Source organism: Procambarus clarkii, chromosome 19, assembly GCF_040958095.1.
Source record: "Procambarus clarkii isolate CNS0578487 chromosome 19, FALCON_Pclarkii_2.0, whole genome shotgun sequence".
Classification (NCBI taxonomy): Eukaryota; Metazoa; Arthropoda; class Malacostraca; order Decapoda; family Cambaridae; genus Procambarus; species Procambarus clarkii.
Window position 1 is genome coordinate 32,873,692 of NC_091168.1, and position 72,089 is coordinate 32,945,780.

At 42.9% G+C, this 72,089-nt stretch overlaps 1 protein-coding gene across 2 annotated transcripts; it reads left to right on the forward strand.

Moving 5' to 3' along the window:
* The first annotated feature begins 3,105 nt into the window (after positions 1–3,105).
* Positions 3,106–59,034, forward strand: LOC123757453 (membrane progestin receptor gamma). Of its 2 annotated transcripts, none has more exons than XM_045741081.2 (2): positions 3,106–3,239; positions 56,824–59,034. In XM_045741081.2, exon 2 carries the CDS (start codon positions 57,222–57,224, stop codon positions 58,338–58,340), a length of 1,119 nt encoding a protein of 372 aa, XP_045597037.1. In that variant the 5' UTR covers positions 3,106–3,239; positions 56,824–57,221; the 3' UTR covers positions 58,341–59,034. The 2 variants fall into 2 exon arrangements, with proteins under 2 accessions (XP_045597037.1, XP_069183360.1); XM_069327259.1 differs by lacking the exon at positions 3,106–3,239 and adding an exon at positions 34,271–34,383.
* The last annotated feature ends 13,055 nt before the right edge of the window (positions 59,035–72,089 follow it).

The following is a 72,089-nucleotide window of genomic DNA, read 5'->3' on the forward strand; positions in this document are numbered from 1 at the left end:
TACCACTTGTGGGCTATTCATGCCCGTGCCACCTCTTGGGTAGCTTAATCGTCATCGGTCAATCATGATCTTAGGGGCTATTCATGCCTGTGGCACCTCTTGGGTGGCTTAATCTTTATCAATCAATCAATACTGTCATATCCTCATACTGCCCAGCTCCTGTGTCATGTAAGTCCACTACGGGCTCACCATAGCCCGTGCTACTTGAAACTTTTTGTTCCGAGTAGCTGAATCTTAAATAACAACTGTCCTATTTACTTGAGAACCATGTAGGTTGGAAACGTTGAGTAAATTTATAATAAGTGTAATACATTCTACAGATAATTATTTCTTTTAGTTTACCTCGAACAAAAATGACATTTGGAGAAATCCTCTTCCAATTAAACCAAGATCTTGGAAGGACAAAGCGCGTCTCCTAGCTGCGCAAGCTCCCCATGCTGGGGACTTCCTGTTGGCAGTCCCTTATTCCGCCTTGGGCACCCGCCTGGACCATCGGACCCTAAGTATTGGTGTTGCTCTGCGCCTTGCCGCCCCTATCTCCACCGAACACCGGTGTGTTTACGGCCATGCACGGGCAGACCAATACGGCAGCCATGGTCTCATCTGCAGGCGATGAGTCACAATAACGTGGCTGAAGTATGTTGACCAGACCACAGTAGAAGTTGAAGGGACGACGACGTTTCGGTCCGTCCTGAACCATTCTCAAGTCGATTGCCTGGACCATTCTCAAGACAATCGACTTGAGAATGGTCCAGGACGGACCGAAACGTCGTCGTCCCTTCAACTTCTAGTGTGTGGTCTGGTCAACATGGTCTCATCTGTCGTTAGACACAGGGAAAGATTGCCAGACATGAAGCAGTCAATGACATCATCAAGAGAAGTTTGGCCACAGCTGGGTGTCCAGCACAAAGGGAACCTCAGTTGCGCAGACCTGACAACAGTCACAAACGTCCAGATGGAGTCACCCTGCAACCATGGAGGGAAGGTAAACAGGTCGTATGGGACTACACCTGTGCATCTACATTGGCTGATACCTATCAACCTTACAGCATAGCTGAGGGAGGCGGGGCGGCCAGCTTCAGGGAGACCCAGAAAACCAACAAGTACAGGGACCTAAAATGTTGTTACAGGTTCTTGCCGATAGGCTCTGAGACTCTGGGCGCCTGGGGTAAATGTGCACTTAAGTTCCTAAAGGTTAGGTGGGTGAGGAACTCATTAGGAAAACTAAAGACTCAAGAGCGGCCAGTTTTCTGTTCCAGCGCCTCAGTGTCGTGATCCAGAGAGGAAATGCGTGACTCGAACGTGTGTGATGTCACTGATGGTCGAGTGGATTAAGGTACCGTGACACCAGTTGCAATGTGCTCCTGGAGGTCCGGGTTCGAGTCACTTCTGGGGGTGTGGGGTTTTCATTTGCATATATACTTGGGGACCATTCCAGCTTGTTCGCATATATATATATATATATATATATATATATATATATATATATATATATATATATATATATATATGCGAACAAGCCTGAATGGTTATATATATATATATATATATATATATATATATATATATATATATATATATATATATATATATATATATATATGCGAACAAGCCTGAATGGTTATATATATATATATATATATATATATATATATATATATATATATATATATATATATGCAATTGACGATCACAAAACACTGATCATTTTATGCGGAAAATCCACAGAGAAATATGAAATGAGGTGAGAGGTGAGTCAGTCTGGTGTTGACAAAGGCTTTAACAAGCCGAAACGTTCACCTCATTTCATATTTCTCTGTGGATTTTCCGCATATATATATATATATATATATATATATATATATATATATATATATATATATATATATATATATATATATATATATATAACTGAAAACTCACACCCCAGAAGTGACTCGAACCCATACTCCCAGAAGCAACGCAACTGGTATGTACAAGACGTCTTGTACATACCAGTTGCGTTGCTTCTGGGAGTATGGGTTCGAGTCACTTCTGGGGTGTGAGTTTTCAGTTGCATATTGTCCTGGGGACCATTCAGGCTTGTTCGCATATATATATATATATATATATATATATATATATATATATATATATATATATATATATATATATATATACATATATATATATATATATACATATATATATATATATATATATATATATATACATATATATATATATATATATATATATATATATATATACATATATATATATATATATATATATATATATATATATATACATATATATATATATATATATATATATATATACATATATATATATATATATATATATATATATATATACATATATATATATTTATATATATATATATATATATATATATATACATATATATATATATATATATACATATATATATATATATATATATATATATACATATATATATATATATATATATATATATATATATACATATATATATATATATATATATATATATATATATATATATATATATATATATATATCATTGATGTTATGTACAAATTGATAATAAACTAGAATTTCGATTTAATCAGTGTTTGATCGACAGATAAAAATCAAATATCATTAAGGTATGAAAATGAATATTGCATAATGAATTGAAAATTTGCACAGCATTGGTTGAGGTTGCTGGAGCTGCCTTATACATGAAACAACAGAGCGGATACATACTAATTTAGATTAATATTTTGGCAATAAATCATACATTTTTATGATTATTCGTTGGTATGTACATAAGATTCATGAAGGATGAATGAGATAGTGAGAGCTTCAGGAGCTAATGAGTGTGTGTGTACGTTAGTCTCTTCAATGGAAATAATAACAGCTGATTCTGCTAGCAGACACTACCAAGTAATAACCCATATTTACAAACGTTTTAATATAATACCGACCTACTTAAAACTAAAATATGTTTCACGTAGTCTAGAAATTCGCTAAAAAAAAAAAAACACATACATGTTATGTATTATATCATATCTTTGTTGAGGCAAGAGTGATTTGTTTACTAGATCGTGCGTTTGGCAGCGGCGTGATGCGTAGGGACGGGAGATGGTGTACGAGACGTCAGGGCGCAGAAGCAACAGTCTCCCGCTAGTCACTGGTGAGGACGGATGTAGGTTCCTCTCTACCAACTCCATTTGATTACACACTATTTACACCCCTGTATAAAGAAGGAGGTACGTAGATCAGCTGCATCTTGTCTTCAACACTTGGACCAATATCCCGACATCTCATGACAACCCCGCTAGAGGGAGAAGTGCCATCGCGCGAACAAGGGTGTAGTTAACAAGTGGTTCCACATCGTTTGTGTGGGTACACGCCCAATTCCTGGGTGCCAGGAGTGCCATAATACACTCGTATGGCACCCTGGGTCCACCTGAGGCACTTGGAGTGTGGCGGGGCCTGAGGCACTCACAAGTGATCTCCACAAAATCAATAGTTACGGAGACAAGAGAGGTATATGGGCGCTTATGGCCATGCAGAGCTATGTATAGAGCCTCTCACTGTATAGTGCCTCTCAGTGTATAGAGCCTCTCACTGTATAGAGCCTCTCAGTGTATAGAGCCTCTCACTGTATAGAGCCTCTCAGTGTATAGTGTCCCTCAGTATATAGAGCCTCTCACTGTATAGAGCCTCTCAGTGTATAGTGTCCCTCAGTATATAGAGCCTCTCACTGTATAGAGCCACTCACTGTATAGAGCCTCTCACTGTATAGAGCCTCTCAGTGTATTGTGTCCCTCGGTATATAGAGCCTCTCACTGTATAGAGCAACTCACTGTATAGAGCCTCCAACTGTATAGTGCCTCTCAGTGTATAGAGCATCTTAGTGTATAGAGCTTCTCACGGTATAGAGCCTCTCACTGTATAGAGCCTCCAACTGTATAGTGCCTCTCAGTGTATAGAGCATCTTAGTGTATAGAGCCTCTCACGGTATAGAGCCTCTCACTGTATAGTGCCTCTCAGTGTATAGAGCCTCTCACTGTATAGAGCCTTTCAGTGTATGGAGCCTCTCACTGTATAGAGCCTCTCACTGTATAGAGCCTTTCAGTGTATGGAGCCTCTCACTGTATAGTGCCTCTCAGTGTATAGAGCCTCTCAGTGTATAGAGCCTTTCAGTGTATAGAGCCTCTCACTGTATAGAGCCTTTCAGTGTATAGAGCCTCTCAGTGTATAGAGCCTTTCAGTATATAGAACCTCTCAGTGTAGAGCCTTTCAGTATATAGAGCCTCTCAGTGTATAGAGCCTTTCAGTGTGTATAGAGCCTCTCAGTGTATAGAGCCTTTCAGTATATAGAGCCTCAGTGTATAGAGCCTTTCGGTATATAGAACCTCTCAGTGTATAGAAACTCAGTGTATAGAGCCTCTCAGTGTATAGAGCCTCTCATATAGAGCCTCCCAGTGTATAGAGCGTCTCAGTGTATAGTGCCTCTCAGTGTATAGAGCCTCTCATATAGAGCCTCTCAGCGTATAGAGCCTCTCAGGGTATAGAGCCTCTCAGCATATAGAGCTTCTCAGTATATAGAGCCTCTCAGTATATAGAGCCTCCCAGTATATAGGGCCCTCTATATATAGAGCCTCCCAGTATATAGAGCCTATATATAGAGCCTCTCTCTATATAGTGCCTCCCAGTATATAGAGCTTCTCAGTATATAGAGCCTCTCAGAGTATAGAGCCTCCCAGTATATGGAGCCTCCCAGTATATGGAGCTTCTCAATATATAGAGCCTCCCAGTATATAGAGCTTCTCAATATATAGAGCCTCCCAGTATATAGAGCTTCTCAATATATAGAGCCTCCCTGTATATAGAGCTCTATATAGAGCTCAATATAGAGCCTCAGTATATAGAGCTTCTCAAATATAGAGCCTCCCAGTATATAGAGCTTCTCAATATATAGAGCCTTCCAGTATATAGAGCCTATCAATATATAGAGCCTCCCAGTATATAGAGCTTCTCAATATATAGAGCCTTCCAGTATATAGAGCCTATCAATATATAGAGCCTCCCAGTATATAGAACCTCCCAGTATATAGAGCCTCCCAGTATAGCCTCTCAATATATAGACCCTCCCAGTATATTGAGCTCAATATATAGAGCCTCCCAGTATAGCCTCTCAATATATAGAGCCTCCCAGTATATAGAGCTCAATATATAGTGCCTCATAGTATAGAGCTTCTCAATATATAGAACCTCGCAATATATAGAGCCTCTCAGTATATAGAGCATCTCAGTACATAGAACCTCTCAATATATAGAGCCTCTCAATATATAGGGTCTCTCATTATATAGAACCTCCCAGTATATAGAGCCTCCCAGTATAGAGCCTCCCAGTATATAGAACTTCTCAATATATAGAGCCTCCCAGTATATAGAGCTTCTCAATATATAGAGCCTCCTAGTATATAGAGCTTCTCAATATATAGAGCCTCTCAGTACATAGAACCTCTCAATGTATAGAGGCTCTCAATATATTGATCCTCTCAATATATAGTCTATCAATATATAGAGAATCTCAATATATAGTCTCAACATATAGAGCCCCAATATATAGAGCCTCTGAATATAGAGGAGTACCACACCTCTGGTGCAGGTGTAGGCACCTGTGGTCTCGGAGAAGAAAATACATTTATTACACAATTCTTATCTGTACAAAATGAATAATTTTCATTTATTTTGTACAGAAAATTAATTTCTCTTAAAAAAATTCATATAAGAGAAAACACTTTAAACGTAATATATTCCTTTGGTAGTGATCTTGACTTGTTTATGTTGATTGGAAAGTTGAGAGGCGGGACCCAAGAGCCGCAGCTCAACTCTGGCTAGCTACGTCAGCCTGGGGGCGGCAGCGTCTAACAGTCTGGTTGATCAGATCACCAACCCCACTAGGCCTGGTGGAGACCGGGCCAAGGAGATGTTGATCCACGGAATTCGATCTAGGTAACTTTCACGTATATAGGAATTTTTTTATTTTTTTTTTAAATATGCTAGATTCGAAAACAAATACATCTCTCGTTCTCTCTCGTACACACACACACAGATATGTGTGCATATTAAAGATAAGAGATATTAAGAGATAAAAGAGATATTAGAAAGAACTTTTTTAGTGTCAGAGTGGTTAACAGATGGAATGCATTAGGAAGTGATGTGGTGGAGGCTGACTCCATACACAGTTTCTAGTGAGTGCGCAAACACAACTAGGTGAGTACACACACACACACACACACACACACACACACACACACACACACACACACACACACACACACACACACACACACACACACACACACAAATGGTCATGAGAGATATTATTGTACAAGCAGATAAAGATAAATCACGACTGTTGATACTGGGGGACTTCAACTTTAGAGCAATAGACTGGGAGGCCTATGAAGCAAGAACGGAGGACTTTTGGACATGCAGATTTGTGAACCTCATTCTGGAGACATTCTTGTATCAACACATAAAGCAAGCCACAAGAATGAGGGAAGGAGATATACCGTCAGTACTGGATCTAGTATTCACCAGGAAAGAAGAAGAGATTTTTGACATCCAGTACCTTCCTCCCTTGGGAAAGAGTGATCACGTCCTGTTAGACATTAAATATGCTTTAAGATATCATCTAGAAGAAAATGGGGACATTGAAACAGTTGATAAACTCGATTTAAGGAGAGGCAACTATGGGGAACTTCGAAATTTTTTTAATGAGTGTAATTGGACAGAATTGTTGCTAGGCAGGGAAGTAAATGAAATGTATGCCAAATTTTTAAAACTATACGAGGAAGGCACACAAACATTCATACCAAAACAGAGATGCAGGGCCAGAAAACAGGATTGGTTCGACAGAAATTGTGAGAGGGCAAGAGACCAAAAGACACAAAAATGGAATCAGTATAGGAAGAGGCCAAACCCCCAAACATACCAGCGATACAAAGATGCGAGAAACAATTATACAGCAGTGAGGAGAGAGGCAGAAAGAAATTTTGAAAAAGGGATAGCAGATAAATGTAAAACAGAACCGGGCCTATTCTACAAATTCATAAACAACAAATTGCAGGTAAAGGATAATATCCAGAGGTTGAAAATGGGAAACAGATTCACGGAAAATGAAAAGGAAATGTTTGAAACATTAAATGAAAAGTTCCAAAGTGTGTTTGTACAAAATGAAATATTCAGAGAACCAGACACAATAAAAATTCCAGAGAACAACATAGAGCGGATAGAGGTGTCTAGAGACGAAGTGGAAAATATGCTAAAGGAGCTCGGGAAGAACAAAGCAGCTGGCCCAGATGGCGTTTCACCATGGGTTCTAAGAGAATGTGCATCTGAGTTCAGCATTCCACTTCACCTGATCTTTCAGGCATCCCTGTGTACAGGAATCGTAGCAGACGTGTGGAAACAGGCTAACATAGTTCCAATCTACAAAAGTGGCAGCAGGGAAGACCCCCTCAATTATAGACCTGTATCATTGACAAGTGTAATAGTGAAAGTATTGGAAAAGCTAATCAAAACTAAATGGGTAGAACACCTGGAGAGAAATGATATAATATCAGACAGACAGTATGGTTTTCGATCTGGAAGATCCTGTGTATCGAATTTACTCAGTTTCTATGATCGAGCCACAGAGATATTACAGGAAAGAGATGGTTGGGTTGACTGCATCTATCTGGACCTAAAAAAGGCTTTCGACAGAGTTCCACATAAGAGGTTGTTCTGGAAACTGGAAAATATTGGAGGGGTGACAGGTAAGCTTCTAACATGGATGATAAATTTTCTGACTGATAGAAAAATGAGGGCAGTAATCAGAGGCAATGTATCGGAATGGAGAAATGTCACAAGTGGAGTACCACAGGGTTCAGTTCTTGCACCAGTGATGTTTATTGTCTACATAAATGATCTACCAGTTGGTATACAGAATTATATGAACATGTTTGCTGATGATGCTAAGATAATAGGAAGGATAAGAAACTTAGATGATTGTCATGCCCTTCAAGATGACCTGGACAAAATAAGTACATGGAGCGCCACTTGGCAAATGGAATTTAATGTTAATAAATGTCATGTTATGGAATGTGGAATAGGAGAACATAGACCCCACACAACCTATATATTATGTGAGAAATCTTTAAAGAATTCTGATAAAGAAAGAGATCTAGGAGTGGTTCTTGATAGAAAACTATCACCTGAGGACCACATAAAAAATATTGTGCAAGGAGCCTATGCTATGCTTTCTAACTTCAGAATTGCATTTAAATACATGGATGACGATATACTAAAGAAATTGTTCATGACTTTTGTTAGGCCAAAGCTAGAATATGCAGCTGTTGTGTGGTGCCCATATCTTAAGAAGCACATCAACAAACTGGAAAAGGTGCAAAGACATGCTACTAAGTGGCTCCCAGAACTGAAGGGCAAGAGCTACGAGGAGAGGTTAGAAGCATTAAATATGCCAAAACTAGAAGACAGAAGAAAAAGAGGTGATATGATCACTACGTACAAAATAGTAACAGGAATTGATAAAATCGACAGGGAAGACTTCCTGAGACCTGGAACTTCAAGAACAAGAGGTCATAGATTTAAACTAGCTAAACACAGATGCCGAAGAAATATAAGAAAATTCACCTTCGCAAACAGAGTGGTAGATGGTTGGAACAAGTTAGGGGAGAAGGTGGTGGAGGCCAAGACCGTCAGTAGCTTCAAAGCGTTATATGACAAAGAGTGCTGGGAAGACGGGACACCACGAGCGTAGCTCTGTAACTACACTTAGGTAATTACACACACACACACACCTCATCCGTTTTCAGTCATCTGGAGAGAAGGGACTTCGTGACAACCCATCATCATGGGTTCAGGGAGGGTAAATCTTGCCTTACAGGCTTAATAGACTTCTACGATCAGGTGACAAAGATTAAGCAAGAAAGAGAAGGACTGCACTGCAAGAGAAGGAAGGACTGAAGGAAAGACTGCATTTTTTTGGAATGTCGGAAAGCCTTTGACACAGTAGCCCATAAGAGGCTGGTACATAAGCTGGAGAAACAGGCAGGAGTAACTGGTAGGGCGCTCCAGTGGATAAGGGAGTACCTAAGCAATAGGAAGCAGAGAGTTACAGTGAGAGGTGAGACCTCAGATTGGCGTGAAGCCACCAGTGGAGTCCCACAGGGCACTGTACTCGGACCTATCCTGTTTCTGATATACGTAAATGATCTCCCGAAGGGTATAGACTCATTCCTCTCAATGTTTGCTGACCAAAATTATGAGAAGGATTAAGACAGAGGAGGACAGCTTGAGGCCTCAAGAAGACCTGGACAAGCTGCAGGAATGGTCGAACAAATGGTTGTTAGAGTTTAACCCAAGCAAATGTAATGTAATGAAGATAGGGGTAGGAAGCAGGAGACCAGATACAAGGTATCATTTGGGAGATGAAATACTTCAGGAGTCAGAGAGAGAGAAAGACCTGGGGGTTGATATCACGCCAGACCTGTCCCCTGAAGCTCATATCAAGAGGATAACATCAGCAGCATATGCCAGGTTGGCTAACATAAGAACGGCCTTTAGAAACTTGTGTAAGGAATCTTTCAGAACATTTTATACCACATATGTCAGACCAATCCTGGAGTGTGCGGCTCCAGCATGGAGTCCATATCTAGTCAAGCATAAGACTAAACTGGAAAAAGTTCAAAGGTTTGACTAATACCCGAGCTCAGAGGTATGAGCTACGAGGAGAGAATATGGGAATTAAACCTCACTTCGTTGGAAGACGGAAGAGTTAGTGGAGACATGATCACCACATTCAAGATTCTCAAGGGAATCGATGGGGTAGATAATGACAGGCTATTTAACTCAAGAGGTACACGCACTAGGGGACACAGGTGGAAACTGAGTGCCCAAATGAGCCACAGAGATATTAGAAAGAACTTTTTTAGTGTCAGAGTGGTTGACAAATGGAATGCATTAGGAAGTGATGTGGTGGAGGCTGACTCCATACACAGTTTCAAGTGTAGATATGATGGAGCCAAATAGGCTCAGGAACCTGTACACCTGTTGATTGACGGTTGAAAGGCGGGACCAAAGAGCCAGAGCTCAACCCCCGCAAGCACAATTAGATGAGTACAATTAGGTGAGTACACACCAGTGGAGTCCCACAGGGATTAGTCCTTGGACCTGTACTGTTACTGATATATGTAAATGGTCTCCCAGAGGGAATGGACTCGTTCCTCTCAATGTTTGCTGATGATGCAAAAAAATATGAGAAGGATTAAGACGGAGGAAGATAGTAGGAGGCTACAAGACGACCTTGACAAACTAAATGAATGGTCAACAAATGGCTACTCAAGTTCAACCCAAGTAAATGTAAGGTAATGAAACTAGGCGGTAGAAACAGGAGGCCAGACACAGGATACCGAATGGGAGATGGAGTCCCTCACGAAACTGACAGAGAGAAAGATCTAGGAGTTGATATCACGCCAAACCTGTCTCCTGAAGCCCACATCAAAAGAATAACGTCTGCGGCGTATGCAAGGCTGGCTGACGTGAGAACTGACTCCAGGAACCTGAGTAAGGAATCATTCAGAACCTTGTATACCACATATGTAAGACCAATCCTGGAGTATGCGGCCCCAGCATGGAGCCCGTACCTTGTCAAGCACAAGACGAAGCTGGAAAAAGTTCAGAGGTATGCCACAAGGCTAGTCCCAGAACTAAGAGACATGAATTACGAGGAAAGGCTGCGTGAAATGCACCTCACGTCTCTGGAAGACAGGAGAGCTCGGGGAGACATGATCACTACATACAAAATTCTCAGAGGAATTGACAGGGTAGATAATTCCTCCTGTAGGTAGATAGGTAGGTAGTTCGGGTGGTACGCAGTAAGGGGACGCAGGTGGAGACTGAGTACCCAAATGAGCCACAGAGACATTAGAAAGAATTTTTTCAGTGTCAGAGTAGTTAACAGGTGGAATGCATTAGGCAGTGATGTGGTGGAAGCTGACTCCATACACAGTTTCAAGTGTAGATATGATAGAGCCCAATAGGCTCAGAAACCTTTACACCAGTTGATTGACAGTTGAGAGGCGGGACTAAAGAGCCAGAGCTCAACCCCCGCAAGCACAACTTGGTGAGTACACACACACACACACACACACACACACACACACACACACACACCTAGCCTAGCGTTGAACAAGGGAGTAACCTTGGAGGGGCCACACCGGCCTTACTCGTAGCGTCACGAGCCTTGATGACTTGAGCAAATATTTTGCATGGAAAATATTACAATATGTATTATTTTGAATGATGAAGGCGCTTACGTTTGTATTTGCAATGGGAGGATATTGTATTCTTTTGAGGAATCCAATCTTTGAGCCGTTTGGCTTGACTGGCGGGCACCAACTCACCCCTTCGTCTAATAGGTCGCATTCTGTTACGGAACCGACCAATCCATTCAAATAGCGACGTATTAGTCAGAACTAAGCAGCGTAATGTTGACGTTTTCTATGGCGAAGCCTCAGTAGGTTAGGTGGGTTGCTTGGGTTTCTGGTTAGGTATAAAAGTTCAAGATTTGGTAAGTATACGTGAGTTATCTTAGCCATTTATTATGCGACCCCCATATACCCATCCTGTGGGTGGTGGTGGACCACCATACCCATCCTGTGGGTGGTGGTGGACCACCATACCCACCCTGTGGGTGGTGGTGGACCACCATACCCATCCTGTGGGTGGTGGTGGACCACCATACCCATCCTGTGGGTGGTGGTGGACCACCATACCCATCCTGTGGGTGGTGGTGGACCACCATACCCATCCTGTGGGTGGTGGTGGACCACCATACCCATCCTGTGGGTGGTGGTGGACCACCATACCCATCCTGTGGGTGGTGGTGGACCACCATACCCATCCTGTGGGTGGTGGTGGACCACCATACCCTTCCTGTGGGTGGTAGTGGTGGACCACCATACCCATCCTGTGGGTGGTGGTGGACCACCATACCCATCCTGTGGGTGGTGGTGGACCACCATACCCATCCTGTGGGTGGTAGTGGTGGACCACCATACCCACCCTGTGGGTGGTGGTGGACCACCATACCCATCCTGTGGGTGGTGGTGGACCACCATACCCATCCTGTGGGTGGTAGTGGTGGACCACCATACCCACCCTGTGGGTGGTGGTGGACCACCATACCCATCCTGTGGGTGGTGGTGGACCACCATACCCATCCTGTGGGTGGTGGTGGACCACCATACCCACCCTGTGGGTGGTGGTGGTGGACCCCATACCCATCCTGTGGGTGGTAGTGGACCCCATATCCATCCTGTGGGTGGTGGTGGACCACCATACCCATCCTGTGGGTGGTGGTGGACCACCATACCCATCCTGTGGGTGGTGGTGGACCACCATACCCATCCTGTGGGTGGTGGTGGACCACCATACCCACCCTGTGGGTGGTGGTGGTGGACCCCATACCCATCCTGTGGGTGGTAGTGGACCCCATATCCATCCTGTGGGTGGTGGTGGACCACCATACCCACCCTGTGGGTGGTGGTGGACCACCATACCCATCCTGTGGGTGGTGGTGCACCACCATACCCATCCTGTGGGTGGTGGTGGACCACCATACCCACCCTGTGGGTGGTGGTGGACCCCCATACCCATCCTGAGGGTGGTAGTGGACCCCATACCCATGCTGTGGGTGGTGGTGGACCACCACCCACGTACAGGACCTGGGTGAATTCAAGAGGTCAAGGACCTCTTGGGTGAATGAGGCTCTATTGAAGGTGAATGAGTGGGTACCCAACCAGCAGAGTATGTGGCGGTTGAGCTCCAGCTGCCGGACCCGTTTGCATTATGCAAAATGTTATGAACACAATCTCAAGGAGTGGCGTTGATTAGACGCAGATCAATGTTAATTAGGCGTAGAATGAACGTTGATGAGCTTGATTTGACGTTTGTTTAATTCCAGTAATGTTTAATTGTTTTAAATTGTTGGGGGGACAGGAAGCCTGTTGGTGATTAGAGAATATATACACTGAGAGATGTATATACTCTCCCAGGGCGGGAATCGAACCCGGGACCATTGAGTGGTGAGCCGGCAGCGTTGCCCACTGAAGGCATGTGGAAGTCGTTGATCTAGAATCAGGAGCATAAATTAGTAAACAAGCGCGTGTTTACATTGCGTGTTCAGTGTGTTTTATGGGTGGGTGGGGGTTGTGGGGTGGGGGGATGGGTGGGGGGGGGGTTGTGGGGTGGGGGGATGGGTGGGTGGGGGGTTGTGCTGACCTGGGCCCTCCTCTACAACCTGTTATAGAGATTGTGTTTTGTAGGGGGTGGCGCTTGTATGGGTAGGCTGGTACTTGGGTGTGTGGGGGGCCATTGTGTGGGTCCCGTGGGTGGGGGTGGGGTTCTCTAGAGTGGGGTGTGGGTCCCTTGTGTGGGTGGATAGCTATCAAGTGTTCCAGTATTCAGATAGTACTTACAGAGTTCAGCATACCTCAACCCAGAGGCGAAAGTCAGTCAGTATGGGACATTCTACAATATAATGTTCAAGGGAGTGTATATTTTTTATTTTCAAAAAGTTGACACATTGTGTATTCGTCACTTTCACAACGTTGACAAATGATGTATTGGATATTTGGGTTTACAAATGCATGCACGTGAGTGTAAAGCTGCCGCCCAGTTGGGTGGGTGTGGAGCACTTGACTGTAAAGCTGCCGCCCAGTTGGGTGGGTGTGGAGCACGTGACTGTAAAGCTGCCGCCCAGTTGGGTGGGTGTGGAGCACTTGACTGTAAAGCTGCCGCCCAGTTGGGTGGGTGTGGAGCACGTGACTGTAAAGCTGCCGCCCAGTTGGGTGGGTGTGGAGCACTTGACTGTAAAGCTGCCGCCCAGTTGGGTGGGTGTGGAGCACGTGACTGTAAAGCTGCCGCCCAGTTGGGTGGGTGTGGAGCACTTGACTGTAAAGCTGCCGCCCAGTTGGGTGGGTGTGGAGCACGTGACTGTAAAGCTGCCGCCCAGTTGGGTGGGTGTGGAGCACTTGACTGTAAAGCTGCCGCCCAGTTGGGTGGGTGTGGAGCACATGACTGTAAAGCTGCCGCCCAGTTGGGTGGGTGTGGAGCAAGACTAGTAACTGTGTGACTCACCATAGATGTAAAGTGCCTTGTATAGTGACTGTTGTGAGCCTCTTCTTAAATCACTTGTGATTTAAAAATATTATTGATATGTACAGTATATGTATTTATGTAAATGATTGTATATATATATATATATATATATATATATATATATATATATATATATATATATATATATATCTATATGTGTATATAACATTAACAATTGTGTAACTAGTTTCACAAGATTGTCACTTGCTTAGCTAAACGAACTATGTGGTTCAGTTCCTAAACCCATTATGTTCCTGTAACTTTTCACCACCGCCCACGGGATGAGTATGAGGTGCATAATAAAAAAATGTAAATTGAATTGCTATTCGGGTTTTAAGAAAGCTGTCAGATTCGTCTATATCCCAGGCGTATTCTGACCACTATAACATCACATTGCCGAGTTCTTACTTTATTAGTTCCACATATAAATATCACCTCACGATATTCATCATAATGTTTAATGCAATAGTTTTCAGGTCTTTGTTCATTTGTTAGTTCAGTAAGATTTTCATCAGACAATCGTTAAGTATTCTCTTTGTCACTGCTAATGAAACGCCTATATTAATTTCTACTACTGGTCTACTACAGGCTGTCTTTGCAAGCATATCAACTGTATCATACCTTGAGATGCCAACATGTAATGGTATCCAAAGGAATTGAAGCTCAAATCTATTTTCTTTAGCAGCTAAAACATTCATTCGACTATCACTGACTATTTTATGGGTGTTACTACTTTGTGCGTTCAATGCCAGGAGTGCACTCTGTGAGCCACAGTATATAAGTCCACTGCCTTTGTCTTTTAATAATTCAGTGGCAAGTTCAAACCCGAGCCTGCAAGTTGGATTTGAGTTGTACTTGCCCAATCGTTGACGCGCTTCATTGCTGTATGTACGAGAAAAGATTGTTTAAATATATTACATGCGCATCCGGTACATCGTCCACCTTCTTCTACAGAACCGTCGGTATAGCACTGATACACATCGTTACCCATACTCTGAGTACTCTCAGTGATGCTGCACAACTGTTTTAATAATGTAGAGTGTACACTATCTTTCTTGGGTGCATTTACAAGATGTACTGTAGACCCAAGTTATCCCCATTAATTAATTGGTTGATCAATAATAGAGTTGAGTTTAATGGTATATATTTAATATTTTGATGGAGTTGGGTACCTTATACATAACAAAATACTTATCATTCTTCCTCTACTTACTATATTGCCTCTTAAGGGATCGTAGTCTTTATCACTGAATCTAGTTGGTATGTGAATATGACTTTATCGCTGATATGTGAATCTCGTCTCTTGCCTATGTGGAGAGTGAGAGTTTACGTAAAGTAGATGTGGCAAACTTCAAGTAAAGTATTCTGATGTATTTGGGAGTTTTGTGTTGTAATAGTGTACGTTATTAACTGGAGTTTAACATTCCCGTCCTTGACTAGTGTTAGGCTATCGGCATCTAGGCCGCAGCCTATTGTTTGTTAGAATTCTGGGAAATAATTCCGTGGCGGCCGGGCCTAGCCTAACCCCTCTAGGTGGTATTCTCCCACTACACTATTTGTACACTAACAGGACCCCAATTTAGTTAGGATAGTTAGAGAATAAGTAGAATTGTTAGTAAGAGAATAAGAAGCATAGTAAGAGAATAAGTAGATTAGATAAGGAGTGTACATTGCTCAGCTGTAGTTGCAAAAACACGGAGCAGAAGTGACATTCTGGGCTGGGTGGCAGCTGTAAACATATATCATCAGCGCAACTGCTGACTGTGTCTTCGTTATTGGTGATCTTAATAAGTTTATGCTTCGTGAACTGAGGGGGTGAGGCATTATACACTTAAATCCTATTTCCTAGCTTTATTAAACTGAACGTTCACTACATAGTATCTGAAACAACACAAAGCAAATGTATTGGAAGTCACTACATATCATCATAATGACCTCTACAACAAGCACAAATTCAACCCGTCCTCATAGACTAAGCTCGTTAATCCAGCCGCCAAACCCCCGTTTATGAATAAAAAGCGGTTTACACACACCTCACAACGGATGACGTTCGAACATTTCTCGAACAGTGCTTCGGCGACGTCCTCTGTTCGAACCACAATTCTATAAATGCTTCACCCACGTACTTCAAATACAAATAATCGCCAACAGAACCTAAACACCTACCCTAACCTACGCCTAACTATACACAGAATTGTAATGTTTAATAATATTAATTTATATATGAGAACAAAGCCATTTATAATACACAGTATGTTAAAATTGATGAATGCGTCTGGGGAGGACGGCCGCTGCTTTAACCAGCCTAGTGTGAGGACGGGTTGCACAAATTATAATGCTCTAACGAATAAGATATTTAGAAATATCACACATGAGAACGTTTAACAACAAAGTGCTGAGACTCCTTGGGAAGTTTCCAGCTCTTAAGCGTTTGCTTGACAAATAACCCATATTCCATTTGAGTAATTTACCTTGAATGCCTAGCTCAGCAAGCTGCTCTAGTATGAATACCGTGTTTGTCGTGTCAAAGGCTGCTGCTAGATCCACGAACACTGCTTGAGGGAAAGCCTCAATATTAGCGAAGTATTCAACAAAACTGTTGTGTACTGAGCCCAGGCATAAATCCAAACAGTTGGGATGACAGGTGCCCCTGTATACGATACATGAGTCGGTTAAGGACAATACGTTCAAGCACTTTACAAACACACCATGTTAGAGATATGGGTCTATAATTATCTGAGTGTTGTTTGGGGATAGGAACAATGACACTTTGTCCAGCAACGGGGTAAGAATAGCGTCAGCTACCTCATGCCTTTGTGTATATTTGTACCTCAATAAACTTATTTCAATTTGAATTTGACCAATCATCGGGTAATACTCCTTCACTTAAACTCATTCTGTACAACACTAAAAGTGAATTACCTGGTACTTGTGAGACTAGTCTCAGTAAAACTGTAAGTAATACCGTCCTCTCCAGGAGCAGTTGATTTGCCCATCTTTAGTGCATGATTTAATTCCCATGCAGTTACATAATTAATAAACTCTAACACGTCCATAGCTGTACATGAAAGATTTGATGGTTCGTTGCCTGTTAAGGTGTGTGTCATGAAGCTTGTTCTGTACGTTAATTGGCAGTCAGTGTGTTAATTGCCTTGATTATAATGCCAATTGATCATGGAAAGTGTTCGGCTTTTCTATTGGACTGTTGTGTAATGGTGTGGTTGGACTGTTTCTAGAATTTTTCGTATCATTACCCCAGACTTCAACAAGCGATGTTTGTTCGTTTATGGTGTGTAGGAACTCAGAATTTCGCATAATATTGATTTTTTAAGCAAGTTTTCTTGCATTTTGTTATGTACTAAAAATCATCGAATTTAGCAATATTTTGACATTTATCATCCCCTTTTCCTTTATGTGATTTAAACCAAATATCAACGATTCCTCCTAATGTTTATTCCGTATAACATTGCTCATGTCTCTCATCTTTCCTATTTGCGCCACGAAACGTATTTAAATCTTCGTTTTGTTTTGGTTCGCTTGTTCTTTGTTCTTTTGGGTTCGTTCATGTTCTTTGACAAACACGGGGTCAAAGACCCACTCGGGTTTCCGCGAGTGTTCACTTGTGCTAGGCTGGCGGGCTGTTCCCTACCTGACCCAGGCTCCCATGTACATGTTTATCTCTCAGAATGTTTGGTAACAGGTTTATTGTTTGTGATGTGTGTCTATGTATGTACTAACACGTTGTACTGAACGGGGTGAGAATAGCTTGAGCTACCTCATCCCTTTGTGTGTATTTTACCTCAATAAACTTATTTCAATTTCATTTCAATTTCAGGCTCCCTACAAGGTAGTAATTAACCTTCTACATTTGTTATTGTGTAACTTTAATGCCATTTTGAAATACAGTTAATGAAGTTGTTATGCAAACCATGTGTAATATTAATTTTCCGTCTCTGATGTCTGTTTAGGCTCTGTGCTTTACAGGAAGCCTAGTGATCGCTAACCAAGTGATTTACCAATGAACCTTTCATATTATCTTGCTCAAGGGTTCGCCCCCACTACATAATCTACCTCCCGGTAGATGAGTTTTAGTGTGTCCATATTATATACAAAATGTTATCATAAATATATTGTAGAAATGTTCAGCCATTATGTTATACTGAGTTTCTCACTTAACTCATACGTTAAGTATTTAAGTATTAAGTAAGTGGCCCGCTGCTAGTGTTTGTATATGTAGGTGGGTGGCGTGTGTGTACACTAATGTGCTCACTACAGCATGCGGTAAATTACTTCTAATGTGTATTATTAAACCAGTAGCATAATTGGAACCATTAACCTGGCCCCCCCCCCTAGACGGGTGGGGTGGTTTAGGGTCAGTAACTGTGTGACTGTCACACAGTCAGCTGTAAACTGCCTTGTTCACAGACTTCTGGGCCACTTTTTGAACCACTTGTTTATGTAAATTATGTGACTAGCTTGACAAGGGTGTTATTTCCTTACCTAAATGACCTTTGGGGTTCAGTTCGTAAGGACGTTATGTACCTTTGTAACCCTTCCATTACCATCCACTGGATGGGTATGGGGGGCATAATAAATGACTAAAGCAGCATTACTGTTAAGTTATATAATCTCTGATCCTTGGTGTGGGTTTGTTTACCATGTTAGATGTGAAGGGTCTGTGTAGAGCAGTTATCTCAGTGGTGATCCTCGTAACATGTACAGTTAAGTCGTTTAGTGGTGTGTTGTTCCAATGTTCCAAATGGGTGACACAAATGTCCTGGTGTTAGTAGCAGTGTCGTTGCTGTGTGGACCAACACTACCACCTGTGTGGCTGCCAGTGTTGGTGGTCGTCCCACTGCCACAGTGAGACGCCTCCACGACACAAATGGCCGCACCAACCTGGTCTCTTGAGGAGCGCCTGGTTAACCCATCAGTCTTCATCATGGAAGAGTGGTGCCACTGTTGCTGTACATCATCTGCAATATTGATGACATAACCTTCGTCAGGCAGTGGATTGCCATTGTCAACTTACCTGACTTTGGATTTGCTCGTTGCATATTGTTCAGGATTGGTTGTGGGGTCGATTTTCATTTCCAGTTGTTCTTTCAGTTTGGACATCACTGGTGTCCTTGGGCTGACTGTGGGCACCGTCTCCCACGGCTGTGTGACATCTGTGGGCAGGCTGTTGCATGCCTTATCAAGAGGCTGTATCGTTTGTGCAATTTTGTCTATCTATGTTTGCAAGGCAGCCAACCTTCCCTGTAGTGTTGACTCAGTTTGTTGTGTGTTGTTGGTGATGTTGCTCGTACTGTCATCATCGTCCGCTCCTTACACACTGCTCGAGCCTTGAGCTCTGCTTCCATTTTTTGTATTTATTTAAATTAAATAAACAATCTTTTTTACGTACAGGAGGCTACAGAAATGGACGACTTCTGATTCCTGTTAGAAGTTGGGAGCTTTTCCCTTGGTAAGGCCTCATCTACCAGTTGCCCCGGGAACACCACCCACAACCACTTAACAATCGGGTACCTAATTACCACCGAGTGGATGAGGAGGATTCGGATTGATGTCCATAGGGAATGGAAAGGATGGGGGAGGTAGAGGGATGGGGAGATGAAATTCAGGAAGAGGATGCGGGTGTAGAGAGAGAGGAGGTTTGAAAGTTCGGTGGCCTGTCCACCATGGGTTGACATTTTTGTATGTGTTGTTTGTTTGCGTATGTGTTATGTTGGGTTGTCAGTACATTGGCTGTGGGGGCTAGTGTAATGAGGAGGCGTAATCAGTGCTTTTCCTTCACTGTCGCTCCGGAAGTTGTCATTTGTGAGTAGGGAGGTGGAGCCCAGCCATCAGTAGACCTGGATCCTCCACCAGTGTAGGACGAGGGACGCTGTTCAATAAAGTAGCCCGCCACGGTCAAATATGTGTTAGAACCTGCTGTAGAATATGTTGAGGCGCCATCATGGTGGGGCGGGGTTCGAAACCCTGAATGGGGGGGTGGGGACAACACTGGCCACATGGGGCAACGACCCAACCATTATGGGTTAGTAAACTCACTACCACAGTCAGTGTTTTTGTTTTTTTTGCTTATTATTTTTTTTGGTACACCAGTGGGTACATGTGACTCCTGTTAGCAGGCTGAGAGCTTTCCCTTCCCATAGTTTTTTTTTTGTAATTTTGTCCCGAAGGACGTGTTTATTGGGCAGCGCCACTCATCCTGTGAGTGGACACACCGCCATAGTGACAGTATTGGGCAGCGCCACTCATCCTGTGAGTGGACACACCGCCATAGTGACAGTATTGGGCAGCGCCACTCATCCTGTGAGTGGACACACCGCCATAGTGACAGTATTGGGCAGCGCCACTCATCCTGTGAGTGGACACACCGCCATAGTGACAGTACTGGGCAGCGCCACTCATCCTGTGAGTGGACACACCGCCATAGTGACAGTATTGGGCAGCGCAACTCATCCTGTGAGTGGACACACCGCCATAGTGACAGTATTGGGCAGCGCAACTCATCCTGTGAGTGGACACACCGCCATAGTGACAGTATTGGGCAGCGCAACTCATCCTGTGAGTGGACATACCGCCATAGCAGCATGTACGACACTCCCCAATAGGAAGAAAACCCGCTGGGTTGTTCATCCTGTCACTTGTACCCAGACACAGCTGGGACTTGCTTACTGTCTCAAGTGAACAGCTTATCAAACAAGAAGATTAACATTTGTAAACTCATGAAATTTACATTATCTTGCGGGTGCAACACGGGGAAATCTTTGAAGAACAGTATCTATATTTGATGAATAGTATTTTCCTAACTCAAACAATGTGGGGTTTATTATTCTACACGTATTTCTAATGGCTCTTATTACGGGCTATTCATGCCCGTACCACCTCTTGGGGGCTTAATTTTCATCAATCAATGTCTCTCAGGTGTTCACATTCTCTTATGTGGTCAAGGTGGTGTCCATCACTCTCACCACAGATTCTGCAACTCCGCTGCTCAACTGTTGTTTCCATCCGGAATCTCCATGGATGTTTGTATCCAAGACGGATTCTCGCTATTACTGATTCTCTCCCGTGGCCACCTCCTCCTCGTCCATAATGATTGGGATTGCCAGCTGCAACCATGTTGTACCATCGTACAGATTTCCTTCCCATAGCTCATGGTAAGCCTTACCCTACTAGTTTTACACACAGGTGGGTACAGGAGCAGACGACTGCTGACTCCTGTTAGCTGGCTGAGAGCTTTCCCTTCCCATAGCTCATGGTAAGCCTTACCCTACTAGTTTTACACACAGGAGGGTACAGGAGCAGACGACTGCTGACTCCTGTTAGCTGGCTGAGAGCTTTCCCTTCCCATAGCTCATGGTAAGCCTTACCCTACTAGTTTTACACAGGAACACGACCCGGCAGTCGGGTTACAACCAGTTACCCATTTACTGCTGGGTGAACAGAGGCGAGCAGTTAAGGAATTGCGCCTACTCGTGCCTCCCTGGCTAGGATTCGAACCCAGACCACCCGGTGTGGTAGTTTATGATTCCCCATAGTAACTATGTACCTCATAACCCTCCCCTGAGCGGTGGTGCTCAGCTCCCCCCCCCCATAACAAGGAACGTTCCACAAATGATAGTACATATATCAACTATTGATCGAAGGTACAAACATGCGTTGATGTACACCCCCAAAATGTAAGCTTTAATCAATTATTTTTGTAGAGGACACGAGGAAGAAGGGAACAACCAAACCAAATTGTACTAAGCGTAATGTAGTACACATATGTACTAGGACGGGTTATGTAGGCTTAGAAGAGGTTGGGTTGTATAGTTAATGTTGCAATGTTTAGCTTGTACAACTGTAGTACAACAGTAGTACACACTGTGTAGTACTGTACACAGTGTGTACAGTAGTACACACTGTGTACAGTAGTACACACTGTGTACAGTAGTACACACTGTGTACAGTAGTACACACTGTGTACAGTAGTACACAGTGTACAGTAGTACACACTGTGTACAGTAGTACACAGTGTACAGTAGTACACACTATGTACAGTAGTACACAGTGTGTACAGTAGTACACACTGTGTACAGAACTCCAGAGTTCATTTAGCTAAACTTGTTGCAGCATTCATGAACTAGTTGTGTCATTGATGAGGTAGTTGTGTCATTGATGAGGTAGTTGTGTCATTGATGAGCTAGTTGTGTCATTGATGAGGTAGTTGTGTCATTGGTGAGGTAGTTGTGTCATTGATGAGGTAGTTGTGTCATTGATGAGGTAGTTGTGTCATTGATGAGGTAGTTGTGTCATTGATGAGGTAGTTGTGTCATTGGTGAGGTAGTGGTGTCATTGATGAGGTAGTGGTGTCATTGATGAGGTAGTGGTGTCATTGATGAGGTAGTGGTGTCATTGATGAGGTAGTTGTGTCATTGGTGAGGTAGTGGTGTCATTGATGAGGTAGTTGTGTCATTGATGAGGTAGTGGTGTCATTGATGAGGTAGTTGTGTCATTGATGAGGTAGTGGTGTCATTGATGAGGTAGTTGTGTCATTGGTGAGGTAGTGGTGTCATTGATGAGGTAGTGGTGTCATTGATGAGGTAGTGGTGTCATTGATGAGGTAGTTGTGTCATTGATGAGGTAGTGGTGTCATTGATGAGGTAGTTGTGTCATTGGTGAGGTAGTTGTGTCATTGATGAACTAGTTGTGTCATTGATGAGGTAGTTGTGTCATTGATGAGGTAGTTGTGTCATTGATGAGGTAGTTGTGTCATTGGTGAGCTAGTTGTGTCATTGATGAGGTAGTTGTGTCATTGGTGAGGTAGTTGTGTCATTGATGAACTAGTTGTGTCATTGATGAGGTAGTTGTGTCATTGGTGAGGTAGTTGTGTCATTGATGAACTAGTTGTGTCATTGATGAGGTAGTTGTGTCATTGATGAGGTAGTTGTGTCATTGATGAGGTAGTTGTGTCATTGGTGAGGTAGTTGTGTCATTGGTGAGGTAGTTGTGTCATTGATGAGGTAGTTGTGTCATTGATGAGGTAGTGGTGTCATTGATGAGGTAGTTGTGTCATTGGTGAGGTAGTTGTGTCATTGATGAACTAGTTGTGTCATTGATGAGGTAGTTGTGTCATTGATGAGGTAGTTGTGTCATTGATGAGGTAGTTGTGTCATTGGTGAGGTAGTTGTGTCATTGATGAACTAGTTGTGTCATTGATGAGGTAGTTGTGTCATTGATGAGGTAGTTGTGTCATTGATGAGGTAGTGGTGTCATTGATGAGGTAGTTGTGTCATTGGTGAGGTAGTTGTGTCATTGATGAGGTAGTTGTGTCATTGATGAGGTAGTGGTGTCATTGATGAGGTAGTTGTGTCATTGGTGAGGTAGTTGTGTCATTGATGAGGTAGTTGTGTCATTGATGAGGTAGTTGTGTCATTGATGAGGTAGTTGTGTCATTGGTGAGGTAGTTGTGTCATTGATGAGGTAGTTGTGTCATTGGTGAGGTAGTTGTGTCATTGGTGAGGTAGTTGTGTCATTGATGAGGTAGTTGTGTCATTGATGAGGTAGTGGTGTCATTGATGAGGTAGTTGCAAGAGTGGTGAACAAGTGATAGTGTCAAGACGGAGGAGGAGAATACAGTTTACCGAGCATGTTACATCACTATAGACGGACGTATTCCAGCCGCTGCTCTACACTTGGTAAACCAGGCAACTGGTCTACCAGGAGCTGGGCAACTCTCACGCCAGGACTACGGGGTCATCCACCCTAACGAAACCTCTACATCTTTTCCTCCCTCACGTGCCTTTGTTTTTACGTTTATTAAACACTTTATCGAAAGGGAAATCTACCCAACCATTTCTGTCCCAGGATCGAACCCAGGATTCCATATTGCGAGTCGAGAACGAAGGCAACTGCGCTAAGAGTTGAATCGTCAATATTTTATATACATACACGGGCGAAAATGTATACTATACATGATTATACACAAGTATGCACCAGGAGTGTGGTGTGTCTAGGGGGGGGGGGGATTCTGAAGCAGTGAGGTGGGCTCGAACACTCGTTCCTGGGCTTCACTTTCACCCCAAAGGATGAGTATGGGTGGTTCAACTGTCGGTCTGAGGCCATGGTGACGGATCAGCCAGGCTGTTGGTATATGCTGCCCGCATGCCCTCCTAGTCATAATCTCAACGCTTCAATACATTATTTTATTGAGGTGATTGGTTGCCCCTCCCCTCTCCCAATCCCACCTCCTCCAGTCCTCATGTGGCGATTGTGAAATCTTTCTCTGTTCCCGTGAGAACATTGTGAGAGCATTCTCCGTGTATTGAAGTCTCTTAAGTCCCAGTACTCTGTCTGGTGCCAGTTGTGTGTGTTTGGTGCCAGTTGTGTGTGGTGCCAGTTGACTGTGTGTGGTGCCAGTTGTGTGTGTTTGGTGCCAGTTGTGTGTGTTTGGTGCCAGTTGTGTGTGTTTGGTGCCAGTTGTGTTTGGTGCCAGTTGTGTGTGTTTGGTGCCAGTTGTGTGTGTTTGGTGCCAGTTGTGTGTGTTTGGTGCCAGTTGTGTGTGTTTGGTGCCAGTTGTGTTTGGTGCCAGTTGTGTGTGTTTGGTGCCAGTTGTGTGTGTTTGGTGCCAGTTGTGTGTGTTTGGTGCCAGTTGTGTTTGGTGCCAGTTGTGTATGTTTGGTGCCAGTTGACTGTGTGTGGTGCCAGTTGTGTGTTTGGTGCCAGTTGTGTGTGTTTGGTGCCAGTTGTGTGTGGTGCCAGTTGTGTGTGTTTGGTGCCAGTTGACTGTGTGTGGTGCCAGTTGTGTGTGTTTGGTGCCAGTTGTGTGTGGTGCCAGTTGTGTGTGTTTGGTGCCAGTTGACTGTGTGTGGTGCCAGTTGTGTGTGTTTAGTGCCAGTTGTGTGTGTTTGGTGCCAGTTGTGTGTGTTTGGTGCCAGTTGTGTGTTTGGTGCCAGTTGTGTGTGTTTGGTGCCAGTTGTGTGTGTTTGGTGCCAGTTGTGTGTGTGGTGCCAGTTGTGTGTGTTTGGTGCCAGTTGTGTGTGTTTGGTGCCAGTTGACTGTGTTTGGTGCCAGTTGACTGTGTTTGGTGCCAGTTGACTGTATTTGGTGCCAGTTGTGTGCGGTGCCAGTTGTGTGTGGTGCCAGTTGTGTGTGGTGCCAGTTGTGTGTGTTTGGTGCCAGTTGTGTGTGTTTGGTGCCAGTTGTGTGTGGTGCCAGTTGACTGTGTTTGGTGCCAGTTGTGTGTGGTGCCAGTTGTGTGTGGTGCCAGTTGTGTATGTTTGGTGCCAGTTGTGTGTGGTGCCAGTTGTGTGTGGTGCCAGTTGTGTGTGTTTCGTGCCAGTTGTGTGTGTTTGGTGCCAGTTGTGTGTGTTTGGTGCCAGTTGTGTGTGGTGCCAGTTGTGTGTGGTGCCAGTTGTGTGTGTTTGGTGCCAGTTGACTGTGTTTGGTGCCAGTTGACTGTGTTTGGTGCCAGTTGTGTGTGGTGCCAGTTGTGTGTGGTGCCAGTTGTGTGTGTTTGGTGCCAGTTGTGTGTGTTTGGTGCCAGTTGACTGTGTTTGGAGCCAGTTGACTGTGTTTGGAGCCAGTTGACTGTGTTTGGTGCCAGTTGACTGTGTTTGGTGCCAGTTGTGTGTGTTTGGTGCCAGTTGACTGTGTTTGGTGCCAGTTGACTGTGTTTGGTGCCAGTTGACTGTGTTTGGTGCCAGTTGTGTGTGTCTGGTGCCAGTTGTGTGTGTTTGGTGCCAGTTGTGTGTGTTTGGTGCCAGTTGACTGTGTTTGGTGCCAGTTGACTGTGTTTGGTGCCAGTTGACTGTGTTTGGTGCCAGTTGTGTGTGTCTGGTGCCAGTTGTGTGTGTTTGGTGCCAGTTGACTGTGTTTGGTGCCAGTTGACTGTGTTTGGTGCCAGTTGACTGTGTTTGGTGCCAGTTGACTGTGTTTGGTGCCAGTTGACTGTGTTTGGTGCCAGTTGACTGTGTTTGGTGCCAGTTGACTGTGTTTGGTGCCAGTTGACTGTGTTTGGTGCCAGTTGTCTGTGTTTGGTGCCAGTTGACTGTGTTTGGTGCCAGTTGACTGTGTTTGGTGCCAGTTGACTGTGTTTGGTGCCAGTTGTGTGTGTCTGGTGCCAGTTGTGTGTGTTTGGTGCCAGTTGTGTGTGGTGCCAGTTGTGTGTGTTTGGTGCCAGTTGACTGTGTGTGGTGCCAGTTGTGTGTGTTTGGTGCCAGTTGTGTGTGGTGCCAGTTGTGTGTGTTTGGTGCCAGTTGACTGTGTGTGGTGCCAGTTGTGTGTGTTTGGTGCCAGTTGTGTGTGTTTGGTGCCAGTTGTGTGTGTTTGGTGCCAGTTGTGTGTTTGGTGCCAGTTGTGTGTGTTTGGTGCCAGTTGTGTGTGGTGCCAGTTGTGTGTGTTTGGTGCCAGTTGACTGTGTGTGGTGCCAGTTGTGTGTGTTTGGTGCCAGTTGACTGTGTGTGGTGCCAGTTGTGTGTGTTTGGTGCCAGTTGTGTGTGGTGCCAGTTGTGTGTGTTTGGTGCCAGTTGACTGTGTGTGGTGGCAGTTGTGTGTGTTTGGTGCCAGTTGTGTGTGTGTGGTGCCAGTTGTGTGTGTTTGGTGCCAGTTGTGTGTGGTGCCAGTTGTGTGTGTGGTGCCAGTTGTGTGTGTTTGGTGCCAGTTGTGTGTGTGGTGCCAGTTGTGTGTGTTTGGTGCCAGTTGTGTGTGTTTGGTGCCAGTTGACTGTGTTTGGTGCCAGTTGACTGTGTTTGGTGCCAGTTGACTGTATTTGGTGCCAGTTGTGTGCGGTGCCAGTTGTGTGTGGTGCCAGTTGTGTGTGGTGCCAGTTGTGTGTTTGGTGCCAGTTGTGTGTGTTTGGTGCCAGTTGTGTGTGGTGCCAGTTGTGTGTGTTTGGTGCCAGTTGACTGTGTGTGGTGCCAGTTGTGTGTGTTTGGTGCCAGTTGTGTGTGGTGCCAGTTGTGTGTGTTTGGTGCCAGTTGACTGTGTGTGGTGCCAGTTGTGTGTGTTTGGTGCCAGTTGTGTGTGTTTGGTGCCAGTTGTGTGTGTTTGGTGCCAGTTGTGTGTTTGGTGCCAGTTGTGTGTGTTTGGTGCCAGTTGTGTGTGGTGCCAGTTGTGTGTGTTTGGTGCCAGTTGACTGTGTGTGGTGCCAGTTGTGTGTGTTTGGTGCCAGTTGACTGTGTGTGGTGCCAGTTGTGTGTGTTTGGTGCCAGTTGTGTGTGGTGCCAGTTGTGTGTGTTTGGTGCCAGTTGACTGTGTGTGGTGCCAGTTGTGTGTGTTTGGTGCCAGTTGTGTGTGTGTGGTGCCAGTTGTGTGTGTTTGGTGCCAGTTGTGTGTGGTGCCAGTTGTGTGTGTGGTGCCAGTTGTGTGTGTGGTGCCAGTTGTGTGTGTTTGGTGCCAGTTGTGTGTGTTTGGTGCCAGTTGACTGTGTTTGGTGCCAGTTGACTGTGTTTGGTGCCAGTTGACTGTATTTGGTGCCAGTTGTGTGCGGTGCCAGTTGTGTGTGGTGCCAGTTGTGTGTGGTGCCAGTTGTGTGTGTTTGGTGCCAGTTGTGTGTGTTTGGTGCCAGTTGTGTGTGGTGCCAGTTGACTGTGTTTGGTGCCAGTTGTGTGTGGTGCCAGTTGTGTGTGGTGCCAGTTGTGTGTGTTTGGTGCCAGTTGTGTGTGGTGCCAGTTGTGTGTGGTGCCAGTTGTGTGTGTTTCGTGCCAGTTGTGTGTGTTTGGTGCCAGTTGTGTGTGTTTGGTGCCAGTTGTGTGTGGTGCCAGTTGTGTGTGGTGCCAGTTGTGTGTGTTTGGTGCCAGTTGACTGTGTTTGGTGCCAGTTGACTGTGTTTGGTGCCAGTTGTGTGTGGTGCCAGTTGTGTGTGGTGCCAGTTGTGTGTGTTTGGTGCCAGTTGTGTGTGTTTGGTGCCAGTTGACTGTGTTTGGAGCCAGTTGACTGTGTTTGGAGCCAGTTGACTGTGTTTGGTGCCAGTTGACTGTGTTTGGTGCCAGTTGTGTGTGTTTGGTGCCAGTTGACTGTGTTTGGTGCCAGTTGACTGTGTTTGGTGCCAGTTGACTGTGTTTGGTGCCAGTTGTGTGTGTCTGGTGCCAGTTGTGTGTGTTTGGTGCCAGTTGTGTGTGTTTGGTGCCAGTTGACTGTGTTTGGTGCCAGTTGACTGTGTTTGGTGCCAGTTGACTGTGTTTGGTGCCAGTTGTGTGTGTCTGGTGCCAGTTGTGTGTGTTTGGTGCCAGTTGACTGTGTTTGGTGCCAGTTGACTGTGTTTGGTGCCAGTTGACTGTGTTTGGTGCCAGTTGACTGTGTTTGGTGCCAGTTGACTGTGTTTGGTGCCAGTTGACTGTGTTTGGTGCCAGTTGACTGTGTTTGGTGCCAGTTGACTGTGTTTGGTGCCAGTTGTCTGTGTTTGGTGCCAGTTGACTGTGTTTGGTGCCAGTTGACTGTGTTTGGTGCCAGTTGACTGTGTTTGGTGCCAGTTGTGTGTGTCTGGTGCCAGTTGTGTGTGTTTGGTGCCAGTTGATTGTGTTTGGTGCCAGTTGTCTGTGTTTGGTGCCAGTTGAGTGTGTTTGGTGCCAGTTGTGTGTGTTTGGTGCCAGTTGTGTGTGTTTGGTGCCAGTTGTGTGTGGTGCCAGTTGTGTGTGGTGCCAGTTGTGTGTGGTGCCAGTTGTGTGTGTTTGGTGCCAGTTGTGTGTGTTTGGTGCCAGTTGACTGTGTTTGGTGCCAGTTGACTGTGTTTGGTGCCAGTTGACTGTGTTTGGTGCCAGTTGTGTGTGTTTGGTGCCAGTTGACTGTGTTTGGTGCCAGTTGTGTGTGTTTGGTGCCAGTTGTGTGTGTTTGGTGCCAGTTGTGTGTGTTTGGTGCCAGTTGTGTGTGTTTGGTGCCAGTTGTGTGTGTCTGGTGCCAGTTGTGTGTGTTTGGTGCCAGTTGACTGTGTTTGGTGCCAGTTGTGTGTGTGTTTGGTGCCAGTTGTGTGTGTTTGGTGCCAGTTGACTGTGTTTGGTGCCAGTTGTGTGTGTTTGGTGCCAGTTGTGTGTGTTTGGTGCCAGTTGACTGTGTTTGGTGCCAGTTGTGTGTGTTTGGTGCCAGTTGTGTGTGTTTGGTGCCAGTTGTGTGTGTTTGGTGCCAGTTGTGTGTGTTTGGTGCCAGTTGTGTGTGTCTGGTGCCAGTTGTGTGTGTTTGGTGCCAGTTGACTGTGTTTGGTGCCAGTTGACTGTGTTTGGTGCCAGTTGTGTGTGTTTGGTGCCAGTTGTGTGTGTTTGGTGCCAGTTGTGTGTGTTTGGTGCCAGTTGTGTGTGTTTGGTGCCAGTTGTGTGTGTTTGGTGCCAGTTGTGTGTGTTTGGTGCCAGTTGTGTGTGTTTGGTGCCAGTTGTGTGTGTCTGGTGCCAGTTGTGTGTGTTTGGTGCCAGTTGACTGTGTTTGGTGCCAGTTGACTGTGTCTGGTGCCAGTTGTGTTTGGTGCCAGTTGTGTGTGTGTTTGGTGCCAGTTGTGTGTGTGTTTGGTGCCAGTTGACTGTGTTTGGTGCCAGTTGACTGTGTCTGGTGCCAGTTGTGTCTGGTGCCAGTTGTGTTTGGTGCCAGTTGTGTTAGGTGCCAGTTGACTGTGTTTGGTGCCAGTTGTGTTTGGTGCCAGTTGACTGTGTTTGGTGCCAGTTGTGTTTGGTGCCAGTTGTGTTTGGTGCCAGTTGTGTGTGTTTGGTGCCAGTTGACTGTGTTTGGTGCCAGTTGTGTTTGGTGCCAGTTGTGTGTGTTTGGTGCCAGTTGACTGTGTCTGGTGCCAGTTGTGTGTGTGTTTGGTGCCAGTTGACTGTGTCTGGTGCCAGTTGTGTTTGGTGCCAGTTGTGTTTGGTGCCAGTTGTGTGTGTTTGGTGCCAGTTGACTGTGTCTGGTGCCAGTTGTGTGTGTGTTTGGTGCCAGTTGACTGTGTCTGGTGCCAGTTGTGTGTGTGTTTGGTGCCAGTTGACTGTGTCTGGTGCCAGTTGTGTTTGGTGCCAGTTGTGTTTGGTGCCAGTTGTGTGTGTGTTTGGTGCCAGTTGACTGTGTCTGGTGCCAGTTGTGTGTGTGTTTGGTGCCAGTTGACTGTGTCTGGTGCCAGTTGTGTGTGTGTTTGGTGTGAGTTGACTGTGTCTGGTGCCAGTTGTGTTTGGTGCTAGTTGTGTGTGTGTTTGGTGCCAGTTGACTGTGTCTGGTGCCAGTTGTGTTTGGTGCCAGTTGTGTGTGTGTTTGGTGCCAGTTGACTGTGTCTGGTGCCAGTTGTGTGTGTGTTTGGTGCCAGTTGACTGTGTCTGGTGCCAGTTGTGTTTGGTGCCAGTTGACAGTGTTTGGTGCCAGTTGTGTCTGGTGCCAGTTGTGTTTGGTGCCAGTTGACTGTGTTTGGTGCCAGTTGTGTCTGGTGCCAGTTGTGTTTGGTGCCAGTTGACTGTGTTTGGTGCCAGTTGTGTTTGGTGCCAGTTGTGTTTGGTGCCAGTTGACTGTGTTTGGTGCCAGTTGTGTTTGGTGCCAGTTGTGTGTGTGTTTGGTGCCAGTTGACTGTGTTTGGTGCCAGTTGTGTTTGGTGCCAGTTGTGTGTGTGTTTGGTGCCAGTTGACTGTGTTTGGTGCCAGTTGTGTTTGGTGCCAGTTGTGTTTGGTGCCAGTTGACTGTGTTTGGTGCCAGTTGACTGTGTGTGTGGTGCCAGTTGTGTTTGGTGCCAGTTGACTGTGTTTGGTGCCAGTTGACTGTGTGTGGTGCCAGTTGACTGTGTGTGGTGCCAGTTGACTGTGTGTGGTGCCAGTTGTGTGTGTGTGTGGTGCCAGTTGTGTGTGTTTGGTGCCAGTTGACTGTGTGTGGTGCCAGTTGACTGTGTTTGGTGCCAGTTGACTGTGTTTGGTGCCAGTTGACTGTGTGTGGTGCCAGTTGACTGTGTTTCGTGCCAGTTGTGTGTGTGTGTGGTGCCAGTTGTGTGTGTTTGGTGCCAGTTGACTGTGTGTGGTGCCAGTTGACTGTGTTTGGTGCCAGTTGACTGTGTTTGGTGCCAGTTGACTGTGTGTGGTGCCAGTTGTGTGTGTGTGTGGTGCCAGTTGACTGTGTTTGGTGCCAGTTGACTGTGTGTGGTGCCAGTTGTGTGTGTGTGTGGTGCCAGTTGACTGTGTGTGGTGCCAGTTGTGTTTGGTGCCAGTTGACTGTGTTTGGTGCCAGTTGACTGTGTGTGGTGCCAGTTGACTGTGTGTGGTGCCAGTTGACTGTGTGGTGCCAGTTGACTGTGTGTGGTGCCAGTTGACTGTGTGTGGTGCCAGTTGACTGTGTTTGGTGCCAGTTGACTGTGTTTGGTGCCAGTTGACTGTGTTTGGTGCCAGTTGACTGTGTTTGGTGCCAGTTGACTGTGTGTGGTGCCAGTTGACTGTGTGTGGTGCCAGTTGACTGTGTTTGGTGCCAGTTGACTGTGTTTGGTGCCAGTTGACTGTGTTTGGTGCCAGTTGACTGTGTGTGGTGGCAGTTGACTATGTGTGGTGCCAGTTGCTGGGCTTGCAGTAGTCACTGTGTGTGGTGCCAGTTGCTGGGCTTGCAGTAGTCACTGTGTGTGGTGCCAGTTGCTGGGCTTGCAGTAGTCACTGTGTGTGGTGCCAGTTGCTGGGCTTGCAGTAGTCACTGTGTGTGGTGCCAGTTGCTGGGCTTGCAGTAGTCACTGTGTGTGGTGCCAGTTGCTGGGCTTGCAGTAGTCACTGTGTGTGGTGCCAGTTGCTGGGCTTGCAGTAGTCACTGTGTGTGGTGCCAGTTGCTGGGCTTGCAGTAGTCACTGTGTGTGGTGCCAGTTGCTGGGCTTGCAGTAGTCACTGTGTGTGGTGCCAGTTGCTGGGCTTGCAGTAGTCACTGTGTGTGGTGCCAGTTGCTGGGCTTGCAGTAGTCACTGTGTGTGGTGCCAGTTGCTGGGCTTGCAGTAGTCACTGTGTGTGGTGCCAGTTGCTGGGCTTGCAGTAGTCACTGTGTGTGGTGCCAGTTGCTGGGCTTGCAGTAGTCACTGTGTGTGGTGCCAGTTGCTGGGCTTGCAGTAGTCACTGTGTGTGGTGCCAGTTGCTGGGCTTGCAGTAGTCACTGTGTGTGGTGCCAGTTGCTGGGCTTGCAGTAGTCACTGTGTGTAGTGTTACCGCAGGAAGTGTCACGTTGAGGCCATATTATTAAACAACAAATCAAAACTGTTTAAAGAAATCTTTGAAATTTTAGTGTAGTGTGCGCGCGCGCGCGTGTGTGCGTCCATGTTTGTATGTGTGTACTCACCTACTTATTCTTGAGGGGGGTTGGGCTTTGGCTCTTTGGTCCCGCCTCTCAACTGTCAATTAACAGGTGTACAGGTTCATATCTACACTTGAAACTGTGTATGGAGTCAGCCTCCACCACATCACTGCCTAATGCATTCCACCTGTTAATTACTCTGACACTGAAAAAGTTCCTTCTAACGTCTCTGTGGCTCATGTGGGTACTCAGTCTCCACCTGTGTCCCCTTGTTCGCGTCCCACCCGTGTTAAACTATATATCCTTATCTACCCCGTGTCAATTCCTCATAGAATTTTGTAGGTAGTGATCATTTCTCCCCTTACTCTTCTGTCACCAGGGACGTGATGTTTACCGCCCTTATTCTTTCCTTGTAGCTCATACCTCACAGTTCCGGGACAAGTCTGGTGGCATACCTCAGAATCTGTTCAGGTGTGTGTGTGTGTGTGTGTGTGTGTGTGTGCGTGTGTGTGTGCGTGTGTGTGTGCGTGTGTGTGTGCGTGCGTGTGTGCGTGCGTGTGTGTGTGTGTGTGTGCGTGTGAGTGCGGGCAAGAGGGCCGCGCAGCATACTTCACGGGTATATTAATGCCGCGACATAAGCTGTGATTGCGTGTAACTCTTACCATGTAGTTACAACCACAAACTACCGCCTCGAGCAGGTGAACCCCTGCAGGATGGTTGGCTGCTTGCTCACCAGGGGGCCGGCCCCCATGTTGCCCAACCACCCCCACCAACACTTGCGAAACCAGCACATCTTTCCCCCTACCAAGACGGTTTACTCTAGTTCTCCCTATCATTTATTAAACACTTTATCAACTAACAGAGTGCCATACACCCCTCCCCCCCCACCAAAGGTGCCACCTCCGTGATGACACTGGTGTCAGAGGTGGCACTGGTGACAGGTGGCACTGGTGACAGAGGTGGCACTGGTGTCAGAGGTGGCACTGGTGACAGAGGTGGCACTGGTGGCACCAACAGGCCGCTGTTGCAACAATAGGGGGGCAGTAACAACCTGTTCACTCAGCAAGTGGATTGGTTTTCTTCTTATTAATGGTTCCTTTTGATCTGTTTTCTTTCTCGTGACCATTGTCGCAGTTTGATGGTGTCGGCCTCCCTCACCACAATGGAAAATGGGTAAATAATAGAAAATGGGTAAATAATAGAAAATGGGTAAATAATGGAAAATGGGTAAATAATGAAAATGGGTAAATACTAGAAAATGGGTAAATAATAGAAAATGGGTAAATAATAGAAAATGGGTAAATAATAGAAAATGGGTAAATAATAGAAAATGGGTAAATAATGAAAATGGGTAAATAATGGAAAATGGGTAAATAATGGAAAATGGGTAAATATGGAAAATGGGTAAATAATGGAAAATGGGTAAATAATGGAAAATGGGTAAATAATGGAAAATGGGTAAATAATGGAAAATGGGTAAATAATGGAAAATGGGTAAATAATGGAAAACTGGTAAATAATGGAAAATGGGTAAATAATGGAAAAAGGGTAAATAATGGATAATGGGTAAATAGAAAATGGGTAAATAATAGAAAAGGACGAAGTAGTACTGTAGTCGAAATTGTCGAAAGATGTAGAGATTTCGTAAGTGCCTCTTGGTCGTGGGCTCCGGGTGAACAGAAGCATGAGGTGTAAGGTTCCCCCAGGCCAACTACTGACCTTGGCCAAGACGCTACCCACGACTCCCTGGCACCTGCTTACTGCGTCAAGTGATAGAAAACGTGCCTAACCGGTTCTGTCCCGCTTGGGATTCGAAACCGGAATTTCCTCAGAGTTATAATTACTAACATAACCAGTATACCTTGAGTTGGTTTCGGGGCTTAGTGTACCCGCGGCCCGGTCGTCGACCAGGCCTCCTGGTTGCTGGACTGGTCAACCAGGCTGTTGGACGCGGCTGCTCACAGCCTGGTTGATCAGGTATTCTTTGGAGGTGTTTGTCAAGTTCTCTCTTGAACACTGTGAGGGGTCGGCCAGTTATGCCCCTTATGTGTAGTGGAAGCGTGTTGAACAGTCTCGGGCCTCTGATGTTGATAGTTCTCTCTTGGACACTGTGAGGGGTCGGCCAGTTATGTCCCTTATGTGTAGTGGAAGCGTGTTGAACAGTCTCGGGCCTCTGATGTTGATAGTTCTCTCTTGAACACTGTGAGGGGTCGGCCAGTTATGTCCCTTATGTGTAGTGGAAGCGTGTTGAACAGTCTCGGGCCTCTGATGTTGATAGTTCTCTCTTGAACACTGTGAGGGGTCGGCCAGTTATGCCCCTTATGTGTAGTGGAAGCGTGTTGAACAGTCTCGGGCCTCTGATGTTGATAGTTCTCTCTTGAACACTGTGAGGGGTCGGCCAGTTATGTCCCTTATGTGTAGTGGAAGCGTGTTGAACAGTCTCGGGCCTCTGATGTTGATAGTTCTCTCTTGAACACTGTGAGGGGTCGGCCAGTTATGTCCCTTATGTGTAGTAGAAGCGTGTTGAACAGTCTCGGGCCTCTGATGTTGATAGTTCTCTCTTGAACACTGTGAGGGGTCGGCCAGTTATGCCCCTTATGTGTAGTGGAAGCGTGTTGAACAGCCTCGGGCCTCTGATGTTGATAGTTCTCTCTTGAACACTGTGAGGGATCGGCCAGTTATGTCCCTTATGTGTAGTGGAAGCGTGTTGAACAGTCTCGGGCCTCTGATGTTGATAGTTCTCTCTTGAACACTGTGAGGGGTCGGCCAGTTATGTCCCTTATGTGTAGTGGAAGCGTGTTGAACAGTCTCGGGCCTCTGATGTTGATAGTTCTCTCTTGAACACTGTGAGGGGTCGGCCAGTTATGTCCCTTATGTGTAGTAGAAGCGTGTTGAACAGTCTCGGGCCTCTGATGTTGATAGTTCTCTCTTGAACACTGTGAGGGGTCTGCCAGTTATGTCCCTTATGTGTAGTGGAAGCGTGTTGAACAGTCTCGGGCCTCTGATGTTGATAGTTCTCTCTTGAACACTGTGAGGGGTCTGCCAGTTATGTCCCTTATGTGTAGTGGAAGCGTGTTGAACAGTCTTGGGCCTCTGATGTTGATAGTTCTTTCTTGAACACTGTGAGGGGTCGGCCAGTTATGTGTAGTGGAAGCGTGTTGAACAGTCTCGGGCCTCTGATGTTGATAGTTCTCTCTTGAACACTGTGAGGGGTCGGCCAGTTATGTGTAGTGGAAGCGTGTTGAACAGTCTCGGGCCTCTGATGTTGATAGTTCTCTCTTGAACACTGTGAGGGGTCGGCCAGTTATGTGTAGTGGAAGCGTGTTGAACAGTCTCGGGCCTCTGATGTTGATAGAGTTCTCTCTCAGAGTACCTGTTGCACCTCTGCTTTTCAACGGGGGTATTCTGCACATCCTGCCATGCCTTCTGGTCTCATGTGATGTTATTTCTGTGTGCAGGTTTGGGACCAGCCCCTCTAATATTTTCTACGTGTAAATTATTATGTATCTCTCCCGCCTGCGCTCAAGAGAAGACAGATTTAGGCTCTTTAGTCGGTCCCAATAGTTAAGATGTTTTACTGAGTGGATTCTAGCAGTAAAGGATCTATCTCTGCACGCTCTCCAGGTCAGCAATTTCTCCAGCTTTGAAAGGAGCTGTCATTGTGCAGCAGTACTCCACTCTAGAGAGCACAAGCGTTTTGAAAAGTATCATCATCGGTATAGCATCTCTAGTGTGAAAGGTTCTTGTTATCCAACCTGTCATTTTTCTTGCAGTTGTGACGTCTACTTTATTGTGTTCTTTAAAGGTAAGGTCTTCCGACATGAGTACACCCAGATCCTTTACATTGCCTTTTCGTTCTATGTTATGATTTGCCTGAGTTTTGTACGTGGTTTCCGTTTTTATATTTTCATTTTTTCCATAGCGCATGAGCTGGAACTTATCTTCGTTAAACACCATATTATTTTCTGTAGCTCATAGAAAGACCTGATCTACATCTGACTGGAGGTTTGCCGTGTCCTCTATGTTGTCTACTCTCATGAAGATCCTAGTGTCATCTGCAAAGGATGATACAGTGCTATAGGTTGTGTTCTGGTCTATGTCCGATATGAGGATGAGAAAAAGTACTGGAGCAAGCACAGTACCCTGGGGGACTGAGCTCTTCACGGTTGATGGGCTGGATTTTATTTTGTTGACTATTACACATTGGGTTCTGTCAGTCAGGAAATTATAGACCCATCTGTCTATTTTCCCGGTAATTCCTTTTGAACGCATTTTGTGTGTAATAACACCTTGATCACATTTGTCAAAGGCTTTTGCGAAATCTGTGTAAATTACATCAGCGTTTTGTTTGTCTAATGCCATATCATAGTGGTCCAGCAACTGTGACAGGCAAGAGCACCCTGTTCTGAAACCATGTTGTCCGGGGTTATGGAGATGCTGTGATTCCATGTATTTTGTGATCTTAGCACTCTCTCAAAAATGTTTATGATGTGCGATGTTAGTGCTATCGGTCTGTAATTTTTTGCCTCTGCCTTATTTCCTCCTTTATGGAGTGGTGCTATCTCTGCTGTTTTTAGTATGTCAGGGATAACGCCAGTATCTAGGCTTTGTCTCCACAGAATGTGAAGGGCCTGCGATAGTGTTTTTTTACAGTTGTTGATTAATTAGTAATTATACTGACTGCACCAACGACGTCATCTTATGTCAGCCCTCGTGGCGGGCTCCTGACGTCACAGTACCATGGGGGGTAAACAATTCTTCCAGCAATTCAAATCCACCAATAATGGTGAGCTTCGCTGGTGATTGGAGGAGAGTGCTCTCGTTTCGACAAATGAAAAGGAGTTTACTTGGCCCAATATGTGTTGTTGGCGGTTCTGCTGTGTTTGTTTCCAACTTTAATAATCTTTGTTCTGTGTTTCTACTCGCTGGCAACACCTTAATGCCTTGAACAATGTTTTCATATTTTTTTTCCTAGCATGCCATTTAGGTACGCGTGCCATAGGTTCGCCTAGACCAACTACTGACCTTTCCTAGGATACCATCCATAGTAGTTGCCCTATTACCTATTTAATGCTAGGTGAACAGAGGTATCATGCGCAAGCTTCCCTGAGACAAACTACTGACTTTTGTACAGAATGCAACCCTCAACAGTTGCCTATCTCCCGGGTACCTATTTACTGAACATGGACATCAGGTGAAAGACAAGGCCTCTGTCCTGCGGCGGGAATCGAACCCCGGAGGTTTGTGTTGCGACACTACCGGAAAGAAGATTATCAAGGAGCTTGTTTTAGGTGGGAACCCCCAAGTCTCTTGAAGATGAGTCAGGTGTGTGTTATGACACGTGTTTCCTGGTGGACGGGTGGTGAGGCAGGTGTGTGTTATGACACGTGTGTCCTGGTGGACGGGTGTGAGGCAGGGGTGTGTTATGACACGTGTGTCCTGGTGGACGGGTGGTGAGGCAGGTGTGTGTTGTGACACATGTGTCCTGGTGGACGGGTGGTGAGGCAGGTGTGTGTTATGACACATGTGTCCTGGTGGACGGGTGGTGAGGCAGGTGTGTGTTGTGACACATGTGTCGTGGTGGACGAGTGTGAGGAGACACATGAAGCAGGTCATGTGTCACGCCAGACCTGTGGACACATGATACATCTGTTGGTCTCTCTCTGGCCTGTTGCTCCTTCTTCACTACCATGCTCCCTCATGCTCCTCCCTCCCCCCCTCACCCACGCTCCTCCCTCCCTCCCTCACCCACGCTCCTCCCTCCCTCCCTCACCCACGCTCCTCCCTCCCTCCCTCACTCACGCTCCTCCCTCCCTCCCTCACTCACGCTCCTCCCTCCCTCCCTCACTCACGCTCCTCCCTCCCTCCCTCACTCACGCTCCTCCCTCCCTCCCTCACTCACGCTCCTCCCTCCCTCCCTCACTCACGCTCCTCCCTCCCTCCCTCACTCACGCTCCTCCCTCCCTCCCTCACTCACGCTCCTCCCTCCCTCCCTCACCCACACTCCTCCCTCCCTCCCTCACTCACGCTCCTCCCTCCCTCCCTCACCTATGAGTACAAGGAGCTGGGATATGAGGACAAGGAGCTGGAATATGAGGACAAGGAGCTGGGATATGAGGACAAGGAGCTGGGATATGAGGACAAGGAGCTGGGATATGAGGACAAGGAGCTGGGATATGAGGACAAGGAGCTGGGGTATGAGGACAAGGAGCTGGGATATGAGGACAAGGAGCTGGGGTATGAGGACAAGGAGCTGGGATATGAGGACAAGGAGCTGGGATATGAGGACAAGGAGCTGGAATATGAGGACAAGGAGCTGGGATATGAGGACAAGGAGCTGGGATATGAGGACAAGGAGCTGGGATATGAGGACAAGGAGCTGGGATATGAGGACAAGGAGCTGGAATATGAGGACAAGGAGCTGGGATATAAGAACAAGGAGCTGGAATATGAGGACAAGGAGCTGGGATATGAGGACAAGGAGCTGGGATATAAGAACAAGGAGCTGGAATATGAGGACAAGGAGCTGGGATATGAGGACAAGGAGCTGGGATATAAGAACAAGGAGCTGGAATATGAGGACAAGGAGCTGGGATATGAGGACAAGGAGCTGGAATATGAGGACAAGGAGCTGGGATATGAGGACAAGGAGCTGGGATATGAGGACAAGGAGCTGGGATATGAGGACAAGGAGCTGGGATATAAGAACAAGGAGCTGGAATATGAGGACAAGGAGCTGGGATATGAGGACAAGGAGCTGGGATATAAGAACAAGGAGCTGGAATATGAGGACAAGGAGCTGGAATATGAGGACAAGGAGCTGGGATATGAGGACAAGGAGCTGGGATATAAGAACAAGGAGCTGGAATATGAGGACAAGGAGCTGGAATATGAGGACAAGGAGCTGGGATATGAGGACAAGGAGCTGGGATATAAGAACAAGGAGCTGGAATATGAGGACAAGGAGCTGGGATATGAGGACAAGGAGCTGGGATATGAGGACAAGGAGCTGGGATATGAGGACAAGGAGCTGGGATATAAGAACAAGGAGCTGGAATATGAGGACAAGGAGCTGGGATATAAGAACAAGGAGCTGGGATATGAGGACAAGGAGCTGGGATATAAGAACAAGGAGCTGGGATATGAGGACAAGGAGCTGGGATATAAGAACAAGGAGCTGGGATATGAGGACAAGGAGCTGGGATATAAGAACAAGGAGCTGGGATATGAGGACAAGGAGCTGGGATATAAGAACAAGGAGCTGGGATATGAGGACAAGGAGCTGGAATATTTATTTATTTATTTATATACAAGAAGGTACATTGGGTTAGAGAATACATAGCATGGTATTTCAAGTTCAAGTTCAAGTATGTTTATTGAGACAAGAAAAAAATACATCTCAAAGGGATAGAGTAGCTTAGGCTATTTCTACCCCCCTCTACTTCAAGTCCCTCAAGGGGCGCACAAATTCAGTGAGTACAGATACACAAATCACAATACAACATTTAACATTGCATATTAATATAGTAAGTGTTACAATCATTGGGGCAAAATTCTTGTAGTTCCTAAGTATTCTGTCTATCATATCATTATCACACATCCAAACAATTTGAAGTGGTACACTACTTATTTCCTTATTTCTATGGTTATCCATAATTTGACACTTTAATACATAATGGTCTTCCAAGTTCAAGTAGGTTTATTGAGACAAGTTAAAAAAAAAAAAAAATCAAAGATTAGCTTAGGCTATTTCTACCCCTTCCCATACTTCAAGTCCCTCAAGGGGCGCACAAATTCAGTGAGTACAAATACAAGAATCCCATGTAACATATCAGGTTAATATAGTACTATCTAAGAGTATAATAGTGTACATCCACCGCACTAGATTTTAACCCATTAACGCTCCAAGATAATATTCTCACTCTACTTTCATCCATGATTTAATAAAACTACCTTTGCCCTGTCTGTCACATTCCATGAGATACGAGATTTTCTCAGACAGACTCTCCCAACACTGTAACATTTCTGCTTTCTCCTCATTTGCACAACAGCTACTAGCATCAAAGGTGATCTTATTCATATCTAATTTCTTTCTTATTTCTCTATACCGTTTTACTTTAACCTTTGTTTCGACATTTGTCACTACAGAAGGTTGAACGCTAACACTACTAGAAAGTTCATTTTCCTGACTATCCTCTATCATCAATACGTCATGTTCTTCCTTACTTTCTTCAACGCACATTTCACGTCCTGTTTCACTTTCCACTTCACGTCCTATTTCACTTTCCATTTCACGTCCTGTTTGACTTTCCATTTCACGTCCTGTTTCACTTTCCATTTCACGTCCTGTTTCACTTTCCATTTCACGTCCTGTTTGGCTTTTCATTTCACGTCCTGTTTGGCTTTCCATTTCACGTCCTGTTTGGCTTTCCATTTCACGTCCTGTTTGGCTTTCCATTTCACGTCCTGTTTCACTTTCCATTTCACGTCCTGTTTCACTTTCCATTTCACGTCCTGTTTCACTTTCCACTTCACGTCCTGTTTCACCACCATCTTCACCCCGTCTACCCCCCATAGTTAATTTTTCTAATGCCTCAATCCTCTTTTCTAGTTTTTTTAGATATTCCAATATTTGAGTTCCAACCTCAGAGTTCACTATATTGACCTGAACCTTGTTTCCACAAGGTTTAATTTTTTCAGCTGCATTTCCTACTTTCCCTAGGCTCGCCTTAATTGTCTCTGTTCCTTTCTCCCACACATTGTTCATAGGCGCTGTCATTGGCTTCCAACTGTTTCCTCCATGTTCCTGCTGCACAATCTTTCCTTCCTTCGAGGATACATCTATCCTGCTTGTAGCACCCGTCCTCGAGTCTCTCAGATGAGGCTTCATGCGACATAGATAGGAACCAGCATTGTGGCTTCCTCGACAATTGCAACAAGATGGGACGATTTTTTCACCGTTTTTAATCTTGACTCTACACTCTCGAGAGTCGTGTTTCTTACCACAGTACCGACACCTGGAGTCAAACTGGCATTTCCAAGCCATATGTCCCCAACGAGAACACTTCATGCATAATATGGGCTCCTCAATGTATTTTACAACTTTCCTGTAGCCTAGTCCTTGCACAAAAATTCTTTCTGGAGCCTCACCCTTTACCAAGGCAACAACCTGGCTTTGTTTTTCACCACGAACACTGTTCCTCTTTGCCCAAACAACACTATCATTGTTGAGCAATAGATAATCAGGATCCAAATAAGTTGGATACTTAAACACTATGACCTTGGTGTACATCATACCTTTTTCCGGAGTAACCATCACAATATTCTCAAACCCATCCTTCGTTAGGTGTTCCACGGCCTCCTCTGTCCCAACTGTTATATAGGGCCGGTGAAGACCCTCCTTGAATAGTGGTTCATATTCAAAAAACTCCTTAGCCAAACGAACCGTCCACTCCAGCTTTTGATGGAAATTCAGTTGACATGCTGTAGGGAACAACAGCCTCTTCCTTCCATTAGTCTGCATCTCCCTCGTCCTGCTGAGCATGTCTTCATTTTTTGGTCTCTTTGTTATTTCCTCCTCACTGTCTTCGTCTCGCTGTCTTTGAATATTTCTCCGTTTATATCTGTTTACTACTGCTTGATACGGCCTAGTATCATCCTGTCTGCCATCCCCACTGTCACACTCTCCAGGCCCAGTACAGGATCTTCCATCACCTAGGCAGACCGCCTCAGCCATTTCCTCGATACACAAAGGCACTGTATCACTGCAACAGTCGAGAACAAATTCACAACATCTAGCTGCAGCAGCCACGTGCAAACACGAAGATGCGGAGCAACACGTCCTCCTCGCATCATGCAGCAGACCGCACTGAGCATGGTATTTACACTCTTGTAAAGCCACTAGTACGCGCAGCGTTTCGGGCAGGTCCTTAATCTAACAGATAATTTTAAGTAGGTAAATTCTAGCAGAATTAATAAAATGATAACAGATACATTGCAAGGGGAAAAATGAGATGAGTGAGAAAAGTATAGTAAAGCACATTGTTATATTAAAGCTCTGATTGATTACATTGACAACTTGAATGGTAATTTAAACAAGATTAACAGACACCATACAGCAGATTGATAGCACGTATAAGAAGACAGCAATGATCGCAATGATAAAGATGTTCAAATTGGGTACATAAAGATTGGGAGATTGGGTAGCAATAGATACAGTGCAATTTTAAAGCAAAAGGTAAAAAACTATGAAGATGAAATTAGGTACTTTTAGTATTGTTTTTGAATGATGCAAAAGTTGGACAGCTTTTCAATTCGATAGGGAGTGAGTTCCATGGACTGGGTCCCTTTATTTGCATAGAGTGTTTACACAGATTAAGTTTGACTCTGGGGATATCAAAGAGATATTTATTTCTGGTGTGGTGATAATGGGTCCTATTACATCTGTCCAGGGAGAGTTTCAGAGCAGGATTTGCACTTAAGAACTGGGTTTTGTAAATGTAGTTTACACAAGAGAATGTGTGGAGTGAGATTATGTTTAGCATGTATAGGGAGTTAAACAAGGGGGCTGAGTGTTGTCTGAAAGCAGAATTTGATATTATTCTGATAGCAGATTTTTGCTGGGTAATGATGGACTTGAGGTGGTTTGCAGTGGTTGAACCCCATGCACAGATACCATAATTAAGATAGGGATAGATTAGTGCATAATATAGAGAGATGAGAGCAGAGTTAGGTACATAATATCTGATTTTGGAGAGTATACCAACTGTTTTAGAGACTCTCTTAGTTATGTGTTGTATGTGGGTACTGAAGTTGAGTCTCTTGTCTAGGAATAGGCCAAGAAACTTGCCATCATTTTTGTTTCTAATGTTTACATTATCTATCTGAAGCTGAATTGCATTTGTAGATTTGCTTCCAAATAAGATGTAGTAGGTCTTTTTTATGTTAAGTGTTAGTTTGTTGGTTGACATCCATAAGTGGACTTTTTTCAGTTCATTATTAACAACATTATTTAGTGTATGTGGGTTGGGGTTAGAGTAGATGAGGGTAGTATCATCAGCAAACAAAATAGGTTTCAGAATGTTAGAGACATTAGGACAGGGAGCTCGGGACATTAGGATATGAGGACAAGGAGCTGGGATATGAGGACAAGGAGCTGGGATATGAGGACAAGGAGCTGGGATATGAGGACAAGGAACTGGGATATAAGAACAAGGAAGCTGGGATATGAAGACAAGGAGCTGTGATGTGAGGACAAGGAGCTGGGATATGAGGACAAGGAGCTGGGATATAAGGACAAGGAGCTGGGATATGAGGACAAGGAGCTGGGATAAGAGGACAAGGAACTGGGATATAAGAACAAGGAAGCTGGGATATAAGGACAAGGAGCTGTGATGTGAGGACAAGGAGCTGGGATATGAGGACAAGGAGCTGGGATATGAGGACAAGGAGCTGGGATATGAGGACAAGGAACTGGGATATGAGGACAAGGAGCTGGGATATGAGGACAAGGAACTGGGATATAAGAACAAGGAAGCTGGGATATGAAGACAAGGAGCTGTGATGTGAGGACAAGGAGCTGGGATATGAGGACAAGGAACTGGGATATAAGAACAAGGAAGCTGGGATATGAGGACAAGGAGCTGGGATATGAGGACAAGGAGCTGGGATATGAGGACAAGGAGCTGGGATATGAGGACAAGGAGCTGGGATATGAGGACAAGGAGCTGGGATATGAGGACAAGGAGCTGGAATATGAGGACAAGGAGCTGGGATATGAGGACAAGGAGCTGGGGTATGAGGACAAGGAGCTGGGGTATGAGGACAAGGAGCTGGAATATGAGGACACGGAGTTGAGGTATGAGGACAAGGAGCTGGGATATAAGAACAAGGAGCTGGAATATGAGGACAAGGAGCTGGGATATAAGAACAAGGAGCTGGAATATGAGGACAAGGAGCTGGGATATGAGGACAAGGAGCTGGGATATGAGGACAAGGAGCTGGGATATGAGGACAAGGAGCTGGGATATAAGAACAAGGAGCTGGGATATAAGGACAAGGAGCTGGGGTATGAGGACAAGGAGCTGGGGTATGAGGACAAGGAGCTGGAATATGAGGACAAGGAGCTGGGGTATGAGGACAAGGAGCTGGGATATGAGGACAAGGAGCTGGAATATGAGGACAAGGAGCTGGGGTATGAGGACAAGGAGCTGGGATATGAGGACAAGGAGCTGGGATATGAGGACAAGGAACTGGGATATAAGAACAAGGAAGCTGGGATATGAAGACAAGGAGCTGTGATGTGAGGACAAGGAGCTGGGATATGAGGACAAGGAGCTGGGATATAAGGACAAGGAGCTGGGATATGAGGACAAGGAGCTGGGATAAGAGGACAAGGAACTGGGATATATGAACAAGGAAGCTGGGATATAAGGACAAGGAGCTGTGATGTTAGGACAAGGAGCTGGGATATGAGGACAAGGAGCTGGGATATGAGGACAAGGAGCTGGGATATGAGGACAAGGAACTGGGATATGAGGACAAGGAGCTGGGATATGAGGACAAGGAACTGGGATATAAGAACAAGGAAGCTGGGATATGAAGACAAGGAGCTGTGATGTGAGGACAAGGAGCTGGGATATAAGAACAAGGAAGCTGGGATATGAGGACAAGGAGCTAGGATATAAGGACACGGAGCTGGGATATGAGGACAAGGAGCTGGGATATGAGGACAAGGAGCTGGGATAAGAGGACAAGGAACTGGGATATAAGAACAAGGAAGCTGGGATATGAGGACAAGGAGCTGGGATATGAGGACAAGGAGCTGGGATAAGAGGACAAGGAACTGGGATATAAGAACAAGGAAGCTGGGATATGAGGACAAGGAGCTGGGATATGAGGACAAGGAACTGGGATATAAGAACAAGGAAGCTGGGATATAAGGACAAGGAGCTGGGATATAAGGACAAGGAGCTGGGATAAGAAGACAAGGAACTGGGATATAAGAACAAGGAAGCTGGGATATGAGGACAAGGAGCTGGAATATGAGGACAAGGAGCTGGGATATGAGGACAAGGAGCTGGGATATGAGGACAAGGAGCTGGGATATAAGGACAAGGAGCTGGGATAAGAGGACAAGGAAGCTGGGATGTAAGAACAAGGAAGCTGGGATATGAGGATAAGGAGCTGGGCTATGAGGACAAGGAGCTGGGATATGAGGACAAGGAGCTGGGATATGAGGACAAGGAGCTGGGATATGAGGACAAGTAGCTGGGATACGAGGACAAGGAGTTGGGATATGAGGACAAGGAGCTGGGATATGAAGACAAGGAGCTCGTGTCTACCACTTACGAGATCGTAAACTGTTTAGTAACTTCGGACTTAGCCGCCATGAGCCAGATACGAGGTCGAGACCTCGTAAGTGGACTTGACGAAGGCTATTCAACCACGGTCAGGCGCACTGAACTGTTGGCGCTAGCGCTCAGTGTGCGGGAACTACACAGAGCGTCTACACCTGAAGACAAGGCAGGTGTGTAGTATGACGGGTGTGTAGCGTCCTTGATGGGCGGGCTTTCAACTGCGCAGTCGCGGATGATGACGTCACAGATGCACTGGCTCGAGGGATGACGTCACAGATGTCTCGGCTCGGGTGATGACGTCAGAAGCGCATTGGATTCTGTGATGACGTCACGGATGCATCGATTCGTTGGTTGAGTGATATACCTGACCTAGGCCCTGGGGACCCCCGGCCAGGCGGTAGGCGCCACATGTGTAGACCTGGCGTGACAGGTGTGTAGAGCCGCGTGAGGGAGGCCACGTGTGTACACACCTGGCAGTGTAAAACTTCTCTCAAGGGCGACCACTTATGTATGTCCTGCTAAATCATCTGTGTGTGTGTGTGTGTGTGTGTGTGTGTGTTCACCTAGTTGTATTCACCTAGTTGTTCTTACAGGGGTTGAGCTCTGCTCTTTCGGCCCGCCTCTCAACTGTCAATCAATCAATTGTAACAAACTACTAACTAACAATTCCCCCCCCACACACACACACACCCAGGAAGCAGCTCGTAACAGCTGTCTAACTCCTAGGTACCTATTTACTGCTAGGTAACAGGAGCATCAGGGTGAAAGAAACTTTGTAAATTTGTTTCTGCCTGGCCCGGGAATCGAACCCGGGCCACAGAATTACGAGTCCTGCGCGCTGTCCGCTCAGCTACCAGACCCTCTGGTGTGTGTGTGTGTACTCACCTAGTTGTGCTTGCGGGGGTTGAGCTCTGGCTCTTTGGTCCCGCCTCTCAACCGTCAATCAACTGGTGTACAGGTTCCTGAGCCTACTGGGCTCTATCATATCTACACTTGAAAATGTGTATGGAGTCAGCCTCCACCACATCACTGCCTAGTGCATTCCATTTGTCAACCACTCTGACATTAAAAAAGTTCTTTCTAATATCTGTGGCTCATTTAGGCACTCAATGTCTACCTGTGTCTCCCTGAGTTAAATAGCCTGTCTTTATCTACTCTATCAATTCCTTTGAGAATCTTGAATGTGGTGATCAATCTCCCCTAACTCTTCTGTGTTCCAGCGACGTGAAGTTTAATTCCCGTAGTCTCTCCTCGTAGCTCATACCTCTCAGCTCGGGTACTAGTCTGGTGGCAAACCTTTGAACGTTTTCCAGTTTAGTCTTATGCTTGACTAGATATGGACTCCATGCTGGAGCTGCATACTCCAGGTCAGTATGCTGAGATCACCCATTCTCAAGGGTGCTTCCAACTTAACTTCTCTTATATCCGACTCATTTAGGGTAAATATCAGATCAAGCATTGCTGGTTCATCCTCTCCTCTCATTCTTGTCGGTCCCTTGATGCGTTGACTTAGAAAGTTTCTTGTTGCCACGTCCAGCAGCTTAGCTCTCCATGTGTCTGGTCCTCCATGTGGGTCTCTGTTCCCCCAATCTATCTTCCCATGGTTGAAGTCTCCCATGATTAGTAGTCTGGATCCGTTCCTGCTAGCCACAGAAGTTGTGGGTGTGGGGTACCTGTGGGTGTGTACTCACCTAGTTATCACCTAGTTGTGCTTGCGGGGGTTGAGCTCTGGCTCTTTGGTCCCGCCTCTCAACCGTCAATCAACAGGTGTGTGTGTGTGTGTGTGTGTACCTCCTGATGAATTTACTATGTGTGCCTGTTAGCTCTTGGGCCCCGCCTTTCTAACTGTCGGTTGTCTAATGTATTGACTCCCGACCTATTTTCATCTATCGTATCTACTACATATATTTCTTTCTCTGCCATTCTTGAGGAAGTCGCCCGTAGCACCTACCTCTCAGGTACCTATTTACCGCTGGGTGAACAGCTACTCTAGTTCAGTAGCAACAGTTTCAGGTTAAAGGAACTGCACATTTGTGTCTGCCTTGGCCAGGAATCGAACCCGGGCTCCAAGGACTACGACCCCCGAGTGCTGTCCGCTCGGCCTTGTATGTAATTACCCAAGTCTCAGTCTCAGTCTACCCAAGTCTTACCCAAGTTTACAGTCTCCGTGGTGTAGTGGTAAGACACTCGCCTGGCGTTCCGCGAGCGCTATGTCATGGGTTCGTATCCTGGCCGGGGAGGATTTACTGGGCGCAAATCCTTAACTGTAGCCTCTGTTTAACTCAACAGTAAAATGTGTACTTGGTTGTAACAACGATTCTTCGCGGCGGGGATCGTATTCCAGGGACTTGCCCGAAACGCTACGCGTACTAGTGGCTCTACAAGAATGTAACAACTCTTGTATATATCTCAAAAAAAAAGTGTAATTACAGGATGAGAGCTATGCTCGTGGTGTCCCGTCTTCCCAGCACTCTTCGTCGTATAACTACTGATGGTTTTGGCCTCCACCTTCACTTAACTTGTTCCAACCGTTTACCACTCTTGTCTGCAAAAGAAAATTTTCTAATATTTTTTCGGCACCTTTGTTTCCTTAGCTTGAATCTGTCTCCTCTTGTTCTTGAAGTTGGTGGTTTCAGAAATTCCTCTCTCTCAATTTGGTCTATTCCTATTAGTATTTTGTAAGTGGTGATCATATCACCTCTTCTTCTATTATCTACCTTTGGAATGTACGACGTTAGAAAGAAGGATTGAGAGGGGGGTACATGACATTTATACAGACAGTTATATAGAAAGTTTTCCGTTAGCGTGCGGGTAGTGAGTAAATGGAATGACCCAAAGGAGCAGGTATGATAGGGAAACAGGTCAGGAGTCATTGCATTAAACAACCAACGACTAGAAAAGCAGGGTCCAAGAGCTACAGCTCGATTCTGTAGGCACAAATAGGTGAGTACATACACACGAAGGAGGCCTCGCGGCTGAGTGGACAGCGCTCAGGGGTCATAGTCCTAAGGGCCCGGGTTCGATTCCCAGCGGAAGCAGAAACAAATGGGCAGAGTGTCTTTCACCCTGATGCCCCCTGTTCACCTACCAGGAAATAGGTACCTGGGAGTTAAACAGCTGCTACGGACTGCTTCCTGTGTGTGTGTGTGTGTGTGTGTACTCACCTAGTTGTACTCACCTAGTTGTGTTTGCGGGGGTTGAGCTCTGGCTCTTTGGTCCCGCCTCTCAACCGTCAATCAACAGGTGTACAGATTCCTGAGCCTATCGGGCTCTGTCATATCTACACTTGAAACTGTGTATGGAGTGAGCCTCCACCACATCACCCCCTAATGCATTCCATTTGTCAACCACTCTGACACTAAAAAAGTTCTTTCTAATATCTCTGTGGCTCATTTGGGCACTCAGTTTCCACCTGTGTCCCCTTGTGCGTGTTCCCCTTGTGTTAAATAGACTGTCTTTATCTACCCTATCAATCCCCTTCAGAATCTTGAATGTGGTGATCATGTCCCCCCTAACTCTTCTGTCTTCCAGCGAAGTGAGGTTTAATTCCCGTAGTCTCTCCTGGTAGCTCATACCTCTCAGCTCGGGTACTAGTCTGGTGGCAAACCTTTGAACCTTTTCCAGTTTAGTCTTATCCTTGACTAGATATGGACTCCATGCTGGGGCTGCATACTCCAGGATTGGCCTGACATATGTGGTATACAAAGTTCTGAATGATTCTTTACACAAGTTTCTGAATGCCGTTCGTATGTTGGCCAGCCTGGCATATGCCGCTGATGTTATCCGCTTGATATGTGCTGCAGGAGACAGGTCTGGCGTGATATCAACCCCCAAGTCTTTTTCCTTCTCTGACTCCTGAAGAATTTCCTCTCCCAGATGATACCTTGTATCTGGCCTCCTGCTCCCTACACCTATCTTCATTACATTACATTTGGTTGGGTTAAACTCTAACAACCATTTGTTCGACCAAATGTGTGTGTGTGTGTGTGTGTGTGTGTGTGTGTGTGTGTGTGTGTGTGTGTGTGTGTGTGTGTGTGTGTGTGTGTGTGTGTGTGTGTGAGAGAGAGAGAAATACATGTAGTAGATATAATACAGGAAAAATAGATTGGTTAGAAAGGCGGGATCCAAGAGCTAGTAGCTCGATTCTGTGTGTTTTATGTTAGGCCTTCCCGGTCCTGGCCGTGATGGTCAGTACACAAGGCTGAACAGTCATGTATGTATCAGCCACGTTGTATACACGTGTGTATGTATACATTGCTCTGTACTTGTCATACACCAATCCTACCAGTAATGTCCACTTGTCATACACACACACACACGCTCGTGCCAACGGAAGCGATGAGGCATTTATGTCACGCTGTCTTCCAAGAGTGATGAAACCTGTGTATATGTTCATGTCTAACCTGCGCTTGAAACAATCCAGCCATCCCCGGATAGACGTGGGGGGGAGGGGGGGGGTCACTGAATTATTTCAAGCTTAGGCTAGACATGTATATAAATGAATTTGCGTGGGTATAAATAGGAGCTGCCTCGTATGGGCCACTTCGGCCTACCAACTGCCTCAACTATGCTGCAACACAATGATAACAAACATGTTAAACACGAGCGACCATTAGTAAAACTATGCTGTAAATCATTCATTTCCCCGCGACACCTTACGTTAACTGGTCGATAGTTTGACACATGTGATAAAACCCCTTTCTTGAAAAAACAGTCTCCGTGGTGTAGTGGTAAGACACTCGCCTGGCGTTCCGCGAGCGCTATGTCATGGGTTCGTATCCTGGCCGGGGAGGATTTACTGGGCGCAAATCCTTAACTGTAGCCTCTGTTTAACTCAACAGTAAAATGTGTACTTGGATGTAACAACGATTCTTCGCGGCGGGGATCGTATTCCAGGGACCTGCCCGAAACGCTACGCGTACTAGTGGCTCTACAACCATGTAACAACTCTTGTATATATATCTAAAAAAAAAAATGGTACTACGTTAACAACCCTCCACGACTCTAATGATTTATTAAATTAAATATACAAGACAATGGCTCGCACAGGTCTTCTTTACAGTCTTTAAACACCCTGGTAAACACTTCGTGCGCTCCTGGCCACTTGTTTGGCTTTAATTGTTCTATTTGTTTGATAATTTCTCCGCTGGTATCCTGGTCGGTGACCGGGCCGCGGGGCCGTTGATCCCCGGAAGCTACACAAGGTAGGTAGATGCACTAGTCAACTTAACCTCTTGACCACCAACAAAAATTTATTCGACTGAAGGAGCCGGTCGGCCGAGCGGACAGCACGCTGGACTTGTGATCCTGTGGTCCTGGGTTCGACCCCGGGCGCCGGCGAGAAACAATGGGCAGAGTTTCTTTCACCCTATGCCCCTGTTACCTAGCAGTAAAATAGGTACCTGGGTGTTAGTCAGCTGTCACGGGCTGCTTCCTGGGGGTGGAGGCCTGGTCGAGGACCGGGCCGCGGGGACACTAAAGCCCCGAAATCACCTCAAGATAACCTCAAAAAAGTGCATAATATTAAGTTATTCCCCTAATAAATAGCCCAAAAATATTTTGTTTTTAATACTAATTTATTTGTCCTTATCAGTTATGTAACCTGTCTTTGTCAGGTCCTTATCAGTTATGTAACCTGTCTTTGTCAGGTCCTTATCAGTTATGTAACCTGTCTTTGTCAGGTCCTGATGTCCTGATGTCTTTGTTTGATGTAACAAAGACCCTTTAGGACTTGTTTTTGCTTCCCCCTGCTATACAAACGTCATTTTCTCTTTGCCTAATTACTTATTTAACATTTCCAACCAGTTTGATACATTCTTGTTCTAAACAGACCTCGCCATTCTTAATCCTTTTGTACCAAACTTTCTTTTGATATCTAAGGTTCTTCAGACCTATAGTTATCCCTTTAGGGGTCTAGATATAACAACTTAGATATGTTATGATGTGAAAGTATATGTAACTGAATTATGTGTGTATATATAATATACATATATAAACTGAATTATATGTGTATATAATATGTATTGAAGAATGTAAGAACTCTTGTATATCGTAACCCCTCGTGACGTCACCCTTATGCCCCCTCCCCCCCATGTTTGCGTCGATCCACTCTATCCTTCCCATAAAATTCCGTGATCCAACAACCTATTTCCTTGTGATCACTGTTCTAGCTTAAGGGCGTGACTAATTAGCACTAATTACACCTACCTCACTCCCTTTTTCCTTGTGATCTCTGTTTCCTCAATCGTTAAGTCTAACAAAAATATGCTTCGGTATTCCCCGTTGTATTCGTCCAGTTTATTCTTGTAAATCTTGTAAATCATGTAAATCATGTAAATCATGTAAATCTTGTAAAATCAAGGCAACATGGGTTAGTTAAAATTAGATCCTGCCTCACTAACCTGCTCATATTTCTGGAAACAGCAAGTGACTATTCAGACAAAGGACTTCCGGTAGATGTGGCTTACGTGGACTTTGCTAAAGCTTTTGCCAAGTTACCACATGAGAGACTGGCAAGGACATTACAGGCACATGGAATAGATGGGAGAATATTGGAATGGATAAAACAATGGTTAAAACATAGGTAACAAAGGGTCGTGCTAAATGGGAATGAATCTTGACTGAGGAAATGTTGTTAGTGGGGTACCACAGGAGTCCATTTTGGGGCCAATCATCTTTGTCATATACATCAATGACATAGATGAAAATATTACAAACCACGTCATCAAGTTTATTTATTTATTTATTTATTTATATATATACAAGAAGGTACATTGGGATTGTGAGCCTACATATTATAGTAATTACAGTCTTGTAAAGCCACCAGTACGCGCAGCGTTTTGGGCAGGTCTTTAATCTAAGAAAGATGTTTGTAGATGACACTAAGATCTATGGTAAAGTGGGAAGTGAAAATGATATTGAGACCTTACAAAGAGATCTACATTACACAAATGGTCAGATGACTGACAAATGCTCATTAATGTCGATAAATGCAAGACCTTCCATGTGGGGGCATAACAATCCACGCTCCAACTACCAAACTGAGAGCACAACCTTACAACAGATAGATGAAGAAGAGCACCTTGGGGTCAGACTCCATCATTCACTAAAGTTGTACCACAAGTGAGAGTTTAGTTCATATATTATGCACCCCATACCCATCCTGTGGGTGGTAGAGGAAAGGGTTACAGAGGCACATAATGGGCTCAGGGACTGAACCCCACAATTCATTTAGCTAAGCAAGTTACAATCTTGATGAACTAGTTACAAAATTCAACAAGTGGGAGCGGCAGTGAAAAATGCGAACCAAACCCTGTGGGAATAATCAAGTGTACCTTTACCTTCAAGGAAAAGAATGTAGTTGTTCAGTTGTATAAGTCTGGTGCCCCACCCCCCCCTGGATTACTGTACCCAGGCATGGAGAGCTCGTCCTCAGAAGGACATAGCTGCTCTGGAGAAGGTGCAACACCGGGCAACAAAAGTCCTCCCAGAGCTAAGTCAGCTCTCATATCAGGAGCGGCTGAGGGCCACGGGGCAGACAACACCACAGATCAGACATAACAGCGCGGGATCTTATTGAAACCTTTAATATACTGAACAATTTGGAGGATGTTGATCCGGACAATTTCTTCAAAAGGTCAGATGTAACACGAACGAGGAGCAACGGGTTCAAGCTCAACAAGCCACAATGTTGGACTGAAAACAGAAGCTTTATCACCCACAGGGTTATTAACCCATGGAACCGCCTACCCGCTGAAGCCGTGAACACCAAAACTCTGCTGGGTTTTAAAATACAGATAGGAAAGATAATCAGGACAAATGGAGGGTGACCTTTGACAAGCTGCCGGTTTCCTGTTCTCATCGAGGCCTCTAGTATTAGTGCTCCTCAGGTAAATTCCACTCACACGTGTCGGCCAAGTATATCGGCCAAGTGTGTGGGCCAAGTGTGGCGGCCAAGTGTGTGGGCCAAGTGTGGCGGCCAAGTGTGGCAGACTAACCAAATAATTTCAGTGTGTGGCGGATTCGACATTTCATCTTACACTCCATTTATCCTGATTACATATGGCTATACTCCCTCTCCTCGTCTGATGGGTCTATCCGTGTATAATAGTTCGAATCCCTCTGATAATCGGCTAATAGTTCCTGAACTATTGCAATTCTCAGGCAACTATCATTCAAACAAGGACTAGGCACTCGGTACTGGTCCAAAATCGATGGGTGGAACTCCAAACCCGGTACATTCCCTTTAAGTGCGTAGCTTTCCTGGCGGTTTAAGGTGATGAATGGGGCTACCAGACAGACAGACAGACACACAGACAGACAGCAGCGTGGGAGAGGAGTCTGTCGACAAGCTTGTGTTGGTGAGGGTGCTTGAAGGAACATTGTTCTTACTCCATGGTTCTTACTCTGTGGTTCTTACTCTATGGTTCTTACTCTATGGTTCTTACTCTATGGTTCTTACTCCATGGTTCTTACTCCATGGTTCTTACTGTATGGTTCTTACTCCATGGTTCTTACTCAATGGTTCTTACTGTATGGTTCTTACTGTATGGTTCTTACTCCATGGTTCTTACTCCATGGTTCTTACTGTATGGTTCTTACTCTATGGTTCTTACTCCATGGTTCTTACTGTATGGTTCTTACTGTATTGTTCTTACTCTATGGTTCTTACTGTATTGTTCTTACTCCATGGTTCTTACTGTATGGTTCTTACTGTATGGTTCTTACTCCATGGTTCTTACTGTATGGTTCTTACTGTATGGTTCTTACTGTATGGTTCTTACTGTATGGTTTACTCCATGGTTCTTACTGTATGGTTCTTACTCCATGGTTCTTACTGTATGGTTCTTACTCCATGGTTCTTACTGTATGGTTCTTACTGTATGGTTTACTCCATGGTTCTTACTGTATGGTTCTTACTCCATGGTTCTTACTGTATGGTTCTTACTGTATGGTTCTTACTGTATGGTTCTTACTGTATGGTTTACTCCATGGTTCTTACTGTATGGTTCTTACTCCATGGTTCTTACTGTATGGTTCTTACTCCATGGTTCTTACTCTGTGGTTCTTACTCTATGGTTCTTACTCCATGGTTCTTACTCTGTGGTTCTTACTCTGTGGTTCTTACTCTGTGGTTCTTACTCCATGGTTCTTACTCTGTGGTTCTTACTCTGTGGTTCTTACTCCATGGTTCTTACTCTGTGGTTCTTACTCTGTGGTTCTTACTCTGTGGTTCTTACTCCATGGTTCTTACTCTGTGGTTCTTACTCTGTGGTTCTTACTCTGTGGTTCTTACTCTGTGGTTCTTACTCTGTGGTTCTTACTCTGTGGTTCTTACTCCATGGTTCTTACTCTATGGTTCTTACTCCATGGTTCTTACTCTATGGTTGTTACTCTGTGGTTGTTACTCTGTGGTTGTTACTCTGTGGTTGTTACTCTGTGGTTGTTACTCTGTGGTTGTTACTCTGTGGTTGTTACTCTGTGGTTGTTACTCCATGGTTCTTACTCCATGGTTCTTACTCTATGGTTCTTACTCCATGGTTCTTACTCCATGGTTCTTACTCCATGGTTCTTACTCTATGGTTCCTAATCCAAGGTTAGTAGCTGATATCTTATATCATGTATCTTCTCTTTCCCGAAATTTCTATTTCTTAAATTTTTTCTTTCAGTTTTTCTGTCTTTATCTTCATTCCTCCTACCTCCACCTCATCACCTTTTTCAACTTTTGTCTCCTCTACCTCTATCGCATCTTTAGCCTTTCTAATATCTACTTGATTTTCTTCATAGTTCCTTCATTTGCTTTTCTCTCCTCTCTCACCTTGTAATGCAAATCGAGATAAGGTATCATGATGCCTTGTATACTTCCCTTGATCTCACTAGTTCTTCGCCACATTCCAGTCCTTCTTTCTCTTTATATCATCACTGTACAATAATCATCTATTTTTTTTACTCATCATATTTTATCTTTGTTTCTCCTTACCTGAATTCACCTGAGGTCCTATCTAGTGGCCTCAACAAGGACAGGAAGCCAGCAACTTGTTAAAGGTCCCCCATTTGTCCAGATGATTTTATCTAGTTAGATCTGCGTGTTAGTGGCTTTGCAAGAATGTAAAAATACCAGTACAGTATTATGTAATTTCACAAACCCACTGTACCTTCTTGTAAATAAATTATTATTATTACAGTACAGTATTATTATTTTTATTATTGTAGCAGGGTTTTGGCATTTTCGACTTCGGCAGGTAGGCGGTTCCATGGATTTGCCCGAAACGCTATGCGTATTAGTGGCTTTAGGTATTGTATGCACTAGCTCTATCTATAAATTCAACATTATCTTTGTAAATCATCTATATATGTACTTTTCCTGGAATAAAAAATTAAATTTTAATTTATAACCCCTATCTATCTTAGAAACTGTTCACCAGGTATTTTGGGATAACTTTGCAGTGCATTATGCAATACAGTAATGAGACTATATCCCTATCCCCCAAGTCACTGACCGATAACTGGCGAGTTCTTCCTTATCCTTTCTGTTGTTGTTTGACCTTTTACATGTTGATTTTTTCCATGGTGCTTTTCCCACTGCAGATAGCACTACTTAAATTTGTTTTCTTTGCTCTTTCGTCTGTTGGCTTCACTATCGCTTTTTATTGATCAATTCACTTGTTATTTCTACTGTGAAATATTTCTACATCTGTATGGTTACTCTGCATCTACCTCATTTTTCTCAAATTGTGTTTCTGTGGTTGCTTTGCACTGGCGTTTCACTGGAACTTCAAGAATGATATCCTCTACAGAGAAACCTTGGATGGTTGTGTGGATAGCTACCTCACTTGTGTACCCAAACCTTATCTCAGGTCAGATACCTGCCTCTTCCTGGCTTCCTGTTCCTATTGAGGCCACTGTAGATGATGGCTTTGGGGTAAATTCAGATACAGTATAATCACTGAAGAGACATTTAGCAGTGAGTGTTTATGTCTCAAGGGTAGGTCTATGCTTCTGGACCACCCTGTATTAGTGTTTCTTCAGGGTTATATAACTTTATTTTTTTTGTTTGCAGACATGATGGAAAGGTGACTAAGATAAAAGCAGCGGACAGCCCAGAGCACTGCTGCACTACTGGCAGTGCCAGGACCCCCCACCCACTTTTGCAGTGCCATCACCCATTCTTGCAGTTCCACCACCTAATTTTGGCAGTAGCACCACCTAATCCATCAGTGCCACCACCCACTCCAGCAGTACCACCACCCACTACAGCAGTACCACCACCCACTTCAGCAGTACCACCACCCACTCCAGCAGTACCACTACCCCAACTACAAATGTGACCACCAACCTCAAGAAATTATGATCCAAATTACCAATATTCCATTGTCCTCCTTTTGATAAATACCTGTAAATGATTATCCAGGATCAGCTTTGAGTTTACATTCCAGCTCAGCACAGCGAGGTTAGACAATGTTTCCAAACGTTGGTTATGTAACAGGTCGGCTCAGGGAAGCTAGGAATGTAACATGTCGACTGCGAGAAGTTGGGCGGATCCGTGTGAAAACAGTCGAGGAAGTATCCGAGCCACTTCGAGAACCAGGCATTATCACTGGGTACAGACATGAGAACTGCTCAGTTATCCAGGCTGTTGCTTCACTTTTCAATGCCACAAATGAGACTGTCAACTTTTGGACGCACTTTCTTGCCAGTGTTTACTTCACTTGGCTCCTTGTATCTCTTTCAACTATAATGCCACTGTTTGAGGACCCTTATCTCTTACCCCTCACTTGTTACATGATTGCTGCCTGTTGCTACCCACTCATGAGCTGCCTAGCACATGCCTTCTCTTGTTTGTCGCTCACAGCCACTCATATATGTTTCTTCATTGATTACCTTGCTATTTCCATGTATAGTTGGGCTGTAGCATATCTATATTACAGTTACTGTTTCCCTCCACAACTTATGAACACTTGGTTTTCACATATCTACCTTCCTGTAGCTGCCGTGAATGCTATCCTGGCCACTCTGTGTGCGAGTTTGTCCCGGTTTATTCACCAGCCAGCATTCCAAAAAATATTGCGTGTTGCAGCCTTCGTAGAGCCCTTTGTGTGGGATTCCTTCCCTCTTGTTCTTTGGCTTTACTCTTGTGATACTAGTTCCGATTCTTGTGGTGAATCTCGTATATATCACCTAAATCAATTTTTCTGTGTTATCACTGCATCTTTTTTCTATGGATCTCACTTTCCCGAGCGACTTGCACCTGGATGCTTTGACTATGTGGGACATTCACATAACATATTGCATGTTTTTAGTATAATGGGCACAAATGAGCAAATGCGTGCTGTTCTAATTGATTTAAAAAAACGAAGGTCTTATTTAGAATTTGTCAATTGGCTTCCCACACCCAAATGGGCTATGCAGGCAACACCTTCTTTGTTAATGTGCAATATTTTGCTGGTTTTGGTTCTTACTTATTTCCTCTCCAAACACATGCGATCCACACGTCACAGTTGTACACAGAATACTTCCTGTCAACCAATGGTTGCTGCAACAGCACCACCTCCTAATGACCATGCCAAAGAACAGTGACATTTAGACACTTCAAATAATGTACTTGCACTTTTGGGACCATTTTCATTCCTCTCATTTCAGTACTGACCCAGATGGCCTCTTCATGGCTCTTTTGGTGTGTAATAAGGGTTTGCTGTAAAGCATATTGGCAGTACCAAAATAATGTAGTGGCCACCTGGGTAGTTGACTGCTGAAACCAACTTCCTGTGGTATGTGCATTTTGGTACAAGTTGATCTGCCTCAAGTATGATTGTATTGTGCCTTACACATATGAAACTTTTGATAGGATTATAGCACATTTGCATTACAACCCAGGATGCAGACAGGGGATAGTCAGATAGCTTAGTCCAACACAATACATTCTCATGAAATACAGCCAAACCAAAATATGTGATATAAATTATGAGTGCATAAGATTGATAAAAGCCCTTTCAGTTTCATTTACATTAGCAGAAAGGAGTTACATTAATAAGTTACAGATATCATATTGAGCAGACACTTCGTTTATGTAAAACAGTTCACAGTTTTGTCTTTTTTTCATCATTGTCTGCACTTTGAATTTCTTGTTACAGAAGGTTAGATGTAGAGAAATATGCATATAATTAATTATAATTTTTCTCAACTATAATATGAACCAGGGCTATGTTAAATCAATTCACATACAGTACACTGTGTAAACAGAAGCTCAAATTATATTTCAACTTACGTATTAGTTATTAGCTTTTATTAACCTTTCTTTTATCAATGTTGAAGACTATTAGTGTTATCTATCTTTATGTGCACAATAGCAAAACCAGATATGAAGCTGAAAATTAATATAATTAGTGGCATTAATCTCACGCACTTTCCCTCATCAAACAATAGAGTTTAAGGAAGTATATTTTTTCACAAGTTTACATTGTAAGATACCTTTATCATAGTTATCAAGAATATATAATTTTATCATCAGTTGTGGTGAAGGCTTTACCAGAGTTTAATTAGATTTTTTCATTAGAATTTAGCAATTTTTAATTAGATTATGATTATTTCATCACCAGGCAATATCATATATATTACGATTATTTATCCACCTTTTTTGTATATCAGTTGCATTGTAAGGAATTCATTACAATTATTCACCTCTCTCGTTTCCAATGTTACATCATAATTGTTTTTCCACTTTTTCTGGGAGTGTTTCCCTCAGTAGATTGCAGAGCCACCAGGGAGACCTACCAAAAAGAGGCATTTCATTACAATACATTCAATATTCGATTTTCCCTGCATTTCTTACACTCATCATTCATTACTTGAATCATTACATATTATTTACGATGGTTTCACTTATTATACAAAAGCCACCAACGAAATATATACTGTATGTAATTGATTTCTAACAGCTTCATTGTCATAATAGTTGAATCATTGTGTATTATTTACAAGTGTTTCTCTATACAACAGCCACCAATGTCAACTAATAATTTATTAATAATAGTTGTAGTATGTCATAATGTATAAAAAGATGAGACTTATTGGGCTATTTGAATTTGATATTGACTTGGTAACATATGTTTAAAACATTCACCCTTGTTTTTCCATGTGCTGTAGTCTATATATATTTTAATAATTCTCTTTATATGTAAATTATGTATACAATCATGGGGCAACAGAATGTTGGCAATTGATTTATATTGATATAATTACAGTAGTTGAAATTAAAGCCAAACCCAGTCACAAAATCCAACAGATTCATGGCTTTATTTTGAAGTCTATTTTCTAAGCTATATATTGCTTGACATTCAAGTATAGTATTTTGTAGCAACATTTTTTCTTGAAAATTTTGACCAATAGGCAACAATATACAAATAAATGTTATAAATTCTTATACTCTACACCAGGCATGTCAAACTGAGGGGTCCCCCGAGGGCCATATGGGCCACATTTGTGTTGTCATTAGGGCGACACACCACAACTAATTAAAGTCAGTTAATAACAATTATTGCAGAATATTTGTATTACTTAAACTTAAAAGCATACAATATGCATATACAGTAAATGGTTAGCGGCTGACCACATCCATATGCAAAGTACTGTAATGAAGTACAGTACTGTAGTTTACTAAAAGATTTTTTTTTTAACAGCAACATAGACTTCTATGCAACAGCAACAAATACATTGCACAAAAATTACAAGAATTAAAAATTAACATTTATTTACAACCACTTGTACTGTATTTCTATAATTTTTAGTGTTTTGTCTTGAGGCTTGACACCTCTTTTTAATGACAATTTTTGTCATTAAAATTTCTGGCTGAAATGTCTGTGCAGTTCCCTTTTTGATCAGAAATGACAAGTGTTGATCAGTCAGCCTTGCTCTCTGAGAAGTTTTTGAAATCTATTAAAAGGTAATAGATTATGTTATAAAAACGGCAATTTTGGCCATTAAATGACCATATTACAGTATCCTTTGTGTGGGTCGCATGTGTGCTTGCAAAGTGCCGCATGCAGCCCACGGGCCACATGTTTGACATGCCTGCTCTACACAGTATGTGCATTTATTAGTGATAAATATTGTATTCACTTTCCAAAGTAACAGTAAATGCTATTGCAGATTTAAATCATATTATTTTAAATATTTATATGTACTGCATACATGTAACTAGATATAGAAAACAAAATAATAATTTTATAGAATTTCAATAAGGCTTTGAAAATGCCATTTTTAGGTGAACTATTTTTTATGATAGTGTATACAGTATTATAGTACTTGTGTTCCAACTGTCCATAATGTAAGTAACAATTATGGCTAATAAACAGTAGTCATCCAAGTTACACAAGTGCCACATGCACCATAAGTGTCAAATACAGCACGTATGGTCACTACACACACACACACACATACACATATAATTATTACAGTATGTATTATGTAAATTGACCTTAGCTTCTCATCCGTAGGGATATTGCTGATGTCAAGTCTTGTATCTTTTTTGCTCTTGTATTTTAATCTTGAATGATATCTAGTACCTTTTGAGTACTCTAAAATACAGATGGTGCTATATATCCTTTTGGGCTTGGCATTTTGCATAGACCATTACTGTACTTTGAGAGATAAGGGGTTATTTAATTATATAAAAAAATGATAACAACATTGGAACTAATCATTTAAACAATGGAAGAGAGAGAGAGACATATTTTAGGTTCTTGCTAAATTTATTAATGGTATTTTTAAATAAATGAAGTCAAATGTTTTGATTTGTTATGTATTCATTTCTTTGTCTATGTGTGTACTGTAATATAAACTTTAGTTAATATTATTTTTAGACACTAATGGTAATAACTATGATGGAGATATATATTTAAACACATTTTTTAATGCACAATGAAATCACAAGAACATGATAAATCTAGGAGAGAATATTGAAGCCATACGATGACATCAAACCCGTGCCCCTGAACTCCAGTCAGTAGTGCGTGTGCCTGAGGAGTGGAGTTCAGGGATGGGGGTTCAATCCCTTACCTTGATCCCATCCCGATCGATCGAACACTCATTCGATGGGGTTCGATCTCGATATTCGCTTACATTTTTTAATAATTGTCACTAAAATTGGTAGTACTGTATCCAACATGACTGATTATGACCTGTTATGCTAAATGAACCAGATCAGATTTTGTTACATTTTATACCATAAAATTTACTTAAAAATAACATGACTTATGAAGGTTAATGTTATAACAGCATATTCACAGGTATGGTAAATTAAATTATGTCTTCCAGAGAGAAGTTTCTGTTGTGTGTGTGTGCATGTTTGCAGGACATCAGTATTAAATATTTAAACAATGTTTTGCATATACGGTATTTCTGAACATCGCAAATTGTTATCTTAATAGAGTACAGTACGATATATTAAAAGTGAAATGTAATGCTGAACTTGGCAACACTATTTATGGTTATATGCTTTAAATTGTTCAATAATGTGTAGTCTACTATTTGGATGCGGTAGCCAGGGGGGCCAGAAAGCTAGTAGACACTTGCACAACCAATCCTGTTGTATCTACATTCTCAGTTCATATGCAGTAAAAGCTCGGTAATTTGGATCTCCTAGTATTGTAATCTGAATGAATTCATGTGGGCATTTTTCATCTTTTAACCTGAATAGGAATTCAGGTTGCTGAAATTTTTGCCGAACAAAAACACGGAATAAATTTGAGTTCATTATCATGACCTCTCACCTCGAATAAAAACCCAGATTACCAAGATTTCTACCAAACGAAAACCCTGATAAATTAAAAAAAAAATCATATATAGACCTTCCTAGTTAAAAAAAAAAAATTGTCTGGTTAAAATAACCAGTTAACCCTTGCACTGCTCACCTATTTTCGGCAAAAACGTCTTGGTGCAATTGACAAGGACATATTTTTGTTATTTTTACAAATGTTCAGGTAAATTTAATGTCAAAATGTTTCCAATGTCAACTATTTCCATTTCAAAACACAAATAGTAATGAAAACATTAAAAAACATTAAAATATAGCCAAATTAAAAAACAAAAAGCACAACTCTCTGAGCGCCTAAAGGCGCTTTGCGCAGTGCAGTTTTAACCTGGCTAAAAATAACCTGTCTGCACTCATATAATTTAGATTATCATGTGTAGACAGTATTGTATTGGTAAAAAAATCTTAATAAATTTATGATTTTTTAATGCTTGACCTTAAAATCTTATTTCTTTATAGTACTGTAATTAGAATCAAATGATTAAAATATATACACTCACTTTTTGCAACAGTGAGCATATATATTTATATATATATTTATATATAACTTTCATAAAATGTAAATGTAATTCTTAATATTTTGTGTACGTTTAATGATATGAGTTGTTTGATGTTTTTATAAGGCTGGTATTTTTTTTACAAGGCATGCACTTTACTAGTGCAGTACTCCGAATGTGCTATTTCACAATGATAATGAAATAATGTGTGCATTAGGGCAATGGTTCTTGGCCTTTTTACAGTTAGAGACCTCCACTGGATTACCCAATATTTGCCAGGTTGTCGAGATTATCACCACCACCACCATTGGGTACCAGTAGCGCACAAAAAATATCAATAGCTTGATCGATCTTTGTTTACATATGGATTGCTAGGAACAGAGCCCCTGAAAGAACATCATAAGGATTTTTTCATTTATTTATTGACAAATCACAAATCACAAATATACAAGCTAGCTAAAACTAGTGAGATTTTTTTTTGTGCAATCAAGCCATAGATCGAGGTACAGTTACTGATGGTAATAGTTATAATTCTAATCTAAAAACTGCTTTTTTTTTAATTGTTTAGAAATCTAGTCATATACCCCAATCCATTTTCTGTTTAGAAATCTAGTCCTATACAGAGGACTAAGGATGAATATCCTTAGTTAAGAACCCCTGCATTAGAACATTCCACTGTAATATCATCGGTAAATTTTTGTATCAGTGAAGAGCAATAGGTACAATCAAAGAAAACTGGATGAACAGCAGTGCTACAGGTATTCAATATCCTCCCCCAATAAATATAAGAAATATATATTTCCAATACAAAAGTGAACTTACTCAAAAAACACTAAACATGTTTCTACAGCAAGTGCTGGACGGGCCATGTTGTATTGGATATGTGGGGCCCGAGAGGCCCAACCAACAGGCTCTCACATCACATTAACACCAGACAAGTCTGGCCCCCCAGGCTGGGCTTGGCAAATAGACAAACTCTTGGAATCCACTCCAGGTATTCTCTAGGTAAGTTCTTTTTAGCATTGGCTCACAATTGTTTCCATATAAGTAAGAAAATTCTGATGGCATTTAAATTCAATAAAGGCTTCTATTGAATCTTCTAAAACCTATTAGATCAACATCTAATAGGTTTCCAGAGGAACCTATTAGATTTACTGAGGTCCTTCTTGGCTAACTACTGACCTTTCCCAGAATGCAACCCACAACAATTGTCAAACTCCCTGGTTCCTATTTACTGCTAGGTGAACAGAGGCATTGGATGAAAGGAAACATGCCCCTTGTTTCTATCCTGCATTAGATTTGAACTCTGGTCCCCTCATTTGTGATCAGATTATATATACAGTATGTATTTTTTTTTTCACCTGAGGGCCACTAACCCTAAGTGTCCTCAACGAGGCCAGGTAGCTGATGACTTTTTGAAGGTCCGCCCCATTTGCCTTGATCTTTTCCAGGTATATTTTGAAATTCAGCACAGTTTTGGCAGTTACGGCTTTGGTGGGTAGACAGTTCCATGGGTTAATAATGCTATGGGTGAAAAAGCATCTCTTGTTCTCAGTCCTACATTGTGTTACGGGCTATTCATGCCCATGCCACCTCTTGGGTGGCTTAATCTTTATCAATCAATTTTCATTGTGGCTTGTTGAGCTTGAAATCGTTGCTCCTTATTTGTGTTACATCTGACCCTCTAAAGAAAATATCCGGATCAACATCCTATAACTTGTTCAGTACTGTATTTTAAAAGTTTTAATGAGATCCACCCTCTCGTGCTTGGTTTGCAGTGTTAGCCCTGTGGCCTTCAAGTGTTCCTGATACTAGAGATGACCTGGCTCTGGAATGACTTTTGCTGCCCTGTGTTGCACCTTCTCCAGAGCAGCTATGTCCTTCTGAAAATGGGGTCTCCATGTTTGGATACAGTAATCTAAGTGAGGCCACACCAGAGATTTATACAGTTGAATCGTTACCTTCTACTCCTTATAGTTAAAAGTACACTTGATTATCCCAAGAGTTTGATTAGCTTTTCCAATTGCTGCTCCCACCTGTTGTGCAACTTTTTATGAGTGGTGGATCTTGACTCCAAGGTCCTTTTCTTCATCAATCTGCTGTAATGTAATGCTATTAATTTGGTAGTCGTGGCATGGGTTGTTTTGCCCCATGTGCATGGTCTTGCATTTGTCAATATTAAAAAGCATTTGCCAGTCTTTTGATCATTTGTGGAGTATATGTAGATTTCTTTGTAAGGTTTTAATATCGTTATCATTTCCTACTTTACCATAAATCTTTGTGTCATCTGCAAATTTGATGATGTGGTTTATAATATTCTCGTCTGTCATTGATTTACAGTACAGTATGTATATGACAGAAAGGGTAGGTCCCAAAATGGACCCTTGTGGCACCCCACTTAACACATTTTTCCATTCCGATTTGTTTCCATTTAGCACCACCCTTTGTATTCTTTCCTTCAACTACTGTTTTATCTATTTTAATATTTTACCATTTATTCTATGGGTCTGTAATTTTCTTGCCAGTCTTTCATGTGGTACTGTACCTTATCAAAAGCTTTAACAAAATCCATATATATTACATCCTCTGGAAGGCTTTTTTTTGAGTAACAGGTTACGTTTTCCAAAAATGTGATCAAATTTGTAAGGCAGGATTTCTTTTTAACAAATCCATGTTGTGTCAATTGTACAATTTTTTCACTGAAAGATGGCGAATGGTTCCCTCCTTGAGGATTCTCTCCACGAGCTTGCAGATGTGTGATGTCAAGCTGATCGGCTGGTAGTTTTCTGCTGAGCTCTTTCTACCTTTTTTATGTAGACCACTGTGCTACCAAACTTGAACCATCATATGGAAATTAATTATTTCCTGTTTGCCTTTAATGAAATTAAATGTGAAGATTTCAAAAATATATACTACTGAAATAAAACTACGTATTAGTGACAATATTGTCTTCTACAGATTTATTTATAATTCCAGTTGTTGGGGAGAAAAAGCCTGTACTTAAGCCTATTGAGGTCCCCCTATGTCAGCTACTGACCTTCCCCAGAATGCAACCCACAACAGTTGCCTAACTCCCGGGTACCAATTTACTGTTAGGTAAACATACGTATCAGGTGTAAGCAGATCATGAATCACAATAACGTGGCTGAAGATATAAAGACTAAGCAACACACCAGAAAATGAAGAGAAGACAATGTTTCGTTCCGCCCTGGATCAATCAAGTCAATTGTGCAATCAATCGACTTGATAATGGTCCAGGACGGACCAAAACATTGTCATCTCCTCATTTTCTGGTGAGTGGTTTAGTCTTCATCAGGTGTAAATAAATATGCCCACCTGTCTCTGTCGTGCCTGGAAATCTTAATCCAGGATCTTCAGATGCGAGCCAAAGACGTAAACCACTGCGATACAGGACCCAATGATGACAATAAAATGACAATATAATATAATATAACTGATATAATGAATGAGATACTGTACTGTATAACTATACTCATCATATTTTTTTTTGTGTGATTAATAAGACAATGAAGGCAGTGTTAAATTTCAAAATAATTTAGCATGCCATACTTCCCTATCACTCTCAAGTGCCTGTTAAATATTGCTTAGTATCTTAATGTTAAAATCTTGAAATGAATGAAGCTGATAAACATTCACCCATACTGACAGTGTTGTCACTTTTAAACATACAGTACTATTTTCTTCTTTCATCAAGCTTGAGGTATGAATGATTTTGGCATTGTAATTGAATTAAACAGAAATGTATGTATTATATATTGGTCTAAGAAGGATTTGTCATTGTAGACAAATGATATATATAGTAGGTCTATTGCATATATATATATATCAGTCCATTATCAAAACAAAGGGCTGGAGTGAGGTTCACAATATGCAAGTCAAATACTGACTACAAAAGTTCTACATTCAGTACAGTATTTGATCTTACAGCCTACCTAGCCATGTTCGAGGCTATAAAGCGAATGTGCTTTGTTCACCTTCAGCCTTTTGTATAAACATTCCCTAAATAAACGTAACCAAAACACCTTACCTAACCTCGACCTAACTATACATAAACCCACAATATATAATAATATAAATTTACATTTTAGAACTTGTTTTTTTATGTATTGTATCAAAGATTCATCCTGTCAATTTGTTGTCTGCTGAGTAAGTAAAAAACTGCACTTAGTTTTTACTAAGTCAGTATTTGACTTGTAGCTTGGGCTGGAGGATGGGATGTTATATATATACAGTATATACATAGTTCTATGCAGTGTAAGCCCATTGCATAAATACACAGTTCTATGCAGTGTAAGCCTATCACATAGATACTCAGTTCTATGCCGTGTAAGCCTATCGCATAGATACAGAGTTCTATACAGTGTAAGCATAGATATGCAGTTCTTTGCAGTGTAAGCCAATTGCATAGATATAGTTCTATGCAATGTAAGCCTATCACATAGATACACAGGGGTCCAGATTCACGAAAGCACTTACGCAAGCACTTACGAACGTGTACATCTGTCCTCAATCTTTGACGGCTTTAGTTACATTTATTAAACAGTTTACAAGCATGAAAACTTGCCAATCAACTGTTGTTATTGTTATAAACAGCCTCCTGGTGCTTCGGAGCTCATTAACTGTTTAATAATTGTAAACAAAGCCGCCAAAGATTAAGAAAAGATGTACAGGTTTGTAAGTACTTTCGTGAATCTGGTCCCAGTTCTATGCAGTGTAACCTTTTCAAATAGCCCTGTACTGCATAGATAGGTATTGTCATGATGTGAAAGCCTTGTATATAGAGTCCAAATTTTTACATCATTACAACATTGAATGTCAATATAAAAATAATTTTGTATTATAATCAATGATTTAACAGAGGGACAGTGACAGGAGAGAATCTATATAATTTTTTATATCTGTATACACTATATATTAATTTTATTCATAAGAATGTGTGTACAGAGAACATAAGATGAAGGAACAAATGTAGGTACAGTATAGGGAGTTACACAAATATGAAGCCACCACTACACTAAGTGTTTTGGGCAGAACTGAGAATAATTTAGATAACAAATTACAGTGGAATCTCGGTTCTTGTATGCCCCTGTTCTTGTATTTTTCAGTACTGTGCTCGTACTCAATTTCTTCGAAAAATTTGATTCGGTACTCATTGTTTGCCTCGGTGCTTGGAGTTAGTTCATACATGTGTGGGACCACCGCGAGTGTCGCACTTCAGTTTACCAGTGTCTCCCGGCTAGTGATGATCCCGTTTGAATTCTTTGTGAAGAATTTAATTGTTTTTGTGCTTTTCTTTTGTGTCTGAACATAAGTTCTTATTATATATCAAGGCCATGGGTTCCAAGAAAGCCAGTCGTAATGTTCAACCTAAGAAAATAGTTGTGAGGATGACAATACAGTAAAGGAAAAACAAGAGATCATTCATAGTGAGACAATGTGATGTCTCACTACAGACATGTGTTAAAACACAGGGAAAAACAAGTGTCTATAGACAGATTCTTAGTAAGACAAGCAAGCAGTGAGCCACAACCAGGTCCTAGTGGTATTACTGCAAAACATAAGAGAGAGAGAGTACCCCAGAAATGTCATCACTGCTGTTATAATGGAAGGGGGACTCCCCCTCTAAACACTAACACCTCTCCTCCCCACTTCCTCACTGTCTTCCATATACCAACAAGAGTCCTCAATAAAGGTAAGGTACCTAAGAGTATTATTCTGTATAAAATGTATTTTTTAGTTAATATATTTGGGGGTGTGGAACGGATTAATTAAATTTACATTATTTCTTATGGGAAAGTTCGTTTCGGTTTTCATATTTTTTGGTTTTCATACCATCTCTGGGAATGGATTAACTACGAAAACTGAGGTACCCCTGTATTTATAAGTACTGTACTGCATAATGGGATAAATGTGATCTAAAAGCCAATGACCAAATCCTTAGGGCACAGTAAATACAGTTTTGCTAATATGCAATAGTGAATTTTTTAATGTACAGTACTAAGTATAATATAATGTAAACCAAAATTTGTGTGCATTACTGTATACAGAATGACAATATTTAGATGTTTTCAGTGATGTTAAGTGTCCTTATACTTTGTACTAAGAAGGAATTAATACTGTAACAATTGTTTTTATTAATATTCTTAAACTGATTTTCCAACTACAGTCAGAAATTTATCATTTTTACATATATTGTATGTGAATGAGTTTGGGTGGATATAGACAGGAGCTGCCTCATATGGCCAATAGGCTTTCTGTAATTTCTTGTATTCTCATGTTTTTATAATGAGTAAAGAACACTGCAGTAGGCCTCTTCTGGCTCATTAACAAGACATGCCCTATTTAGATCCATCCGTTTTCAATGCTTTAACTACCCATTTTATGGGTAGTTAAATGTCATGTGGAAATTGTACTGGTATGACATGGATATATGGCATTGGTGAGCCAAATCCAAAATTAGAGCAGTAGAAATGGATGAGTGCCAGGATTCATCAAGTGTTTGCTCTAGAAACAATTTTCCACAATCCTGGTGGCATATTCGGTATTTATAAAACAATTTACCAGCATGGAAATGTCACAACTGAAGGTTATTATTGTTATAAACAACCTCATAGTGCTTTGGAGCTTATAAACGGTTTAATAATTGTAAACAAAGTCACCATGATTTTGGAAAGATGTGAAGGTTTCACCTGATTTACCTTTTGTAAGTGGACATTTAAGTGCTTGATAAATCCTGACCCTGTAATGCCTAAGTGGACTGATTCAAGTAAATCACACAAATGTGGATTTATTTTTAAGTGAATTATGTAATGAGCAGTGGAAGAGAGTTTTTGGTGTCTAGGTAAATATGTTGTAGCATGTTCTGTACCTTGTAGCCTTTCTAGAGGTAATATTCTCTTTATTTGTAAATATTTTCTCTCCTGGGACAAATCTGGGCAAATGATGTTAATGTAACATTGAAGCAATGTTAATGTAATGCTGAATCAGCGTTGATCCTACATTGATTTAACATTCATCCTATAATTTAATTTTGATATACGTTACTTTTTATCATTGATCTGCAATGATTTAACATTGATTTTACATTAATTTAATATTGATCCTATGTTGATTTAGCATTGATCCAATATTGATTTATCATTGATCCTATATTGAGAGATACAGTATATACAAGAGTTGTTACATTCTTGTACAGCCACTAGTACGCGTAGCATTTCGGGCAGGTCCCTGGAATACGATCCCCGCCGCGAAGAATCGTTTTTTCATCCAAGTACACATTTTACTGTTACGTTAAACAGAGGCTACAGTTAAGGAATTGCGCCCAGTAAATCCTCCCCGGCCAGGATACGAGTGGATTTAATGTTGATCCTACAATGATTTAATGTTGATCTTACATTGATTTAACATTAATCCTACATTGATTTAACATTGATCCAACGTGGATTGAATGTTTCTTTAATAATAATTTTAATTCTTTGCGTCAAGGGACAGACACCCAGTGTATATTCAGTATACATGTTAGGTTTATATCGAGGTCTCCCCCAAGCTATTGACCCTCCCCAGGATGCAACCCCACAACAAGCTGACTAACTCCTGAGGTACCTATTTACTGCCAGGTGAACAGAGGCATTAGGTGATAGGACAGATCCCCAACCATTTCTGTTCTGCCCGAGATTCGAACCTGGTTTTCCCAATTGTGAGTCGAGAATGAACCAGATTACTACCGCGACCCTAATGATGATCTGGTTGATACCTGGTTGATCCTACATTGATTTAATATTAAATCTATATTGATTTAATGTTGATCTTATGTTGATTTAATGTTGATCTTATGTTGATTTAATGTTGATGCTACATTGATTTAACATTGATTTAACACTAATTCTATGTTGATTCTGTTTGATTTAATTTATGTTGATCCTATGTTCATTAAGATTGATCCTGAAATATTTTCATACTGATTTAACATTGAACCTACTTTCATTTAATGTTCATCTTATGTTAATTTAACACTGATCTTTTGACGATTTAACATGGATCCTATGTTGATTTAAAGTTGATCCTGTGTTGATTTAATGTTGATCCTTCTTTGATTTAATGCTGTTCCTGTGTTGATTTATCATTGATCCTATGTTGATTTATCATTAATCCAATGTTGATTTATCATTGATCCTATGTTGATTTAATGTTCATCTTTTGGTGATCTAACATTGATCCTATTTTGATTTATTGTTGATTCTACTCTGATATAATGATAATCCTACTTTAATTTAACACTGATACCACATTGATTTAAGGTTGATCTTTTTTATGATTTAACTGATCTTGCATTGATCCTACTTTGATTTAACAAGGATACAATGTTGATTTAACATTGATCCTACATTGATTTAATGTTGATCCTGCAATGGTTTTACATTGATCCTATGATGATTTAACATTGATCCTTTGATGATTTAATGTTGATCCTACATTGATGATATACCTACATAAATGCCTAAACTGTGTTAAGATTTCAAATCTACTTGGAAAAGATCATGAAGGTAAATAATCTTCAACAAGCCGGTGGCTTCCTGTCCTTGTCAAGGCCACTAGAGTTAGTGGCCCTCAGGTAAATCAGGATATAATGTCCATTTTATGTTGATTTAATGGTGATCTACATTGATTTAACACTGACCCTACAATTGATTTATTGTTGATCCTACAAAAATTTATCACTGATCCTACATTAATTTAATGTTTACCCTATGAGTTAACGATCGTATGTTGACACTCTCATGATTTGGTTGTTGACACCGAGTCAACTTTCGTATCCGGAATGACTGAAGGGCCTCGGGGCTAACAACACTATATACCAGGCATGACAGTACAGATCTCATCGAAACATTTAAAATACTGAATAATTTACAAGGATGTTTATCCAGACAATTTCTTTAAAAGGTCAGATGTAACACAAACAAGGATTAACGGTTTCAAGCTCATCAAGCCACAATGTAGGAC

Bases quoted from the DNA above. Each gene is read 5' to 3' on its own strand.
- LOC123757453 (XM_045741081.2), top strand. From the start codon at position 57,222: ATGTTTCCAAACGTTGGTTATGTAACAGGTCGGCTCAGGGAAGCTAGG.